The sequence below is a fragment of the Perca flavescens genome, chromosome 5, assembly GCF_004354835.1.
Source record: "Perca flavescens isolate YP-PL-M2 chromosome 5, PFLA_1.0, whole genome shotgun sequence".
NCBI lineage: Eukaryota > Metazoa > Chordata > Actinopteri > Perciformes > Percidae > Perca > Perca flavescens.
The window spans coordinates 195,089-256,036 of NC_041335.1; the positions used below are offsets into that span (position 1 = coordinate 195,089).

Here is a 60,948-nt window from a genome sequence, read left to right on the forward strand (position 1 = left end):
GTCCGTACCTCCAGACAGGATGGAGTGTCTTTTTCTTTGGTGAAGCAGGCCTCGGGGTCATATGATTGACCGCTCTGAAGCCTTCTTTTTTCAGCATCATCAGTTCATCACACAATGCTCATCAAGGCTTTGGGTAGGGCGTGTGGTTTGCTGCTGGCTCTTTGGTTTGACACAGTGCATCTCCAGATGCTGAAGTCCCAACCAGACGCCTAGCACTGGTCCCCCATCCCTTTTATTCTGGGCCAAGAACTGTAGCCAGACCACAAACCTTTATCATGTCTAGCTGTGCTGTGGTCTGAGGTGCTGTGATGGTCAATCTTCTGGTACAGTTTTTTCACCAGTCCTGCAGCTGGAGGGGGAGTGGGATGGACCCGATCGACACACATGAGGCGCTGTGTGGCACAAAACAGAACTCCCAAAAAGGCATTATTTGTTCTTTTATTAATATTATTAAAAACTTCTACTTATTTTAGTAAATATCAAATATTATAAAACAGCATTTATTTCCCTTATGCTGGTTTAACTCTATAAAATCCATACAAATTGTGCTAAAAAATGTTGGTTTTGTAACTGTTCTCTTTTAGATTACTTTTAAAGGTTATGTATCAAATAGTGAAAGTCAATCAAAACGAAACTAAATTGTCTTTAAAGTAGTTTTTTAAATAAAAAAATGATGTGAACACCTTATTTATTAAACACCTTATTTATTACTGCTACTATATCCCTTCTATTTGAGGCATGACAAGCTCATGACTCAAAAACGCAGCACATATAAATGATTTGTTTATTGGTTTTATAACCTGTATGGAAGCAACAAAAAGTTCAATGAATCATTTCTTTAAAAGAAAAGGGAATTACCAAAATAAAATGTTTTCAACATCAACTTAATTAATAATTTAGTTTTAAGCAATTTGTGATATAGCAACCCAAGAACTAACTAGAGTATGATATTAAAACTGCTTTCAGGCTGAAGACTCATATCAACCTGTATTGGTTTCAATATAACCAATAATCTAAGACGAATTAAACAAAAACATGTTTATTTTCTTTTTATCTCTAGTTTGCAACCCAAAGCTATACTAATCACTGTCTGGTAGTTCTAAAAATCATTATGAATAAAAGTCTTTTAGGCCTATAGAGCAAACCTAAGTATTTCTAATTTGACGTCTATTTATCCAATTTGTTACTTGATATGTGAAACATATCACATTATCATTTTTATAACAAAAACGCTATCAAAATCATTGCTGAACCTAACCTGTACATGCACAACTCCTGTTTTTCTCTTATCTCTGAGTGTGTGTGTGTGTGTGTGTGTGTGTGTTGCTGTGGCCTTGCAGTGTGTCTTTAAGGATCTGGCAATCCCAGATTTGGGAAGACTGCAGCGCCAGCTTCATATTCACGAACACTTCATTAGCTTCGGCAGCAAAAAGTCTTACAGTGACATCAGGAACGTGTACAGGCATTTTAGGTGACAGGCTCAAGTAAAAATACTAATCGTTAACACTAAACTAAAAAACTGCTATTCTGTTCATTTTACATGAAAACAGCACTGTACCAAAAAAAAAAAATAAATAAATAAATAAATTCAGCCTTGAGAGATGTAGAAAAAACCCAAGCTGGAGCTAAAAAACTATATTGGTTGTCAGTCAAGTATGCAGCTACAACACAGTCAGTATCAGTCCAAATCAGATGTGAGTTTGTCAAACTGTCATTATGTCTCTGAAGAACTGTTTGGAGCATTCTTCATCAGGCCCTGTAGTAACATCAGCTGTGTAGTGCAGGTTGTCAGGTTTCATATTGTCAGAGGCAGGGCTGATTTAGACGCCGCCTCAGTGAGGTCATTTTAGCCACACTGTAATTAACAAATGTGGTTATGTCAGATGCATCATTATGAGAAATTCTCAAACCAATGTTAAAAGTGCACATTAACTCACTACCTAAGCAAAATAAGTGGACATAAATCAGACACCAAAAAAGTTTCCCATGTACATGAGAATGGAACAGAGAATTGTTCTTTTACTGTTTGACCTGTATTCCCAACTGACCAAATAGAATGACCACTGAGCTTCAGTGTCAAATCTTTAGCTCTAATAATCAAGTTTGTAGCACCAGAGTTAGTTAAAAAAAAATTGAGTGGAATCCCCTTTAACTTTACTATGAATTGGTTTAACTTTTAAGATTATTTTCCAGAACTTTCTAACCTATCAATTGTCCCTAATAGCAAAGAAACAAACAGTGTATCAGTGCAAAGCATTTCTTCATTGCATGAAGCGAGTGTGTGTGTGGTATGTGAAACCGCTATGTGTATGCTCAAAACTTCTTGGACTCCTCCTCTCTCGGTGAGAGGGTGTGTGTGTGTGTATGCGTGAAATTTGAGCTAGTTGCTCGCTGGCTGTCGTCCGGTCTACACCTCTAGTGCTCTATCTTAACAGGGGTGTGTGTGTGTGTGTGTGTGTGTGTGTGTGTGTGTGTGTGTGTGTGTGTGTGTGTGTGTGTGTGTGTGTGTGTGTGTGTGTGTGTGTGTGGTTCTGTCAATAAAGTTTTCCCTACTTCTACTCAATCTTGTTCCAACATTTTCAATTTGTCCATACTTATCACAAATGTAATTACCGAAATATTATACAAAAAAATGGTTCCGAATACAAAACAAAACAAAATGGTTATTAATCTATTTCAGTTTCCAACGTCAGTATTTGCTTCTGGAACTTTCAACAGCCAATTCAAATCACTTTCAAATTAATTCATTTAATTGTGATCGCCCCTGCTGCTTGAAATTGCTTCCGTCTTAGGATCAGTGCGGATTCAGTAGAGCCCTCCGTGGTTTCTGATCCTCTCTCTCTGAATGCTTTTTGGGCGAGGTAGAGGCGAAGATCGTTTGATCTCGGATCGCGAGTCGTCAGTCACCCACGGAGTCTCTTATCTGATTTGCACCTGATCCCCACTTTCTGACGTCCTGTCTCCTAGGACAGCTCTCTCTATTTCAACTCCTTTCTCTGCAAAACTGCCACAATCTAGTTGGCATTGTTTATATAACAACCCAACTATCTAATCCACGCGGTTGCCACAGTCTCAAATAGGCCTGCAGTCTTACTATAAAACCAGGCCAAGCATTGCCACCATTAAACCAACACGCTAAACTGGACTGGACATTTGCCACATAAAGTTATCACACCAAATACATTAATCGTTGCACACATACAAGTTATCACACCAACTACATTAATCTTTGCACACATAAAAGTTATCACACCAACTACATTAATCTTTGCACACATAAAAGTTATCACACCAAATACATTAATGCACTGGTTTTCACCTGGGTTTTCAAGACTGGATCGCTATGGGCAAGGCCCCATGCAAGGTCGCTTTTGCATTTTTGTTTTTTATTTTTTACTGCGTGTTCCCAATTTACTTTAGGCACTCCTGATTTCTTATCTTATTTTATATAATGACAACACTTCTCCAACAGGTGTCGCTCTTAGACCATATCTCGAAACCCAGTTTTCCAGTAGAACACAGCAGTGCATGTATTCACATGTAGTAATACCAACAATTTTGACCGGTTCAAATCTAGACAGCTCTCCCTACGCGGAGCTGTCTTGACTTTGTAATCACAGGCTGGTGTCTGAGTTACTTTTATTCAATCACAGGCAACACTTCTCAAGTGTCTGTTATTCTTATTCAATCACAGACAACACTTCTGATTGATTGATTGATTTGATTTGCCCATTTCATTATAAAATACGATACAACTATGAACCATACATTAAAAACAAAAAGTCAGGATAACACAATAAAGCCCTGAGGCTTATTTCCATTGTGGTCCCAAGGGGAAGGGGGGGTGAGCAAGCAGCAGCAGGTCAAGCATCAATCATCACAAACCATACATACATTAAATAGATACATAAAACAATACAGTAATAAATCCTCATACTACGATTGGCATCTGAGCCATTCTCAAGTGTCTGTTATTCTTATTCAATCACAGACAACACTTCTCAAGTGTCTGTTTTTCTCAGACAACACTCCTACCTTGGAGCGTCTAGTTTTTACCAGGCGACACTCCTACCTTGGTGCGTCTGGCGAAGACGAGTGCTTAGGGCCGTCTACAAATTACAACACCGAAAAGAGATGCAACAAAAATATTTATTAATTTAATGATTAAATAAGGTAATGTCTCCAAACTTACCTCAAATATTACTTGTCTCCTGCTAGTTATTCTACAGCACTTACTTTAAAAAATAAGTTAAATTAATAAATATTTTTCTCTCTTTTCGGTGTTGTAATTTATAGACATCCCTAACCACTCGTCTTACAGCAGCAACAACAACAGCAGAGAGCAGAAGCCAGCAGGCAAGTGTTATTTACATCAACTTCTGGTGTACTTACAAACTTTACAATCCATCGTTTTATGAGTGCATAACCTATTTGTACTACTGTAGACGTTTAGCTACATTAGCCCCTGCGCTAAGCTATTCAGCTGATAACGCTACTCTACGCTAACTCTCCCAATGTTAGACCCAGGTGAAAAAAGCTTCTGGGGGAGTGTTTGGCTCGAGGTCATGGTGCAAAGGACCCTAGGGTGAAATTACTCCGAACCATCACTTTAAGACGTAATATCTCAGAGCAGTTTTGTGCACAAATGGTAGTCAAAAAATAAAAGATATTATGCCCCTACAAACATGACACATAACAGACAGCACACAGGTGTCATCAGGTATAAAATAAGCAGAAGAATAGAAGGTGACTTTTAAAAATTAAAAAGTGTATTTCTACCCCTCTCCTTTTCACATCTCTAATTCCCAGAAGAATATCATATACAATATGATTCCCAATACTATTGATAGCTGACATAGAGTCACTACATATCAAAACTTTATGGTTCTGAATCTGCTCAGTCCATCGCACTGCCATCAGGAATGCATAGAACTCCACTGTGAACACACTTAGGAAATTTGAGGTTCTCTTACAAGCTTGGGCATTCCACCTCTGAACAAAAAAAGCTGCTCCTGTAGCACCTGTTTCTTGATCCTTTGAACCATCAGTAAAAAAAATAATATGTGTTCCTGATATCTTTCTATTATATGACACTGGAATTCATACACCAAATCTGATTCAGGATTTTCTGACTTAATCCCAAGTATCTCTAAATCAGTTTTTGGGACCTCCAATTGCCATAAGGAACTGATGGCCACTGTACTCCTGGACAAAAGTTCTTCCTGTGCCAATGTCTCCCCTGTCCATCAAAAACTTCGAAGTCTTGCCACCTCTCTCTCCCAGTTTGCCTGAATAGTTATTTTAACTGGGTGATCACACCTTAAACCCATCAAATTGACCCAATAGTTAGCCTGAAGCTGCTGTCTTCTCCTGGTTCTGCCTGCACAGAACACACTGGAGAAGATTGCATAGCTCCTGTACATATTCTCAGTGCCTTAGCTTGGACTATATCTAATCCAGCTAAAACTGACTTGGCTGCCAATCTATAAACCAAACACCCACATTCAATTCTGGCTCTGATTAAATATATATAAATTTGCTTCGAAGAAGCTACATCTGCTGCCCATTCTGTTCCAGCAATACATCTCATTCAATTCATTACCCTTTTACATTTGTCTACTACTTTTGAAACATGCTCCCTCCATGCAAGTCTTGTGTCAAAAAAAACACAGCGAGACATTTTTAACTTTTACCCCTTTCCAAATTCCTACCATACAACTCCAGTTTTATACTTTTATCTATTTTCTTTCAAGTAAAAAACATAGCCTTAGTCTTGTCAATAGAGAATCTAAACCCCCATTTCCTTCCCCAATCTTCTACTAGGGTTAGAGCTTCCTGCACCTTCTTCAGGGTATACTTCACATTTTCCCCTTTTCCATAAGCTACCATTGTCTGCAAATAGTGACTTTCCAATTCCTGGCTCAACATTAGAAAAAACATCAATAATCATTATGTTGAACAGTAATGGACTAATAATACTACCTTGTGGTGTCCCATTTTCTACCAAACACCTTCTAGATATTTCTGTCCCTATTTTCACCTGAATACTAATATAATAATAATAATATTTAAAAAGTCCATTACCCAGTTAAACATATTTCCCCCAATTCCTAGCATATGCATTTTGATTAAAAGACCCTCTACCCATAGCATATCATATGCTTTTTCCACGTCTAAGAATACTGCCACAACAGTCTCTTTCTTTATCTGTGCTTTTCTTATTTCATCCTCAAGACATATGATTCAATCAATAGTACTTCTCCCCATTCTAAAGCCACGCTGACAGCTAGCCATCAACCCCCTTTCTTCAATAAAGTGCATTAGCCTTCCATTCACCAACCTTTCCATTAACTTACCTAAGTGAGAATTTAGAGCTATTGGCCTATAATTTACTGGATTAACAGCATCTTTTCCTGGTTTTCTTATTGGATTTCATCTTTATTCTTACACTTATCCAATGCATTTCTTTACTCTCTCAGTGTGAATGGAACATTATATTTATCCTCTAATTTTCCTTTCTTTTGAATAACTTCAGCATATAGACTCCTTGTTTCTTCCCTACCCCTTCTTTCTTCTTCTGATAGATTACTGGAACTATGTTCCTTACTCAGTGTGTTCACCATCATTTCTGCTTTCTCTAGATTTGATATAGCCAACTGTTCTCCATCTAAAAGGATTGGATACTTCCACTCTCTTCTATTACCTTCCATTTTCTTGATCATTCCCCATATATCATTTATATTAATAGTACTTCCAATTGAGCTACAATAATCCCTCCAGTATGTTCTTTTCCTTTGCCTCATACTCCTTCTCACTACAGCCTGTGCTTGCTTATATTCAATCAAATTTTGAAAGTTATGAGTTCTTTTTAATCATCTAAATGCTCTGTTCCTTTCCCTAACTACCTCTTCACATTCAACACTACCATGGAACTGCTTTTCTTACTAGTTTTCCTGAACTTTTTGGTATTACAGCCATATCAATACTCTGTCGCAACTCAATTTAATTTCTTTCAACATCATTTGTTTCTTGGACTGAATTAATATACAAATCACTTGTTTCCTTAAATCCTCCAGTCTGCTTTTTGAAAATCCACCTTCCATGACTATCTTCTGTGCTCATCCTTACATCAATGTTCAGTTTACATATAATTGGGTAGTGATCACTTCCAACAGTGCCTTCTCCATGCACTTCCCACTCACACTTTGGAGCCATTCTATTAGACAAAAATATGAGGTCTAATACTGATTCTTTACCAGTTCTAATATCAATCCTAATCCTTCTACCATCATTCAAACAAACTAAGTTCCTATCATTCATTACCTCCTCAATCCCCTGTCCATTGTTGTCTGTCTTTTCCCCTCCCCACAGTGCATTGTGGGCATTAGAATCTCCACACCATACAACATCATCTTTATCCTGGCTTTCTACTTCCTCTAGTTCATTGAATTCTAACTGTTTACAAGGGTTATAATAATCTATTACTGCTATTTTCTTTTTATCTGCCCATACTTCCACTACCACATATTCTGCTGTAAAATGCAAAAAATGAGGACTGCAACCGGGAGTGCTTCACTACAGTACTGTGCTCTGTTACAGAGCATATTACACAGAACTACTGCTATTACTGATACTGTAGTGTCACTACTGCTTCCACTGCAACTATTGTACTGCATCCCCTTATACCACTAGTGCTACTACTACTTCCTGTATTATTAGTTATTCTACTGCTGCCCCTACAGTACTACTATTGTGAATGTCATTCTTCCACAACTATGACTACGAATGTTGAGTTCCTGTACCCAACACCCTATAGGGTACACCCTTCCTTACAAAGGTAGCGCAACCCCCACCACTTCCTTGCTCTCTGTCTCGTGTGATGACAATATAATTAGATAACACAAAATCAAATCTAGTTTCTTGAATACACATTACATCAGGTATTACACTCCTACTACCTATAGACTGTTTAAAATCTTGACCATCTGCCAACAGACTCCTTGAATTCCACTGGAAAATGATCATAATAAATAAGATCATCCTTTACCTACTTCCTGACTGGAGTGTACAGCAAGACAGTCCCTAGTTTCTTCCAATTTTAAGTCTAGCATGCCCAAATGCTGAATTGCTACCTTTGCAATGATTTGAATCCTTTGAGTTTTAGATGTAACCTCAGCTGTTGCATTAATTGCCCCTGCAATAAAGATAACAAAGTCCCTCTTTTCTCCCCACTCCTTTTTCTCCTTCTCTCTGACATGTTCTTGTCGTCATGTTGTAATGGGAAAATTACATTTAAGCACAATTCCTTATATTTTTATGTTTAATTCGTACTTTACTTTTCTCACAAATGCTGAAAGAGTTTATCTCATTTCCCACATGCAGATTTTGATTCTAACTTTGTGAGACATCCAGTCTGGAACATTATGTGAGCACTGTTAGCCTGAACCGATAAAGGTACAAAGTCACCCTAAAACTATCTCTAGTTTTCCCATGCCAGTTAAGATGTAACGGGGGGGTGAAAGTCATACAGGGAGGAGGAGGTGAGATGGCTCCGAGATGTCTCTTGTATTCATCTGATTGTCTTCATGTGTATCAGATTGCCTGTCAAAATTGTAGCGTCATAATAATCCAAGTGCGTGTGTGCTGTCACTCTGAAGATGCATATAAGCCTAGTGTTCTTGTTCACTCATTGGAGAAACTGACTCCACACTGGGCTGCAGCCTTTTGTGAAATCATGTTGATCCTATTTGCAAATATATCTTTTTTAATAAAATACAAAAACCCAACTTGGTTTTAGTCTCAGTCTGTCTTATTTGTTTCAATTTACTAAACTCTGAAATTTCCCCCCTTGCTGCAAAGGAAACTTCCATAACAATAGCAACACACACTCAGAGATAAGAGAAAAACAGGAGTTGTGCATGTACAGTAAATGGTTCAGCAATGATTTTGATATAGTTTTTGTCATAAATTACAGAAGGTGATATGTTTCCCATATCAGGTAACAGATTGGATAAATAGAGTACAAATTACAAAGTACTTAGGTTTGTTCTATAGGCCTAAAAACGTTAATTTGTAATGATTTTTAGAACTACCAGACAGTGAGTAGTATAACTTTGGGTTGCAAACTAAAGATAAAAAGAAAATAAACAACATAATTTTTGTTTAATACTTATTTTATTGGTTATATTGAAACCAATACAGGTTAGATTTCGGTCTGAATTAATTAATTTAATATTGTTAATTTAATATTGTACTATAGTGAGTTTTTTTTTTTTTTTTTCAGTAAAACTGCACTAAAGACTTTGTTTGTATTTTGATTTGCTATATCACAAATAGGTTAAAACTAGATTAATTGATGTTGACGTTGAAAATACTTTGGTGATTGGTTTTCTTTTAAAGAAATGATTCATTGAACTTTTTGTTGCTTTTAAAGAGGTTTTGCTGTGTAACACAGGACAGTGTTAATGGCTAAACCACTGAACAGATTATTTATATGTGCTGCATTTTTGAGTCATTAGCTTGTCATGCCTCAAATAGAAGGGATAGTAGCAATAATAAATAAAGTGTTTAATAAATAGGGTGTTCACATAATTCTTTGAAATTTAAAAACTACTCTAAAGAAAATTTAGTTTTGTTTTTGATTGACTTTCACTATTTGCAGAAACACAACCTTTAAAGTAATCTAAAAGAGAATAGTTACAAAACCAGTGTTTCCGTTTTAGCACAATTTGTATGGATTTTATAGAGTTAAACCAGCATAAGGGAAAGAAATGCCGTTTTATAATTATTGATATTCACTCCAAGTGATAATATTAATAAAAGAACAAATAATGCTTGTTGGTGTTCTGTTTTGTGCCACACGGCGCCTCATTTGTGTCAGTCGCGTCCATCTCACTCCCCCTCCAGCTGCAGGACCAGTAAAAACTGTCTGGAGGTACGGACCAGCAGACGGACTGAGAGAAGGAGGGGGGGAGCACCGTTCTGCTCTGACACATCTGACGCATTGTGAAGTTAAGTAGCACACAGACTCACATTCTGAAAATACAAACATTATTAGGAGAAGATAATTAGAAGTACTTATTTTTACTTTTAAGATAAGTATTCAGTTGATGTGTCAGGAAATGTTTAAAGTACGTTTCATTGTTTGAATCTGAATTGGATTGATGAAAATTTGATAGAAATAACTTTGGCTTTAGGTCAAATCTGACATAAAACATCTGTAAACTATTTTTGGGTAAATACAGGCATAAATGATCCATTCAAAGACTTCCTAGAAACCTGGTTTGAAAAGGGGAATACCTTAATTTGTATTTTTCTAGACTCTTGCACTTGCTGCATCTTTCCTGGTGACCTGTGTAAGTTGTGTAAGGGTTGTGTGAGTGCTGAGATGGGGTTTGAAACCATGATGATTAAATGTATCAACAACTTGGAGATATGATTAAGACTAAATATCTAAATGAAAATGTTTAATGTTGATGTGACTGCTTAATGATGTACATTATGAGTAATGTACTGAGACAATGGTATACACATATTCATTTAATATTTACTCTCATATTTATATGTTTACACGAAAAGTAAAATATAATATAAGTTAAAGATAACTCTTATAAACAGTAAAAGATAATACTTTTATACCATAAAGATAATAATATATAATATATTAGTATACTTTATAAATAGAAGGGATAACAATTCAGTCAGGAAAAGCTTAGAGGAAACAAGAGCTTTAGAGAGAAGTGCACTGGATGACTGGCTCAGGTTACAGCAGGCGTGTCCAGCGAGGACGAGTCTGACACAAGGCCTTGTGTCTCTGAGCGTTCAGCACACCAACATAAAAACTGGAATTGACTCAAATGCCTAAAAGTTTAGAAAAAACAAGAAGTTGCCTTTCAGGCCAGTTCTTGCTGGTACCAGAGAGCTAAAAGTACTTTTGAATTAGGATAATAGGTCTCCTATTGATGGATTGTATAGGAGTTAAATTTAACTTTTTACTTTCAATCGGAAGTCAATTATATTTGACCTACTTCTTGCTTTTATCTGAGGGAATTTCCCCACTCGGGGCTGAATAAAATCTTTCTTATGTCATATAGGTGATATACAAACAGTTGGTTTTTGATTTCAAAGACAAATTATGTCATTTTTAGGAATAACTAATTTGGACTTCAAAGACAAAAAAGTTAGTATCAGAATTTTGTCAAATGCTTACAGATGCTATTTGTAATCTGACATATTTGGGTTAAAAAGAATTAGGATTTTTGTACACAAAACATATGTTTATGAAACATATGTCAGGGCCCCACCTCCCTGAGCTGTCTCCCCTTCCCTTTTGTATGTCTCCCTTGCCTCTGCCCCTTTTGTGTCTGTGTTGTTTGTATCCGTCCGTCTCTTTTCGTTCCTCAGTTTCCTGAATCCCCACTACCATTGAAGGCACCCCGGCACCAAGGTTGCTGCAATCACCACAAATCTACTACACCTGCTCCAGTCCACGCACCTGGGGCTGACTGCCACTCTCCCTATATTAGGGAGAGGTCTGCCTTCAGTCCCTGCCAGATAATTGTTTCAGCCACGTAATTATCTCTGGCGTTCCTGTGCATTATTTAGCAATCTACAGTTCTAGTCATTATCCTGAGTTTCCCGTAGTTTTTGCCTTTTCTTTTTCCCTCATCGTGTTTTGTGTTCTGCCTCCTAGACCCTGTTCTCCCTCCACCGCCGGTCACTGCTTTTGTTCCCTCCTCAACTGGATCTTCTGTTTGGACTCCTCGTGCCGACCTCTACCTTGCCCTCCGTGTCTCTGGACCCCCAGCCTGTTCCCGACTATTCTCACCTGCCGTTTGTACTTCTGCTGAGCCACAACCTACCCATTCTCACTCCCATAACCTCCACGACGGAACACCATCTACATTATTCATTTTCTAAATAAACAGTAGTATTATTGAACTCGCCCTGTGTTCTGCTTTTGTGTCCTGCCCCGTCCAGAGCGTGACAATATGTTTTGTCATCAAACTGCCCGACCAATATATAGGCCTACAAGTCCAACTGAAATGATTAGTTGCTAAATCAATTAATTGACAGAAAAACTGCTTTGATCGTTTCCAGTTTCAAAAAATGTGAGGACTTTCCGATATTGCTGTTTTTATTGTACCTTAAGTACATATTTTTAATGGAATATTGGTGGTAACAGAAAATGTTTACTATAACTATCGGTATGAACCTTGTTTAATTGACTAACCCCAATGTAACAATATTTTTGAATCAATGATGACATAGATCAAACTTTGAAAAGCAGTGTGTTTAAATGCTCCTTCTTACAGAGGCTCAAAACAGCCAAGAAGGGGACTACACACACACACACACACACACACACACACACACACACACACACACACACACACACACACACACACACACACACACACACACCCAAAACAATGGTAAAGATTGTTTCCAACTATTTGTCAAGTGCTAGCAACCTCTGAAATTGGAGGCATGGATATGGAAGACGCTATTTGCAAAAAATATATGTAATCATTAAAGTAATTTGTGTATTGTGATTAGGTTGTAATCAAAAGGGTGGAATGTAATGGGAAAATTACATTTAAGCACAATTCCTTATATTTTTGTTTAATTCGTACTTTACTTCTCTCACAAACGCTGAAAGAGTTTATCTCATTTCCCACATGCAGATTTTGATTCTAACTTTGTGAGACATCCAGTCTGGAACATTATGTGAGCTCTGTTAGCCTGAACCGATAAAGGTACAAGGTCACCCTAAAACTATCTTTAGTTTTCCCATGCCAGTTAAGATGTAACATGGGGGTGAAAGTCATACAGGGAGGAGGAGGTGACATGACTCCAAGATGTCTCTTGTATTTCTCTGATTGTCTTCACGTGTATCAGATTGCCTGTCAAAATTGTAGCGTCATACTAAGCCAAGTGCGTGTGTGCTGTCACTCTGAAGATGCATAAAAGCCTGGTGTTTCTGTTCACTTATTTGAAAAACTGACTCCACACTGGGCTGCAGCCTTTTGTGAAATCGTGTTGATCCTATATTTGCAAATATATCTTTTTTAATAAAATACAAAAACCCAATTTGGTTTTAGTCTCAGTCTGTCTTATTTGTTTCAATTTACTAAACTCTGAAAACTCTTCCCCCTGCTGCAAAGGAAACTTCCACTACAGTGTCCATATATTCCCTGTTACTATTTCCCGTCTAACATTTTTCTTTCATTAGCCCTCTATGTTCGCTCCACTCTTTTAATTGCTTCTGCATAAGGAACTCTATCCTTCCCTTTCACACTCTGAATCTCAGTCTCCCTTCTCATTACTTCCCACCCCCAGTAGGCCGCACTGTGTCCCCCTCCACAATTACAGCATTTAGGTCTTACCCCCTCTCCACATTCCCCATAGTCATGATCCCCACCACATTTAGCACACCTTTTAGTCCCTTTGCACAACTTAGCTACATGACCAAACTTCTGACACTTGTAGCATCTCATTGGCTTATGAGTGAACTCTCTTACTCTGTATCTCATAAATCCAAAATATAGCTCTGTAGGCAACTCTTTTGTGCTGAACTGAACCAAAACTGACTCAGTTTTTTTTTTTCTCAACCCCCTTGGTTAAACGCTTTGCACTCTGAACAGAATCACACTTTTCTTTTACATTTTTAACCAGCTCCTTCATCTCAATTGCTAAAGGAATCCCATAAATCACTCCTTTACTTCCTTGTTCACCCACTTTCACCACCTTAACCACCACTGTTTTTCCAACAGCTTGCAGTTTTAAAGCTCTTTCACTCTGCTCTTCAGAGTTACAACCAATTAACAAATTGCCATCATTTAGAATCCTAGCATATTTAACCTCGCCAACCTGACTCTTAATTATTTTCGTCAATTTTAATGGATCTAAACTCTTCACTCCTGGTTCTTCAAACCTCACAACAGCATTCCATTTCTCCTCACTCTCTTTCACTCCTCTAATCCGCTTTGCTTTATTTTTCCTCCTTCTCTGCCAGTTCCCATCGTCTGGATCCAACTCATTCATACTGCAACAACTATCGATTGCCTGCCATGATAGAGAATACGTGAAAATGTACCGAACCTATACGGGCCGCCCACAGGCGCGGGAAGTAGGGGTGCTGGGGGTGCTGCAGCACCCCCTGTTGGTGGCAGCACCCGTTGTTGGCAAACTGCGATCAAACCCGTATTACCCAATGGGCATTAATCATTATGGTGATAATTATCCAATCAGAATAAAATACAAGTTGTTTAATGTAATTGGGAGAAGGCCGCATGCACTGTGTAGATTGGCTAAAGATAAAGGTGGGTGGGCATAGAGCAGGTTGTTTACATCGCACTGATCCAATATCAGCTTTCTAAGAACGCGTTGAGATTGAAAGAGTGGAATTAATTAGTAACTGATCCCCGGTCAGATTGGGTTGCATCAGCGAGTGAAAGTGTGGAAAAGAGAGAGAAAGAAGCGGCTGCTATAAAAATGTCCCGCGAATAAATAGCTTTTTCAAAAGAGCTGGGAATGACGAAGAGGAGGATGTCGAGGAGCTAGCCAACGTTAGCTTTGAAGAATCGCTGCCTTCTACCAGCTACACTCAGCCACAGCTAACGGTGGCTAACGTTAACTTTAGCGAAGTTGTTGTGGAAAAAGACAGAGATGAGGCCGGTCATCAGCATTACAGAACAAGGTAATGGCCCCTCAGGTACCATCATCTCTGAAGACCCTGCACTACGGGGACCGATCACAGAGACCGTCCGGGAGGAAGTTATACCCAGAGGGATATTAGCCTTTCAGAATCGGCGGCTAAATGTCCAGCATCTCGGAGGGGGGACGAGGCTGGCGGCAGAAAGACCCGCTCTCTCACTAACGAGGCACTGACCCGACACCTTCACAACGGTGAAACGGTACCACGGGAGTGGATTCTAGATCACTGTCCACCGGAGACATTTGTTGCGTTGCCTGTAAAGTGCTCCCAACACACAGCAGCGCATGTGTAGTAGGGTTAGCGAGCTGCTGAGGGAGCTGGACTTTGAGGATTTGATCTGCGACTTTGCAAAGAAAAAGACAAGAAATTAGAACTTATAAAGGTAAGAGCTATTTTGCTATCTGTAAATTGAGTAGGCTAATATAATCTGTTGTCACCGTGTGACCAGATAATGTACATATTTTGTTTAGTTTATTGAAATGCCATGCATATCAGACGTATTGCATCATAATTTTGTGATGCTGCTATAGGCCTGTATGAGACTTAGTGGTCAAGTGCAGTAGCCCTATGTTGGCTTTTGCAGTTTGTGAAGTAGCAGCTGACTAAGTGACTGTTATTTTACAACCTGCACTCAGCTGTGTTGTGTGATGGCATTGTTGTATCTTCAGTCAATCACGTTTCAGAATTACTATTGTGCTTTCTGCTTGGGTGATTTTTAGTGAATACTATATCGCCATAGTCTTGAGCCATACAACGCTTTGGTATAATTTAATTAATTGTAACATTGTCTTGTGATGTGTGAGTCAGATGGCAGTACTTGGTTTATTGAACTGGAAAGGCATACTTGATGCCTCCTCAGCTGGACTAGTCATTCATCTTTTTTTTTTATTATTTTTTATTCTTCGATAGTGACAGTGGATAGACAGGAAAGGGGGAGAGAGAGAGGGAATGACACGCAGCAAAGGGACGCAGGTCGGATTTAAACCCGGGCCGCTGCAAAGGAATCTTTTAACCAGTAGTGATTGGCATGTGATTTAGTGCCCATTTAGTTCGCACCGTATGTAGCCTACTTCATGGAAGGGGGGGGAGCAGAGGTTGAGTCGTTCTTCGTACCCCCCTAACAGCAAAATTATAGTAATATTGAAAGGCAACTATTGTAATGTGTTAGAAGCCTGAGAATAAAAACATGTTTTTAGGCGGGATTCAACAGACAGTGTAGGAGCCAGCCTAATATGTAGAGGCAAATGATTCCAGATTTTAGGGGCTACTACTGCAAAGGTGCGGTCTCCCCTGTTCTTCAATCTTGTTCTTGGGACCACAGGGAACAACTGGTCAGCTGACCTGAGTGACCTTGGGGGGACATATGGTTTCAATAGGTCGGAGAGATAGGTTGGAGCTAGCCCAGTAAGTGCTTTGTACGTAAACAATAATATCTTGAAATCAATTCTGAAAAGTATACGGAGCCAGTGAAGGAAGGCCAGTACAGGAGTGATATAATCTCGCCTATGTGTTCCTGTTAAAAGACAAGCTGCAGCGTTCTGGACCAACTACAAGCGTGAGAGAGAGGCCTGGTTTACACCAACATAAAGGGCATTATGGTAGTCAAGCCTGGTCGAAATAAAAACATGTATAACACTTTCAAAATTACTAAATAATAAAGGCTTGACCTTAGAGAAGAGCCTCAATTGAAAAAATCTTGATTTTATTACAGAATTTATCTGCTTGTCCAATTTAAAATCACTGTCCATTATCACACCCAGTGGTGTCGGTGGCTAGTAAGAGACCATTAAAACCCTTAAAAGTGCAGACTCAGTGCATAGGTGTAGACCACACAGAGACCCAACAAGCCCTTTAAACAGGCAGAAACCTGGGACAGAAGCTGGCTCTGGGTGGGCGATCAGCTGATGGTTGGGATGACCCAGTGGTTTTATAGGCCTATGGTCCTAACACATTAGAAGTCCCTTCTCCTGCTATATATGATTTTACACAGCCTATCATCCTCCTCATCAGACAAACACAGCCACAAAAACTGATTAGCATCTGCATAATTCATCCTCATTATGCTTATTCTTTATATTCTGATGTTGTGGGAGGGGTGCAAGGCAGAACGAGCGTGTGAAGCGTTGTAAAAAGTAATGAAAGGAGCCACTGAATCTTTCATGATCTTTTGATTTGCCTTTATGTCAGGTAGGCGCTAAAATCAAGCATGGCAGCCAATGAGTCTTGGGAGGAGGAGAAAACCTGTTTCAAAGAGACGCCTCGCTTTGGTGCGTTCACTGGAAATGTTTTTCTTATAATTCCACACTGGTTATGCTAAAAAGGTTGGCATCAAAGACACATAATTAGCATGGTCAACAGCCTCCAGCACAGTAAGTAGTTATACAGTCTCTTGTGTCATGTCACAATGTGTACTGCTTAGATAGTGAACTGTTAGCAGCACACTGCTGGTTTCCATGCTTCCCAGTCGAACCCTCAACAAGTATTCCTAGAATCTCTACACGTTGAGCATCCCAAGACTTTGCTGAAGCTGTAGACACGTTATTTGTGTGGATAAAGTTAAGAATTACTCTTACTAACATCACAGTTTAAAAAAGGGTTTGTAAGTAAATATTGTAGGTGTGAGAGCAAGTTATAGAGGTTTTAAAATTATTTTCCAAGGCTTCCCACTCTAGTGATGTCATCACCCCCTCTAAGTCAATACTCACTCCATTATAAGCCCAGAAAAAGCCTGAATTAAACATTAAACTTAACCAGTGATACCACAAAAACTGTAAAAGATATGAAGCTGAATAATCATCTAATAACTAAAGGTGTTGTGAATAGTTTGAAGTTTTAATGGCATATGTAGGTAAAAGTATGTGGGAAGAGTAGCATTTCAAAGAGGAAGAAGCCTAAAGAGGATTTGAAGATTGCCACATTGACTTTAATGTAAAATAAAAAAATTTAAAAAGTTTAAATAGCAGAAAAAGTTGAAGAAGTCCCATCATGTGCTGAAAGAGTTGAACATTTTGATATCTGAATGATTTTTGGAGCTGAACCATAGACTGTAAAAAATATGCATCCAGTCTGTGATGTCTCTCATTGGTTTTCTAAAGGCCATTTTATAGTCGTTAAATCGACGGCTTAGCCCCGCAGACCCCCGCAGACCCCTCTGCGTATACGACGGAAAAGTTAATACATCATTTCCGGCGTGTAGCTTTTCCTTTTTCCCGTCCCTCTATAATGCCATTATTTTGCCCGGAGTTGTTTGTTTCATAAAAACAACGATGGATCAAGTTGAGGAATGTCTTATAGAAGAAGTAAGAAAGTACGACCATCTTTATAACTCGTCTTCGGCACACTACAAAGATTGCCAGATGGCAAATAATTCATGGAGGAAAATTTCCCAAAATGTTGTACTGGACATCACAGAGTGCATGAAGCGGTGGAAAAGCCTGCGGTACAAATTTGTTCGTCTCCGCAAAAAGCTGGCGCCAAGAAGCGGTGCTCCAGGTGGCAAAAATGTGCCTGCTTTATACCATTTTCTGTCCTGGCTGGCACCCCATGTCAAGCACCGGGACACGGAGTCGAATTTCAAATCTAAGGTAAATATAAGTTCATTGTTTACCTCTGTTTTGTGTGGGCTACTAAGCTAGCTAGCTAACAATGCTATCAGGTTGTCCAAATACATGTTGCCATGGTACTTAGTCTGTAACGTCTGTGCAAACAAAATGTAACATTACATAGCATGCTGAAAATGTTGGTTTGATATGCTGTTTTTATAGCGCTAAGTTCGTTGTTTACCTCTGTTTATGTGGGCTACTAAGCTAGCTAACAATGCTATCAGGTTGTCCATATATTTGTCGCCATGGTACATAGTACAGTCTGTAAATGTTGTTGTGATATGCTGTTTTCATAGCGCTGTTAATTCCATATCTTATAACAGACTTCTGGTCGCAAGAGTTGCAGCCATATTGGATTCAAGCTTGTTAATTAACCCTAAACCCAAACTAAATTATAACTCTTTCGAAAGCCTTGTTCTTAATCTTCAACATCCAACACGGAAATCAGAACAGCCAATTATATTTGTTGTTGTCTACCGAGCTCCAGGTCCGTATTCTGAATTTTTATCTGAATTCTCAGAGTTTTTATCATGTGTAGTCCTTAAATCAGACCAAGTACTTATTGTAGGTGATTTTAATATCCATGTGGACGTTGACAGCAATAGCCTTACTACTGCTTTCAACTCATTACTGGATTCAATCGGTTTCAGTCAGAGTGTGCACAAGGCGACGCACTGTTTTAACCACACCCTCGACCTTGTGCTGGCATATGGTATTGAAATTGAGGATTTAATAATATTTCCGCAGAATCTGGTATTATCAGATCATTTTTTAATTACTTTTGAATTCTTGCTACCTGACCATACTAAACCAGATAGCAGCTTCTACACTAGATGCCTATCTGACAGTGCTATAGCTAAATTTAAGGAAAGTATTCCTACAGCATTCCAGTCTATGTCGTGCCTTAACATAACAGAGGACCTCTATGTTAACCTCAGTCCCTCTCAAATTGATACATTTGTAGACGGTGCTACAACTTGCCTACGGACGACCTTAGACTCCGTCGCCCTTCTCATAAAGAAGACGATAAAGCAAAGGAAATTAGCTCCTTGGTATAACTCCCAAACTCGCAAATTAAAACAAATCTCACAAAACATCGAAAGTAAGTGGCACTCCACCAAAGTGGAAGAATCCCGTTTGGAATGGCAAGACAGTCTGAAAACCTATAGGAAGGCCCTAAGAAAAGCCAGATCAGACTATTACTCATCATTAATAGAAGAAAACAAGAACAACCCAAGGTTTCTTTTCAGCACTGTAGCCAGGCTGACAGATAGTCACAGCTCAACTGAGCCATCTATTCCTCTAGCTCTGAGTAGTGATGACTTCATGAGCTTCTTTAATGATAAAATTATAACAATTAGAGATAAAATTCATCATCTTTTGCCCTTAACTTCTAACAGTTCATCTTTAAATGCAGGACCGCTAGAAAGAACGACGAGTCCCGACATATACTTAGACTGCTTTTATCCTATAGACCTTCAACAATTAATGTTAAAGATATCCTCAGCTAAGCCATCTACCTGTCTCTTAGACCCCATCCCAACGAGGCTACTCAAAGAAGCGTTACCCGTGGTAAACACTTCATTACTAGATATGATCAATATGTCCTTACTAACAGGTTATGTACCGCAGTCATTTAAAATTGCTGTGATAAAACCTAAAAAAAACCCACCCTAGATCCTGAGGTCTTAGCAAACTATAGACCTATATCTAACCTTCCCTTTCTATCCAAGATCCTTGAGAAGGTGGTTGCTAATCAGTTATGTGATTTTCTACATAGCAACAGTCTATTTGATGATTTTCAATCAGGATTTAGAAAGAATCATAGCACAGAGACGGCACTGGTGAAAATTACTAACGACCTTCTAACTGCTGCAGACAAAGGATTTGTCTCCATTCTTGTTCTACTAGATCTTAGTGCTGCATTTGACACTATTGACCATACCATCCTGTTACAGAGACTGGAACACTTAGTTGGCATTAAAGGAATCGCACTAAGCTGGTTTAAGTCCTATTTCTCTGAACGATCCCAATTTGTTAATGTTAATGATAAACCCTCCAAGCACGCTAAAGTTAGCCATGGCGTTCCTCAAGGCTCAGTGCTTGGACCAATTCTATTTCCCTTATATATGCTTCCTCTAGGTAATATTATTAGGAAACACTCAATTAACTATCACTGTTACGCAGACGATACCCAATTATATCTGTCAATTAAGCCAGATGAAAGTGGTCAGTTAGCAAGACTTCAAACGTGTATTAAGGATATAAAATCCTGGATGACCCACAATTTCCTGATGTTAAACTCAGACAAAACAAAAAACTATCACAAAAAAGTTATTGTGATAGGACCAACGCACCGCCAAACTTCGTTTTCGAAAGATATAGTTACTCTGGATGGTATTACCCTGGCCTCCAGCACTGCTGTCAGAAATCTAGGAGTTATTTTTGATCAGGATATATCCTTCAACGCCCACTTAAAACAAACCTCAAGAATAGCCTTTTTCCATCTTCGTAACATTGCCAAAATTAGGAATATCCTGTCTCAAAACAATGCTGAAAAACTAGTCCATGCATTCGTTAGTTCTAGACTAGATTACTGCAATTCCTTATTATCAGGTTGCCCAAATAAGTCCCTTAAGACTCTCCAACTGATCCAGAATGCTGCAGCACGTGTTCTGACGAGAACTAAGAGAAGAGATCATATTTCTCCTGTATTAGCTTCTCTGCATTGGCTTCCAGTGAAATATAGGATCGAATTTAAAATCCTCCTCCTGACTTACAAAGCTCTAAATGGTCAAGCACCATCATACTTAGAAGAGCTCATAGTACCTTATTGTCCCGCTAGAGCACTGCGCTCCCGGAATGCGGGGCTACTTATGGTTCCTAGAGTCTCTGGAAGTAGACTGGGGGCCAGGGCCTTCAGCTATCAGGCTCCAGTATTGTGGAACCAGCTCCCAGTCTGGGTTCGAGGAGCAGACACCGTCACCACATTTAAGAGTAAACTGAAAACTCTTCTCTTCGATAAAGCTTATAGTTAAGGAGTGAGGAGTTGCAGCGTCCGCCTAACCCGGCCCACCTGCTTCTCCTTGTAGTCATCAGTTTTATATACTGTATAATTAATAATCTAGCGAGAGTAGAGGGAGGCAGGCCAGTACAGCCCGATCCGGTTGGGGAGAGTTCTAGCCCGACCAGGCACCTCTCTTTAACCTGCCTCTCTTAAGTTATGCTATTACAATTCTAGACTGCCAGGGAGGCTGTTCCTCCCTAAGACACACTGAGCTGCTCTCTCATCTCTACTTGTTACTTTTGTATGCATCCTGTCCCAGAAATGCTTGTTACTAATCTAGCTCTGGGGAGTTTACTCCCCGGAGTCCTTATGTTTCTTCTTCGCAGAGCTATGCTCTCTGCAATTCCCGGCCGCATCCTGCTGCGTCCTGCTGCATCCTGCTGCGTCCTGCTGCATCCTGCTGCATCCTGCTGCGTCCTGCTGCATCCGCAGCAGGACGCAGCCAGGGCCGCAGCATCCACCCGTGCTCTGCAGCGCCACGTTACATCCCGCAACGCCCTGCTGTGATGTTCCTATGCACAGAGTAGTCAGGATCCGGTATAGGAGACTGCACTACTCAATATGACACGATGTGCCCTGCTATGACATGAACTTTCACGATAACCTTCGAAGTCACTGTGACTTCTAATGTGACTGTTATCACCACTGTTCATCACGCCCCCAACCGGCCCGTCAGACACCGCCTACCAAGAGTCTGGGTCTGCCGAGGTTTCTTCCTAAAAGGGAGTTTTTTCTTGCCACTGTCGCAGTAGCCACTGCTAATGCTTGCTCTTGAGGGAATTACTGTAATTGTTGGGGTTTTGGAATTTATAGAGTGTGGTCTAGACCTACTCTATCTGTAAAGTGTCTCGAGATAACTTTTGTTATGATTTGATACTATAAATAAAATTGAATTGAATTGAAAATCACGCTGCATAGACCACAAATGTAATTACCTGCACAGACAAAGACCAACCAACTCTCTCTTTGTCTTTCACAGGAACAGACCTCAACAACATCCTCAGATTTTGACTCCGTGCCATCCACTTCACCTACTGAGCCATCCTCAATGCCCCCCCAGCCACCAGCCTCACCTGCACAGCCATGGTCTACCCAACCACCGCCTGTGCCTGCTGTGTGTGGGTCCCCACTTTCAATGCTGCCAGAGTCACCTGTGTCCCGAGTGGGGTTGAAACAGAAGAAGAACCCGGATGACTGGCTGGTAAAGCAGATGGCGCAGTTAGATGAACACCGGATCCGATGGACCTCCAAGAGAAGCTGGTGCAGGACACCGGCGATGAGTGCAGCAGATTTGGCCAGACAGTTGCTGATCTGCTACGGAGGGTGCCAGAGGGCTGGAGGTCTGATGTCATGTTCAATGTGCACAAGATGCTGTATGACAGCAGACAGCCGCTTGACTGAACATTTGCACCCTTGTGCAGCAAGACTGAACATTTGCACCCTTCTACTGATTCAGTGCACTTTGTAAATAGTTAAAATTTTCATATGTTAAAGTTGTGTGATGTTTTTTAATATTTCTGGTACTTAAACCGTTGCCCTTTGTTTTTGGCACTTAACTTATTTTTACATTAATAAATCCAAGTTTATTTTGAAATAAGTTTGTTTATTTACAATTCAACATTCATGGTTACATCATGGTATCATAATCAGAAAAAGCTTCATTGCAAAGTACGTTTTTTACATGAGGAACTTGAGAACCTGGTGTTGTATGTCACACATTCTCTAAATGTAAGAAGGTTAAAATCAAGTATTAGAATATAAACAAAGTATAACCGAGAGTACAGTGGCATGTAGAGCCAGAGGTGGAGTGTGTATACATATATCTCTCATTAACCAAGTGTGCCACGGCACACTACATCATCCTGGCATGGCACAGCTTCATGTGGAGACTGAAAAAAAGCCTTCAGGTCATTCCGAACAGCTATGGCAGCTCTGGTGGATAACGTGGGGAATTCGGACTCCGGTCCCAGGAAGTTGAGCTGGTTGGGGTAGATTCAACTGGTGGTTCAGCAGCATCAACCCAAATGCACTCTCTTTGAAAACGCCACCATCACTCTGCCGTCCATATCCTCCCACGTCCACCATCGTAAACCGATACCTGGCATCACATGTTGCCATTAGAACAATGGAGTCAGCCCCTTTGTAATTAAAATAGTCACTCCCGGCATGTGGTGGTGCCTTGACGTTAACGTGTTTCCCGTTCCAATGTCGGCAAAAATCTGAAGCCATGGCTTCCCAATGGTTGGTTGAAGGGCAGGGCAAATATTCGGGCTGCAGTGCATTCCACAGCGATTTGCAGACCTCCGATACTATGGAGGACACTGTGCCGATACGCAGAACTCCGAAAGGGTCACTACGCCGTAGCACTTGACAGTGCTGATTTCAGGAGGCGGGGGTGGGTGGAGGTAAGGCGGGTTGAATGAAGTGGGGTTGCTAGGACCTACGCCCACCTTGCTCGAAGCTACCGAGCTAGCAATGGTTAAGAAGCTAGGCTAGGATAAGCTACTCTATTGCTAGTCCTTTGGGCTTGCTACTTGCTCGGCTACTGCAAACATGTTTTTCCCGGTTCGTAATTTACTCGTTAGTCCCAGCTTGTTTGAGGTAAATTAACCCGACATTATAAAACAAAACGTAATATAATTATTTGTTATTGAGATAAGACGTTACAAAAACTTAAAATGTATGAACACTAAAAGATACAAGTCCTATATCGTTAGCTAACTTAGCTCACCTGCAGGCCCTTCTCCCTGCTCAAGAGGAGAGGGCTCGGCCGTTAGCATTGAATGGCCGTGCATATTAATGATTTTCACATTGGTAGAAGTGCACAGGGGAACAAAAACTTTGTGTTACATTACTGCTATCGACAGCAATGTCTTAAGATTATTATCTTAAATATGACTGTTTAGAAAAAAACTTGACTTGACTACTTGTCCTTAGACAGCTATTTAAAAGGAAAACAAAAAGGTATTTGCTTTCATCTATATTTTTATATTTAGGCTCCCTTGCTCCATTTTATCCTACAGATGTGATATAATAGTATTGTCCACCTAAACATACAGCTAATTGAAATTTTTCATTACCTAAAGCATTAATTACTCATACGCCTAAAATAGCTTAACACGCTGACATTTTTCTGCAGACACCAGATATCAAACAAAAGTGAACTGTAAATTATACACTTCTTTTTTTAACACTTTATTTTTGCAAATTTTCAATTCATCAAACAATACATTGACATATCAAGCCAAATTATACAAATAAACAAGAAGTCGAGAACATAACCAAAAAAACTAAAACAAAAGACAGCAACATTTAAAACCGAAAAACAAACTAAGCAAAGAAAAACACAACAACCACGAGCATCCTGGTCCGTTTAAGCAAGAAAGACAGATCACCAATAAATGCATGGGTTTATAGTTCCAGGCCGGGTAAATTATTCACATAGTTTATTAATGGGTCCCAGGTTTTGTAAAATCTCCTAGTACAACTATTGAGGGTGCATCTGATTGTTTCTAGATATATTAGATATATGGATATCTGGCAAAAGTGCTATAAATTAAGTCCCAGATGGTGTGTATACCCCTGTCATACTAAATTTGGAAGCCTTTGTCTAATAAAGACGGCTGAAATATGTGATTATTTATTATGGGTGAGTATATAGAAATGTTTTGAATACCCAATCATTTTATAACTGTAACTTGCGTAGTGATTGGGTTACAATTTTATTTCCATTAATATCATTAATTAGTGATGGCAAAGATGTGCAAAGTAAAGCAGGGAGCAAGTGTGGCCTGCTGATGGCCGTTTTATTCTGAAGCCACGCAGGGGTTGTACCATCCCAATCCTTTAGCCACAGGGAGCTAGCATTTCAATTCAAGGATTTAGTCATCTTTACCCCCAAGTATGTGAAGGAGTTAGCTGAGAGTTTAAATGGTAGATTGTGATAATATTCAGTATTCCTACTAATGGGGAAGTACTCACTTTTATTGAAATTAAGTTTATACCCTGATATTATCCCAAGTTCTTCCAGAACTCTGAGGACTTCAGGTACACTTATGAGGGGGTTGGTACCATATAATAATAATAAATCATCTGCATAACACTAAACAGTATGGGTTCGGCCACACGTGAGATACCTTGTATACTGTTGTTGCATAAGAGCTATGGAGAGTGGCTCTATAGCTAAAATGAAAAGTAATGGACTTAGTGGATCTCTTTGTTTGGTCCCTCTGTGAAAAGAGATAGAGTTGGTATAAACTAAGGCAGTTGGACCAGTGTAAACAAGCTACATTAGATATAGATAGATAGATAGATAGATAGATAGATAGATAGATAGATGTAAATATATATATATGTAAATATATATATATATATATATATATATATATATATATATATATATATATATATATACATGTTTTATAAAACTCCATGGGGAACCCATCCAGACCTGGGGCTTGTCCACCCTGCTGGGACATTATTGCAGTGACAATTTCATTGACTGTGAGATTCTATTCCAATTCACAGCTGATTGTAGGAATTCTACATTAGAGAAAAAACATCAAATTGGTTATGAACTGGTGTTAAATCTGAGGAATATAGTTTAGAGCAGAACACTAGGAAATGGTCATTAATAGTTTGATAATCTTCTGTTGGGGAGCCATCAGAGGATCTAATCTATGGGACTTAGGCAGTGGTTAAGAGATCCACCTCGGTTTGTAAACCTACTCTTTTCTTGATCAAATCGGGTCAGAGAAAAAGATATGTCCATCCAAGGTCTTGATTTTTTGAAGATAGCTCATCAATACTTTTACGAAATATTTTTTTCTAACATATGCATTGCGAGAAATAATTTTACCTCTTAGATATGCTGAGTTGGAAGTATTCTATTTATACTTACAGGGGCATGGTCAGAGATCACAATTACATTATCTTTACAGTCTGTGATTACATAAAACATCTATCCCGGAAAAGGACTTGTGTACATTGGAGAAAAAGAATTTTAAACCTCCATGGGTGTATGAGTTTATGCGAGTCACTTGTACTGATTAGATGATCTGATGTACAATGAGAGTAACGATCTAAAACCGAGTCCATGGCAAGATTGTAATCCCCAGATAAAATCACATGATGACTATCCAGACTAGGGATGGAGCTCAACATCTTTTAAAAAGAATTTAGTTCGTCATCAAAGTTAGCGGCGTAAATATTGACTAGTACAAAGGGGAGTTGAAACAGCTTCCCCACAACAATTCCATATCCCATTTGGATCCAAAATAGTGTTTAATGCAATGAAAGGAACATTTTGGTGAATGAGTATTGTTGCACCTCTGCTCTTAAAATTAAGATGGTCTTTACATCAAAGGTGATTTTCCTGTAAAAATGCTATGCCTACCCCAAGATATTGTGGTGAGAAAGACCCCTTTTTTCTTTGGACTGCATTACTTTTACATTCCAGTTTATTATATTCACATTTCCATTACCTGGGACTGAGTATAAATTACTATGTGTCATTATTACTACTCAGTGTAAATAAAAAGTGCCTATCCAACTTGAATGATAAAGACCACAAGTGAGTGCATGTGCTGCATAATAAAAGCATACACAATACAAGTACAACTACGTTTAACATGTAATGAACAACACATCTAGCCTGGTCCTACCAGACTCTGGTCCATTAGCCTGGTCCTACCAGACTCTTAGCCTGGTCCTACCAGACCCTGGTACATTAGCCTGGTCCTACCAGACTCTGGTCCATTAGCCTGGTCCTACCAGACCCTGGTACATTAGCCTGGTCCTACCAGACCCTGGTACATTAGCCTGGTCCTACCAGACTCTGGTACACTAGCCTGGTTCTACCAGACTCTGGTCCATTTCATTTGTCCAGAGAGTCTGGCCTCTCTCCATTGACAAGTGTTAACTTTCTTGAAGGCGGGTACTCCGTTGAAGTTTAAAACTATTGGCTCTGACCACTCTGGATCTGCCAGAACCAATCGCTAACGTTTGGTCGTGACGTTGGCTTAGCACCGCTAGCTTTAGCCTTAGCCAACTCCTTCACCACTAACGGAGCGAGCTGGAAAATCAAACTGTTCCCGAACCCCGTGGGGAGGAGGGCCACGACATCATGGCCACCAACACAACTCAGCAAAGATTGGTCTTGCTCGGGCTTTAACTTCTGGATATTCGGCACCGTTGCCAGAACGGACCGAATGGCTTCTCTCTCATCTTTCTCCGCCGCCATTACGGAACTACAACTCAAACTAGCGCACAACCTCAACGTCATCGTTCTGTGTGTGTGTGTGTGTGTGTGTGTGTGTGTGTGTGTGTGTGTGTGTGTGTGTGTGTGTGTTTATTAAACCTGTTTCTCTGAGCTAAAAAGCTGGAATAGGATAGAAACCAAATGTGGCTTTTGTCCTAAAAGAAATCACTGAGACACACACAGACCAGAAAGTAGTGAATACTGGTAATCCCAAAGAAGATCCAGAGTAAGAAAAAAACTTCAATATTTAAATGCACATGTTCAGATCAAACTCTGAAAAATAACAACAACCTATTATCATATGATATAGACAAAGCAAAAACAGATGTGGCCAATCATTTTTGTGATTTCATTGTGAAAAATGTATGGTTCTTTTGCTAAAATCCAGATAATAACTTGAAAAATGCACTCACCACGCTGAATAAAGGCTTACAAGAGTTTTTCTTTGTTCCTGAAAAGCGGACATGTTGGAGGTTTTCAGTGTTATTCCAGAAAAATATAACTTCATGGAAATAATAAATAGTTTAAAATGAGATCAACATTAAATATGACTATAAACTGTGAACCTGAACACAGAACAAATTTAACATCTGAAAGTTTGAGCTTCCTGTCAACTCTTTTCAAATACAACTTCAACTCTCTTCAGCTCCTGATTGGTTGGTCATGTCTTCGTTGTGTCCTGTCTAATCTGAAGTGATGTCCGCTGATGTCCCAGCAGAGAGGAGAGCAGATGTAAGAGGCAGAAACACATCAGCACACTGATCAAGGAACCGGGGACATACAGGACAGAGCTGACATGCTGTACCATCATCTGGACACACAAAGTGTCCCACAAAGTTAGGACAGTTTCCACTACACCATAGAGGGCTCGGGGTCTGGCCAGCTTCCTGTCCCACACCAGTACTCCCAGACACTCGGCTCCTGCTGCCGGGTCCCAGACGGAGCACTCAGCTCGTAGTCAGATCCGATTTGGGCGGCGGCTCCAGACTCTCAGCCACTTCTCCCAACTCATCCAGCAGCTCAGTAAACGCTGGCCGTCTGAAGGACTCCACCTGAAATGGGAGGAGAACAGAGGCCATGGCTACTTCTGGGACTTTGTCTTGTTGAAAGGGATTTAAACACTTTACCTAAAGTATCAAAAGTAAAAGAACTGTTCTTACAGAAAGAATGGCCTCTGTGGGTGTTAGAAAGATGCATTCATGTGTAAGTGGTAGGGTAGTTTTTATATGTTTAGTATGTGAAATCTTGATCTGTAAAGTAGCTGTGGATGAAACCATAGCTGTTACATTGTGGAGTAAAAGGTACAGTATTTCCCTCTGAAGGAGTACAAGTTTAGTGAACATATTTAATCCAAGTACAAGTACCTCAGTACTGTGGAATGCACGGTTAGCTTGCCCATCAGCAACATTTCAATACATCATTGCTAATGTTTGCATAAATGTTAGTGCGCAGTATGCTGCTTGACTGATCCTAAATTATTTGACTTCTAAGCATTCTTATGCTATGCATACATTTCTGAACGTTTAGCATGAAGAAACTTGAAAAATTTGGAGTTGCAACAACAATATAGAAGAAGACATACTTACTTAATCCTGCAAGGGTGAAATTATTAATAGTTATTCATATTTGCCGGTCTGAGGCTGGCTACAGTACAGCCCTGCGTCCACCAGGGGGTGTCAACGTGTAAGCTCTAAATCCTTCTGTCATGATGTCACTCTTTAAGAACATTTTCTTCAGTTTTTTTCTTTCATATTAAGACTTTCCATACATTCAGTATGTGTGCATACAATGCTAATGTGGTGAGTAGTCACATTATTAGCCAGATGGTTTTGTATTGTACTTTTCATACATACAAAATGTAACTGATAAAGTGATAAATGGCTTTTTAACTAATAAAACAGCATTCACTAAAACTAAAAACAGGAGCTGAAGACACACTATCATAACTCTCATCATGTTACAGTGAGGACTACTACTGTGCAGTATGTTACACTAATTAGAAATAGACTACACTACATGATTAGAAACACATACATCAAAGTTTGAGCAGAGAGCCTGTGTTACAGACTGTAAGAGTGGAGTGAGCAAGACGTGGGCATTTGGGAGACCAGTTGCATTTCTGAACCTGATGGCTGACTCATAGTGGTAGAGTCAGGACATTCACCCTCTGCTGCTCTTAATTGGGTCTATCAAATTTCCAGCTAACCGTGTAGCTACAGAAAGCTCGTCTTTCACTAACCCCTTAGCCCACCATCGACCAGCCTGATTAAAACTGTATTAAACTACCTGCTCATACATTATCACTTCATGTCTTGTAGTTGTCTTCACTTGTCTTCCAACATTAACACCAGTCTTACAGCTTTTGATTAGCATTTGGCGTAATGCCATTAGCTTGTGTACGTACCATACAGCAGCTGGCTGCTAACTCCAGGAGACGCTGGGGACAGTCCGTCACCAGCTGCCTGAACGCATTCACATCCATCCCATAGTCCTGAAAGACATCAACATCAACAGTGAGTGTGGCATGAGCACACTAAAGCCAACATTTCCCAGACTTATCAAAGATGTGTCAAGTTCAACACATGCCTGTGCTGGGACGACGTATGCAGCTGTTCACATGGAACCTGATACAGAAGGTAGGGCTTAACTTTCAGGTCTATACTTAAAATGTAAAACTGCTAATGGCTCAATACTAAATATGTATACACGGTTTTCATGCAATGGATTGACATTTTGGGAAATACATTCAATACTTTTCTTGAGGTGAGATGAGAATATCATTGTCGCTCTCATGTCTGTGCGTTAAGTAATGTATGTATGGAGCTGAACTGATATTTAAAATGATAGGAACACCGGAAACAGCCCACCCTCCTCCTTCTCCAGGGTTCAAATTGCAGTGCGCTGTCTCCAGAAGATAAAGCTGACACAGGCATGGCCAACGCCACGCTGCAAAACAGCCATCTGCTCTCACAGCTCATTGAAATGCAAGGAAGTTTCAAACACGCAATATGGAGGATTCTGTCAGGGCAAAGAGCGACACTTTATTGTGATATGTCCATTGACATAGCTAAACAAAAGGGGGGTTGCCTAGCAACGTTTGAACATGCTGTGGGTTTCCTGGAGGGACAGCAGGGAGAGTCGCTGCTAGAACTCACCACACTAATCCCATTCAGACTCATTGTTCTGGTGACCTCCTGCACATCACAACAGTCTTTCTCAGGCCTGCGGCGTCTAAAACTTATCCATGCTCCATGATGGGACCAGAAAAAAACATACCAAAATCTTTTTTCAGTATTGAACTGTCACAAACACGTTGCAAGGAGCAGAAACCTAGACCAAGGCCAATGAGTTCATCTGGGGCACTGCTGCTCCTTCAGAAATAACCTGTGGTTCTTTCTTTTACAGTTGGCTTCTGTGTAGGCTAGGCATACCATGTGTAGGTGTATGAGTATGTAATGTATTCATAGTTAAAATGGCCTCTACAATTTTGGATAGGCAGAGACAGTCGCAGCAGTTCGTCCTTAAACAGCACAAAAAGTGTGTCCCCGGTTGTGCTAACGGTCTGGTAAAATCCAAGAAAAAGTTCCTCTATATTGAGTAACGACAGGGAAGCACACAGACATCTTTTCCTTGACAGTCTCATCCATAATTATGAAGCAAAACTTGCTTACTTTAGAACATGATAGGCAAACAGTTGAGTCACTTCCCTGACAATGAGTAAGTCATGTATTCATAGTTACAGTAAATAGTTTGTGTAGCTTTAGCTCTGTATCTGAGCCCGCTAGGAAGACGTGGACAGATAAAAAACAAAAAACGTATTCCCCATAATGACAAAGAGTTCCTTTGAGGCTTCAACATGCACAGTGATCACCTCCACCATAAATACACAGTATTAGCAAGCTAAGGTATCATATCTGAGACTGTAATCTTTAAATATCCCCCACTTGTTATCATGTAAACAAAGTTCTGTGCTTAAATTGCGTGACTCCTGAGCAACTTCCATTTGCTGAAGAAGTCCATGTGGTCAAAAGCACTGTGAATGAACCATGACCTTTTGAATATATACATTTTATATACAAACATATGAATTTATTATAACCAGTATCATAAGCGTGATATCAGGTTAATACACAGCCAACCATTGATAAGAAATATTTTTCAATATTGTGTTTGATGTGATATGTACCTGTGTTCTGGGTAGTATCTCGGGGTCGGCAGGGATCCGGGCCAGGATTTCACAGAGCACGATGCCGAAGGAGAAAACATCCACCTGGAAGATATGACGCAATAATGGAGGTTGATACCGATCAAATCCCAAACATATTGGTTGTTTTGAAAAGCAATAAGGCGCCCAAAAATATAGGCTACTTTTAAAGAATAATATGCCCAAAAAGACATGTAACATTAGTCGATTAACAGATAAATGGATCAACAACTATTTGTATAAATGATTAACAATTTCATTTAATTCAAGGAAAAACTCCCAAAACCAAGGTCCAGCTTCTCTTTTGTGATGATTCGCTGCTTTTATTCATCTTATATGAATTGATCATTTGGGCGTTGGGACTGTTTGGAGATTTTCCACTATTTTCTGACATCTAATAAACCAAACGAATAATAGATTAATGGAGAAGATAATATATATATATATATATATATATATATATATATATATATATATCTATATCTATATACATTGAGACTTGAAAATTGTTGACATGACATAACTCACTTTCTGTCCATCTCTTTTTTGAACATATGAAACATAACAGCAACCATGTTTAGTTTAGTTTATTAGGATCCCTGACGTCAGTTATTCTTCCTGGGGTTTGTCATGTTTCTAAGTGTGATGTCAGTACAACATAAATGTGTATCCAGCTGCAGCAGAGTGTGTGTAGTACAGACTTTTGTCAGTTACCTTGCGGTCATATGGCTCTCCTCTGAGCATCTCAGGGGCCATCCAAAATGCGGAGCCCACCAGGGACAGCTTCCTGCCGGGGTCTTTGACTGGCAGCTCCACCACCTCCCTAGCTAAGCCGAAGTCTGTCACCAGGGCCTCCCGGCCCCGAGGCGTCACCCGGATCAGACAGTTCTGGACAAACACAAAAAGCACAGCAGCTGCAGGGTTACATGTTGCCAACAGGGGGCAGTGTAAGGTTGCTATCTGAAAAAAGCAGGCAGCATCAACAGTTCCTTTTGTAACAGTCAAGTATTAAGCTTAAAGTAGTTCAAATCCAGCTCTGCAGTCTCTCCACTCATGAACAGGCTCCACTCAATGATTCACGTGTGTCATGTGAGGAGGTGTGTGTGTGTGTGTGTGTGTGTGTGTGTGTGTGTGTGTGTGTGTGTGTGTGTGTGTGTGTGTGTGTGGGTGTGCTGCCTGGCTGTGTTCAGATCACAGTTTTAATAAAATAATATGGAAAAACACAAAGCTTGAGCTGGAGGTGTGATGTGAGGCAGACAGTGGGGGAGCTGTCGTTGCATAACAACAGTGGGTGGCCTAAAGTTTGTGTATTATGTGTGTGTATATGTGTGTGTAATGTCTATGCGGGATGTTGATACATGTGGATCAATCTATAGGTATGTAGCAGGGGTGTGCTGATGACTGCGCAAAAAAAATGCGTTTTAACTTGTGTGTTTACTTTGCATGTATGCAAATCTCTATGTTTGTGTATGTGTGTGTGTGTGTGTGTGTGTGTGTGTGTGTGTGTGTGTGTGTGTGTGTGTGTGTGTGTGTGTGTGTGTGTGTGTGTTAGTGACGTCTTAGCATCTGGCTCCCATTGCACCAGAAGCCTTTTCCATCCAGTAGCCAGTCATTATGAGGCTCTCCTGGGAAAAACACTTCAGCTGTAAATGGAGCCGTGGCCCTCTGTGCCAAGGAAGGCAACAGTTTGGGAAAAAAAAATGAAAAGCGTTAGCAGATACAGAGAGAAAGGTGCTTATTAAAAGGAGCTCAAACTCTGATTCAAGTTAACTTGCAGAGTTACAAAGACTGCGTTGGTTCAGGGGGCTTTGGGAAAATGTTGGCGTTGGAAGCTTCACTGGATTCAATGCCAGAGGATGACCCAAAAGGGATGTACAAAAAAAAATAATTCTGTTAATGTAGCTGGGTGTGTGCCCATGGTATGATTGTCCTTGTCCTTGTCCTTCTGGGACAATATCAAAATGAAACCCTAACCCTAACGTTTGGGAATCAGTGCTCTACAACTGCTCGTTCTGAGGCTTTCTCAGCCCCAGGTAGTGATGAAACATCAGCCAAACGGTGGAACTATGGCTCCGGCCCTCTGGCCCAGAAAGACTTTTCTCCTCAGACCTACATGGAGAAAGGGACGTCTGGAAGTCAGTGGAGAAATTTTTTTGAAACGCGTCACAATCCCCCACGATTTCACCTTCAGAGTTTTAGATTTAGAGTTTAGAGTTTGATCCATTGGCCTCTAACATTTGGATTAAACCTTTTAATCCCCATTCAAGTTAGCTGAGTGCTTAACAGGAAGTAGCCGACTCGGCCTGGCGGAGGTCTCTAGTGCTCCTGCTATCTGGGCCACACAGTAAGGAAGCAGCGCCGATGATCATGTACACTGAGCAACAATCAGAGGAATAAACAGGGCTCCGCCTCTAACGCTCCAGAGGCTAGCTTCACTAGCTAGCTTCACCAGCTAGCTGCTGACTGGGTCTGCTTTCTGCTGCTGGCCAGGTAGTGTACACTGAGTTCATCATAATTCAATTCAACTTTATTTATTTATAGTGTTGTATCATAACACCAGTGGTGTAATGTAACTAAGTACATTTACTCCAGGACTGTCCTTAAGTCCAAATGTTGAGGTACTTTTCTTTTCATGCCACTTTCTACTTCTACTCCGCTACATTTCAGAGAGAAATATTGGACTTTTTCCTCCACTCCATTCATCTGTTACAGCTTTAGTTACTAGTTACGTTAGTTACTCAACTACATTCATCTGTTACAGCTTTAGTTACTAGTTACTTTAGTTACTCCACTACATTCATCTGTTACAGCTTTAGTTACTAGTTACTTTACACATTAAGATTCCTGCACACAGAACCCATGTAGTTTATAAAATCTGATGTTTGAAGTAAACTAGCCAACAATATAACGGCTACAAGTCACGCTGAGATGATGAGACCATTAAACTCACACCTGCTTGGATCCTTTACTCCTTCTACATTGGTTTAATACTTTAACTACATTCTCCTGATGATACTTACACACTTTTACATTTTCACTGCAGGACTTTTACTGTAACAGAGTATTTTTACAGTGTGGTATTAGTACTTTTACTTAAGTAAAGGATCTGAACACTTCTTCCACCACTGCATGACAGACATTATCTCAGGAAACTTTACAGATAGAGTTGACCACACGCTATTATTTACAAAGACTCAACTATTCCCCCCAAGAGCAGACATTTGGTGCGACAGCGGAGAGGAAAATCGTCCTTTAAACAGACAGAAACCTCAGACAGACCCTGACTCTTGGTGGTGCCGCTGCCGGTTGGGACACAGAGACCCAGATACAGGTGATAGGACACACAGCTGGTTAGTAGTAGTAGTAAGAGTAAAGCAAACACTGGGACACCTCCAGAGAACCATCAGCTGGATGTGCAGCTCGGCTTCAGACTCTCAGCTCACTCTGGTTCTGTTCTGGCTCTCAGTACTCTCAGCAGGCTGCTTAATGAATTGTCTTGTTCTGGTATTATGCATATGTTATTTGTTCACAGGTCTCCATGAGTTATTGATTAATGCAGCTCATCTGTATCTCCAAATTAGGATAATTCATTCAATTATCTCCGTTCCCCATGATGGATGAATCGATGCACTTTCTGTAGCCACAGCGTGATGTAAATCAGCTGTGGCCTCCCTCCGTGTCAATAAAGTGAATTGGCACAGAGCCACATGAGTTGCCTCAGGGTGACGTGCGTGGTGAGGGCCCCCCGTTCTCACACTGATCCACAGAGCCATGTGTCAAACAACAGCACCAGTTACACACTATCTATTAACATGACAATAGAGCGGCTGCCATGTTGCCTCAGCTCTCTGCATCACTGACTGTTTGTGCTGGGAAGCCTGGCAACCACACACACACACACACACACACACACACACACACACACACACACACACACACACACACACACACACACACACACACACACACACACACACACACACACACACACACACACACACACACACACACACACACACACACACACACACACACACACACACACACACACACACACACACACACACACACACACACACACACACACACACACACACACACACACACACACACACACACACACACACACACACACACACACACACACACACACACACACACACACACACACACACACACACACACACACACACACACACACACACACACACACACACACACACACACACACACACACACACACACACACACACACACACACACACACACACACACACACACACACACACACACACACACACACACACACACATGAGAATGTGCAAAAAGGATCTACAATCACTAACTTTGTGAAACATGAGAACTATAGTGAATATAGATAAATAATGAATTATGGGATTTAAGCTATGGGATAAGTTTTGAAAACTGTGTTCAACCAATGAAAAAGGAACTAGAGCTTGGTCCACATGAACTGCTGCTGTGTAGACTGGAGTAAGAGTTCTGCACATGTGGCTCCAGTTGTGCCCACTGTCATCTAGCAATCGAAAAAACTAACTACATTTTCCTGATGATACTTATAGACTTTTAATGAAGGAACATTTGCACTGCAGGACTTTAACTGTAACAGTGTGGTATTAGTACTTTTACTGCAGTAAAGGATCTGAATTGAAGGAAACTTCTTCCACCGCTGTATATCACTTAATTTATGTATTAGTACATTTCCTGCACCCACTTCCTCAATATCTTTGGAAAAACTATAACTAACTAATGTTGACACTCTAATTAAAGCATGTATACCATTTGACCACAGGGACAAGATGAATGACCAAGCTAAGGAAAGATGAGAAGCCCATCCAGCAGCTAGTTCTCACTACCAGCTGGCCTGTAGTCTGAGCGTCTTACCTTGGAGTTGAGGTCTCGGTGGTAAATGTTCTTGTAGTGCAGGTAGATCATTCCTCTGCTGATGTCACAGGCCAGCTCCACCTTCTCACTCCAGCACAGAGGAACATCCTTCATGGCCAGCAGCTCCTCCAGACAGCCGCCACTCACGTACTGAAAGAGTGACACACACCCGCTGACACACCGCGCCACGACATCATACACTAACATGTAGTAGGAGTATGACACAGGTGGACAGTCCAAAATACTTTCCTCTCAGGGGCGACCTCTAGCTCACCCAGTAAGAGCGTGCGCCCCATGTTGGCTGAGTCCTGCAGCGGTGCAGGGTTGAATCTGACCTGCTGCCCTTGGCTGCGTGTCATCCCCCATCTCTCTCCCCCTTTCCTGTCTATCCACTTTCAAATAAAGGGAAAATCCCCCCAAAAATAATAATAAAAAATATATATATATACTTTCCTCTATATACAGTCTGACATTACTGTGAAGCAATCAACTCAGGTCTGCTGACAAAGAAAGGCCCGACCCACCCTTTCATTATCAGTGTTTGTCCACACTCAGAACAAAGCCAGCCTGTGGGTAACGTGCACGGTCAAAGGTGTCACACTCACCTCGAGGATTGGATAGAGTTTGTCTTCCTTTACACAGATTCCCAGATATCTGGAACGAGAGGACACGTTCAATTACCTGACGAGTATGTTAGCATGCTAAAACAATTAACTATGATAGTAGCATGCAATAGCCTTGCTTAGCATCAGCATGTTAGCATTGTCAATGTGAACATATGTTAGCATTTAGCACGGCTATGTGCAGCGTAGCTAGCATGGCAATAGACTGTTAGCCCTGAAGTCCTGTTCAATAGTGATCATGAGCCACGAGGCTCTCAGACCTTTTACTTATTACAGGTCACTCAGGAACTGCCATTAGCCAGTTGATGAAGTGAACAGTGTGGCCAGCTGTTGGTAGCAGATCTCAGATCAGTGAAGCCAAAACATCTGGATGGCCCCCTGGTGGCCGGCTGCGAACTACATCTCAAACACATGTTTCCCAAAGATGGTTTCTGTCAGTTTGGGTAGTTCTGATCACACTGATGTTTTTATTAGTGATTAGTAGTAGGACAGGACAGGACATCTTAGATACAGTCTGTGTTGTTATGATGCATCAGGCTGTGGTACACACACAATGCTTTTTTTATGGAATTTTAACAATAAAAAAACATAAAATATACAATATCACCAGATGTATGTGATTTGATCAGAACAACTTTCAACATTAGAAGATACAACAAGCATTTTGGAAATTGCAGTAGTTTTATGTATACAGAGAGAGGATGTTTGTAGAATCTGCTGGCTCAGGATTTAGTTTTTATTAAAACAGCTCTTAAGTCTTCAAAAACATGATTCAGCATATACACAACAGTGTAGCAATATAATTCATAATGTGCATTAAAATGTGTGAGTGAGCTTTTACCAGGTAACTATGAAACATGAAGCTTAAATGTTACGTTTAAAAACTGTTAACATATTGGGTGACGTATCCCTTGTGTACTGTAGATATCATAATCCATTTATGTTATTTTTTTACGTGGCTTATCATCAGTATTGCGTCGGGTCCTGGGAACAATGTGCACACGCTGTGAGCCTGGAGGCTGATAAGCTCAGCGTGTCACCTTGCTAGATGGCAGAAATCAGATTGCTTGAGCAAACACGCAGTGTGCTGCTTGACGCCGATGACTGTTCAACAGGTCTCATTACTCAGGCTCATGTGTGTCCACTGCCAGCCACAGCAAAGGCCTTTCAAACCTCAAGGGTTTTGGAATCCCTTTTCACTTATTTTAATGATTTGTTTTGAAGCTGCTCTAATCAATATTTTCATCCAAACATGTTAAAAATGGTGAATGGTAGTGAAGGAGTCACAGAGAATTCTCTCTGCAGACTCTGAAGCTCTATGGCAGGGGTGTCAAACTCAAGTTCACTGAGGGCCACACTGGAAAATGAGAATCACATTAAGGGCCAGACATGTTTGACATGCTTTTTTTCAACCGAAAAGTTCAATAACACCTTTGACTGTATTATTTGTGTCTCATATAGCTTTCTCACTAACAGTTTGGTCGAGATAAAGCCCTAAAAAGTCAGCAAAAAGTTCCTTAGCCATCATAGAGTTTAGCAAATCAAAGATAATTTTTTTTTTACAACAACCTGTTTCCCAGCCTGATATGTAACCTCTCTGGTTCGGTGGCAATTTCTGAGCCTCAAAGTCGGCAAATCTGCCAAATTCTGCTTTGAGTGTCGCACAACTGCAGTCTGTAAAACAGTTTCCCATCTTTTTGGTTTGGCTCACATCTAGGCGGGCCAAAATCTATTTCTGAACATAAATTGATATGCGGGCCGGATAAAAATTTGCGAGGGCCGGATTTGGCCCGCGGGCCTTGACTTTGGTACATGCGTTCTATGGAGTTTCTTCAGCTTGTTCTTTTGGTTTTACGACCAACCCAGAGTTCTGGGACTGTAAACTAACTATCAGACGCGGCATTCATCTCAATATTCACAACAGGTGCACTTGCCCCCCCAATAAAAGGTATTGAAATGAAAGTTTAAAAGAACATGGTTGCTATTTCAACTCTATAAGGTGATGATGTCTGTGCCCTACGTAGGCAAGTACTCAATAAATGCTGTTTAAAAACATGATTTAATTCAAAAAAACGAAAAAAACAGCAATGTTTTGCAATTCCTTAACTCCTTAACTTCAAATCATGTGTACTTTATGCTTTTGCTGTTCACTGTATATTTGGGGATATGACTATGACCATGAAAACCCATACATACAATCCATCCCAGTGAGTTTGTCAGTTATACTCATTGTAGAGTACCAATCAGCCATCTTAATGTTCACTGGGATGGATTACACAAAGGTTAGTCTGTTCATAGATTTTATAAATTGCCATAAAGCAGATAACATAAAGAGGGTTGTGATGTGTTGTTTTCACTCATTATCATTATCATAAAGTATTTAGCCAGTATGGTATAAAGAGGTTTAAAAGGTGTTGCCATTATACTCTGTTACTATGGTAACCATAAATACTGCTGCAAAACGACAGATTGTGGAGGGGAAAGAGTGTGATGTGATGAGATGTGTTGGAGGGAGAAGAGACAGAAGAGAGACTGAACCATCGAGCAGTTTCTCTTGCTTTAGTAGAATGGAAGCCATTGGACCACGCCAAGGCTTCAGGAAGAACAGGGACATGGGGGGACATGGGGGACATGGGGGACTGCTACCTGACAATGTTGGGGTGTGAGAGTTTCTGCAGCAGGCTAATCTCTCGTACGATGCTGTCTTGGTCCACGTCGTTTTTGTAGATCTTCACTACCATCACCTTCCTACTGGTGCTGTGCATCACCTAGAGGACAGACACAGGGGACAGGGCCATCCGTTAGCAGAGACAGAGGACAGAGACAGGGACAGGGACAGAGGAAAGGGCCATCCGTTAGCAGAGACAGAGGACAGGGACAGGGACAGGGACAGAGGACAGAGGACAGGGCCATCCGTTAGCAGAGACAGAGGACAGGGACAGAGGACAGAGGACAGAGGACAGAGGACAGAGGACAGGGCCATCCGTTAGCAGAGACAGAGGACAGGGACAGGGACAGAGACAGAGGACAGGGCCATCCGTTAGCAGAGACAGAGGACAGAGACAGGGACAGAAGACAGAGGACAGAGGACAGAGAAAGAGAACGAGACAGACAGACAGAGCCGTCCGTTAGTCTGCTGTCAAACAGGACTTACGTAATATCTCAGCTGCGCCCCCATGCTCTCCAAAGCTGGTGGGCCAATCACGGAATGGCAAGAATGTCTCAATTAGTGGCTGGAACAAAGCAAGCTTTGACAGCAGCTCACACGCAGGCGGGCAGCAAGGCACCATGGGAGAGGACAGAGGACATACCTTATAGACTTTGGAAAAGAAGCCACTCCCAATCAGCTCAGCGCTAAAGTTTTCCCAGAACTCCAGTTTGCGGACGGCGGTGCGGAGCTTCTGCCAGCGGTCCACATGGTAGTATTTGTCTGAAGACTCGCCGTACAGGGTGGGACTGCTGGGCTCCGGGGACATGTCCACATCACACATCCTGGAGATGTCCGCTGGCAGAGTAGAGACACACAGAAACAGCTTAGGCTGAAGCTGAAAAAAGTTACATTTTTAGAGCTGCGATTATTCAGTTAGTCATTCCAAGCTTTGACCTGCGGGGCTGAACAATCAAGACAACACAAAGCCAAAAGCTGCAGGGGAGTCGGTCCCTGGTGCTACACGGTTACAGCTGCTCCAGAAACGCTTTGGCTTCACAGCTCGTTTGGACCACTTGTTCTGAAAACAATCAAACTAGAGTTTTTGGGGCAGTTTATAACATACAAACAACAACGAAGACATGAGACACAACTACAGCTCACAATCCTACAACAAACGCCAGGCTCTTCAAGATGGAAAAGCAAAATAGCTTGCACCATATGCATAATTAAATGTGAGATCTACATTTATAGCAATATAATGGAATATATCAGCCAAACAATATTAAAACTAATGTCATTGCACACTGCTGCTAACCTGATCACCTCAACACAAAAGACTGTGTGACAACTAAAAGGACAATTTATGCGCTTAACAGTATGATGAAAGAGAGGCTCACAAAAGGTCTCATTTCACCGTCCCACTTGTTAGTGGGGGAAAGTGCTTCCACTTTCCAGAGTGAAACAAAGACGGTGGATGATGTGAGGCTTAAAATAGAGGCCGGCCTGACGGACAACAAGGGCTCACACCAAACACAACCACTCAATCTATATTCAAGTACATGTGTCTTTTAATAAGATATTTCTAATATTCATGTATATGTGTGTGTGTGTGTGTGTGTGTGTGTGTGCATGTGCGTGTGTGTAAACCCAGTTTTGCAAGAAACTACAGCACTCTACAGGAAGTTGAAGATTCTGTATTAAAACTAAGTGCAGTGCAGCTGATGGGGTCTGGGTCAGGGTAAGTGATAACTCTAGGGCTGTCCTCGACTAAAGAAATTCTTAGTCCACTAACACTTACAGGATTTTGTCGACTAATCAATTAGTTGATTTAATTGACAGAGCTGTGAGCTTTGAGAGGTGGTTAAGACTAGAAAAGCACAATATAAATGTAGTTAATTAACCATCTGTAAAACTGAGTTTCTCCACAATTAATCCTGCAAAAGCACCACTTTAAATCTTGGGTTTACCATAAATGTGCTCAGAAGTTTCCTGAAATAAATAATTAAGCATGAATAAGCATAAAAAATGACTAATCGACTAAAGAAATCTTAGTCTAAGACCAAAACGACCGATTAGTCGACTAATCGACTAAGAGGTGGCAGCCCTAGATAACTCACTATGCAGTTGATTTCAAACACACTAAAAAAGTCAGGTCCCAGTCTGTAGAAGCCACATGTGTTGTTTTGAGTGTTCAGACTTTGGGTGTCGCTGTGGTATTACCTGGGGCGAGGTAAGGCGAGGTAAGGCGAGGTAAGGCGAGGTAAGGCGAGGTAAGGCGAGGTAAGGCGTGGTAAGGCGAGGTAAGGCGAGGTAAGGCGAGGTAAGGCGTGGTAAGGCGAGGTAAGGCGAGGTAAGGCGAGGTAAGGCGAGGTAAGGCGTGGTAAGGCGAGGTAAGGCGAGGTAAGGCGAGGTAAGGCGAGGTAAGGCGAGGTAAGGCGTGGTAAGGCGAGGTAAGGCGAGGTAAGCTCCAAACTGTTGTTGGCAGGTGTTGGGCCCACAAGGGCAAAGGGTTTTTAACCTCTGTACACTGTACACTGTGACACTATAGCGCATTGGCACCAAACCTTTGTTCAAATGCTATCTTATTGTTTTTGTATTTACAGCTGAAAACTGAAAGAAGGGATATGTTCATGATGCACGGTAAACCAAAATAATAATAAATATATATGGTTATTCTGCAACGCAACATCGTCTGAAGATTTTGGAATGCTGCGCAGCATGTTAACATCAGGCAAAAAGTTAAGTAGGAACAATTCAGAACGCGACAGGGACAAGAAATGAGGACGAATGGCCCCCACTAACTCTAAGACTAACGAGGTGCGGGCCTAACGAGGGTAATGGAGCAGAAGATACCATCCTGAGCTGTAGTCTGAGTCAGATTAAAGACAATAATCAACAACTCATTGAGATTAAACAAGAAGAGAACCAACGACAGACTAGAGGAAGCTGATGGTAGGATGAAGGAGCTGAAGCAGCACTACAGGCTATGGCCAATTCACACACATGGAGGGAGTTTGAATGAGATATTTTATTAGCCAAAGCTAAAAAGTCTACACAGGACACAGAGAGGCTGTGGAGGTCGGGATGCAAATCATTGGCAAATATTCTGGGAATGCCCAGGACAAATACTTATTTAGAATAATTATAATAGCATGTGCTGACCCTCCCATCCTAGAAGAACTACAGCGATCTGCTGTTTAGGAAATGGCCGAGCCTTTCAAAATAAGTAAATAACCTCTCTCTGTGTAACTGTAACTAACTTAAGTAGGACCTAATGGAGCTGAGAACCACAAACAGGTCGGGAAGTTAGACAGTACTGAGAGGTGGACTAATGCAATTACTGACAATAACAAATACATGGAAAATCACCTGCCTTTTTTCTCTAAATGTTGTTTTCTGGGCAGTCTTTACCTTCCTTGCAGCTCAGTTCCTCCACCAGAGGCCTGGCAGCTGGAGCTACTGTCCTACTTTGTATACCTATTTGCATCCATATATATGTAAAGTAGTTGAATAACTGAGTGTGTGGCTTCATAAAAAGTTCATCATTTAGGAAAGCGATGCACTAAATCATTCCAGATTAAAAGAAATAATTCTGGATGTTGGGAACATTGCAAAGAGTGTCCCCGAGACACTGCAGCATCTCATGAACTTGACTTCCCACAGTGCATTGCTCTCTCTTCCTCATGCCGGGGGTGGTCCTGACCTGCTATCAGCCACAGAGGCCTGCTGGGACAACACTGAAGGTCAGACAACAGCCCGGCTGGCCTTCACGGTGACGCCGGTGGAAAGCACACTCTGACACGCTAACACAACTGGCCGCGTTTGGTCAATCAAGCCCGCCTATTCATGCTGCCTTTGTTCATTAACAATCAGTCCGCTTTGAGAAGAAACGCTTACAGTGCAGCCCAGTCATCGAGCTGCCTCTCTCTCAATCCTTCATCTCTCTTTCTCAATAGGCCGTTACATATTTTAAAGTTTTCCTTTCCAAACTGAGTTTTGTCATGCCCCCAAATGTGTCAAATGCATTCCCTCATCAGCTGGTAACAGTAACGGGGAAAGCTGTAACAAATGTGTCTCCTATACTGTCAGTTGAGCTGGCAGCAGGACAGGCTTCCTCATTTTTTGGATTGGACTGGTGTGTTCTCTTGATGCCCATCGCCTGTTTTTGTCTCTCTGGTACTTTTCATGTTGTGATGCTGTCTCAATAAATGTAGCTCTCTTGTCCTGTTGATCCATTACTGTCTGCAAACAGGAGACATTTGAAGCTGTGGTGGAGAGGAGGTCACTATCATACCCCGCCCCCCCACCAAAGAAGTCTACAAAACAGTGAGCCACTTGTGAGCTCAGCTCTTTGGAGCTACTAGTGGTCAAAAGCTCCACAGGGTTCCACAGCACAGTGTTCAGCGGTTTTAGGAAATGACAAAAGATGAAACTATATATCTTTCTGAGCCACATTTAAAGAGCAAAGCAGGACGGGAAAGTATTGAGAAACGGAAGAGCGATTGTTGCTTAGCCTTTTCATCGGATGTCTTGAAGTTTAAACTTTACCAAGATTTAGAACTGCATTCATTGATTTATTTTGTAACACGTTATCCCATTACAAAGTAGATATTATAAATTTTGCCTGTCAAAATTAAGGCGATAATAGCAAGTTAACGCACATTCCTTTTAACACCACTAATACTTAACACGCGTCACCATGTTGACAGAATGTACAGTCCATTTCTCTATTCCACATTCCCTTTCCCACTTTGTCAGCTTTTCTCTTCCCCTCTCTGTTTCCCATCCAGTTAGCTCCATCCAAACCAGCTTACACAGACCATAATAACCACAAAACATCTGCTATGTCGATCGGAACATTCGCAACATTTTAGCCTGCAGTTTGGGTTGCCACTTTTCATGATCCTCATTTAGACAGCATAATAAGAATCTATTCACACATATCAACAGCTCTACGTGACTGTAAGGACTTCAAACAGTATGGAGACTCGTTCAGATCCCCACGGGATTCTTCAACAGCTTCGACAACCGAGGGAAGGTTACACAAGCAGCCAAATACGTCTGTTATCAACCCGCTGTGAGTTTGACCTGCGTCTGACCACACACACCATCAACAGGAATATCAGGGCTGGCCATCGCCACGGTGACGTTCTCCCAGCTGATAAGGAATGTCGCTCATCAAAGTCTCACAGTGAAAACCAGCTCGCACCCAAGCAAGACTTTTCCCTAGGGCTCCTTCTCTCAACACAACGACGTCTCTCTCTCTCTCTGTGTGTGTGTGTGTGTGTGTGTGTGTGTGTGTGTGTGTGTGTGTGTGTGTGTGTGTGTGTGCTGCATTTTTGGTTTTCCATGATTCAAAGTTGTGGATGGTAGCTGGTCTGTTTTTTAGTACCAAGCGAGTCGATACTAGAAGGTGGACGTAAAACACTGCAGAGCCCTGATTGGTCAGAGAGAGTCGTCACTAACACGACACAGGACGTCCTGCACAAAACTGACATTTTTAAATAGCAAAGCTGCCGTCAAGTTTTGATTTATTCACTCTACCCGCATTTAAAAAAAATGGCAGACCACAAACTATGCAACACACTAATACACACATTACTACACACACTACTATGTACACTACTACGCACACTACTACGCAAACTATTATGTACACTACTACTCACACTACTACACAAACTACTATGTACACTACTACTCACACTACTACACACATTACTACACACACTACTATGTACACTACTACGCACACTACTACGCAAACTACTATGTACACTACTACTCACACTACTACGCAAACTACTATGTACACTACCACTCACACTACTACACACATTACTACACACATTACTATGTTCACTACTACGCACACTACTACACAAACTACTATGTACACTACTACGCACACTACTACACACATTACTACACACACTACTATGTACACTACTACTCACATTACTACGCAAACTACTACACACTACTACTCACACTACTACGCACACTACTACACACACTACTACGCAAACTACTATGTACACTACTACTCACACTACTACGCAAACTACTATGTACACTACTACTCACACTACTACGCACACTACTACACACACTACTACGCAAACTACTATGTACACTACTACTCACACTACTACTCACACTACTACGAACACTATTACACACACTACTATGTACACTACTAAGCACACTGCTACGCACACTACTACACAAACTACTATGTACACTACTACGCACACTACTACACACATTACTACACACACTACTATGTACACTACTACGCACACTACTACGCAAACTACTATGTACACTACTACGCACACTACTACGCAAACTACTATGTACACTACTACTCACACTACTACGCAAACTACTACACACTACTACGCAAACTACTATGTACACTACTACATACACTACTACGCAAACTACTATGTACACTACTACGCACACTACTACACACATTACTACACACACTACTATGTACACTACTACGCACACTACTACGCAAACTACTATGTACACTACTACGCACACTACTACGCAAACTACTATGTACACTACTACCACACTACTACGCAAACTACTACACACTACTACGCAAACTACTATGTACACTACTACATACACTACTACGCAAACTACTATGTACACTACTACGCACACTACTACGCAAACTACTATGTACACTACTACTCACACTACTACACAAACTACTACGTACACTACTACTCACACTACTACACACATTACTACACACACTACTATGTACACTACTACGCACACTACTACGCAAACTACTATGTACACTACTACTCACACTACTACGCAAACTACTATGTACACTACCACTCACACTATTACACACATTACTACACACACTACTATGTACACTACTACGCACACTACTACACAAACTACTATGTACACTACTACGCACACTACTACACACATTACTACACACACTACTATGTACACTACTACTCACATTACTACGCAAACTACTACACACTACTACTCACACTACTACGCACACTACTACACACACTACTACGCAAACTACTATGTACACTACTACTCACACTACTACGCACACTACTACACACACTACTACGCAAACTACTATGTACACTACTACTCACACTACTACTCACACTACTACGCACACTACTACACACACTACTATGTACACTACTAAGCACACTGCTACGCACACTACTATGCAAACTACTATGTACACTACTACGCACACTACTACACACATTACTACACACACTACTATGTACACTACTACGCACACTACTACGCAAACTACTATGTACACTACTACGCACACTACTACGCAAACTACTATGTACACTACTACTCACACTACTACGCAAACTACTACACACTACTACGCAAACTACTATGTACACTACTACACACACTACTACGCAAACTACTATGTACACTACTACTCACACTACTACGCACACTACTACACACACTACTACACACACTACTATGTACACTACTACTCACACTACTACGCAAACTACTATGTACACTACTACTCACACTACTACGCACACTACTACACACACTACTACGCAAACTACTATGTACACTACTACACACACTACTACGCACACTACTACACACACTACTATGTACACTACTAAGCACACTGCTACGCACACTACTACGCAAACTACTACGTACTCTACTACGTACTCTACTACGTGCACTACTTTTTTTCCCCCATTTTCTGACAGATGAAACAGGAGAGAGATGTCTTTTGTCACACTTCGGGGGTCTCTAGACACACTGGGACATATTTATGTTGAAAAGGCATGAAAAAGGACATTTTGCACATTTGCACAATATGTCACCTTTAATGTACTTGATGACAAATTACCATCTAGGAGACACACGCTGCCTGAGACCCCCTCGGTCATGTCCAGGTGCACAACATAGAAAAAACAGGAAATGAATGCCTACTAAGAGAAATGAGATTGTATTCAGAGTCAGGGTGTGGATGAGAGCATCCTCTGAGCCTCAGGGACTGCAGGCCTAAGTATATATTGCTGAGCCCTCCAGCCAGGACATTTTGGGATGCAGTCTCATGCATTAAAGCTGAGCACTTTAACTGGACTGAGCCAAGCCACAGGAGCTTTCGTTGCTTCATGGATTTTCCAAAGCCAAGTGACGCTCATCTCAGAGGCCTCAGGCCTGCCTTGGTCTGCAGCTTTTTGAAGGCACACAGCTAACCCTAACACACTGCAGTGAGGAGTTAACATCAGGGCACAAAGGACACGGTGCTGGTTCTCAAATACTCTGTAAGTTACACCTGATTCAACAACTAACTAAAGATTTAGCTATTCATCCTCGACGCTTTATTAAAATAGCTCAACTGAGCTGTTATCAGGCATCTGCAGCCCGGCATGAGCGCAAACAGTGCACTCCACACATGACAATGATGATCATACATAAACAGCATGAAAAATAATACACTAGAGCTTCATGCAATTAAACAGGTACTAACATAATTGCATAGACGATGGTAATAAGACACAATAATAAAAGAATGTTTATTTTCAGCAGCAAAATGTGCTACTCAGGAGCGGTTGCCTGTTTCCACATCCAGCTGACACGTGTGATAGAATGTCTAACACACCATCAACTAATGATGTATCACACACAGTATCACACACCTCCAACTTTCAGTACAGCAGCAATGCTCTGATGCGGGCTGCGTTTTCTGTCCATACATCCGTCTGTCCTTCTGAGCCGTGACGACATGAGCTGGAGGTGGCGCAACAGCATCAACAGCTACATATAAATGACACCCAACGTTACGTAGGTGAAGCCATTTGGTGTCCTATATCTTCATGCCGATGTCATCCAAAAATCATAAGGAGGCCATAATGGTGTACATTTATATGGGACTGGAGCAAGGTTTGCTGGGAGATTTATGCAGCTCGGCTATGGAATTGGTAAATCTTTATAGAAAAACGGGCTGACTAATGATATTCATTTAACATAAACAACTCAACAAATGGTCCTCAACTCATGGTTAGGTGAGCTCAGGGTCAGATGAGGTATTGTGTCTGTATGATTTACATTAAGCGACAGCCAGCAGTCTTTTAGCTTAGCTTAGCATAAATAATGGAAATCTTTTCTACCAAGCAGTTTATGAAATCATCATATGAACAAATGTTGACAGTGATTAAAGTGGTTGATAAAAGCTTTATAACGCCTGCTGGCTGGAGGTCTTTCCTAAAAACAATCTCTGGCCACTCAGGAAAGGATCCATTATACGTTCCTCCTGCTGGTTCTTTGTGTTACAGTGCCCTCGTTCACCCTCTCCATTTACTGTGCTTAAAATCCGGTTACACTGTTCAGTTAGCCACACCAGCTCACTCACTCGGGCTCCTTTACTTCATGTCTCTTATACTACGTTATACAAGTGTCAAGCCAAACAGATAATACATAACCCAGACATAAGCCAAAATACTTGGTCCTTCCCTCTGCAATTATTGAATAGTTTAAAAAGCATTTGTTCAGGTCTGTCTCCAGCTATTTAACACCCTTCACTGGCTCATGTGAGACCACATGGGGTTGTTTTTTTTGGCACCCTGACTGCCTGTGTAAATCTGGTAGAGTGAGATGCTTTGCTCTTTATGTTTTCTGTGAAGAACAACATGTCACTTGTAGAGATGGGCGAGTGGGCTGGAAACAGTGTGGAGCTGATGCAAAATGTGAGACAGCACAATGTATCTCTGTCTATTTACCCCCCCACCCCACCACACTGAACTCATCCAGTCTTCCAGCCAGCCTCAGTCAGGTGCTATGTAGGGAAAAGGTGGGCCTGCACCAAAACACAACCAGCATTCCTGAACGCAGCGTTTGAAGCCGAGTCAACATCCAGGGTCAGCTGAGGCCAGGTGTTCCTGGCATCCTGCCCACTACAGTTCTCCAACACTGCGGCTAGAGAACATGAAGGTGAGATGAACACAGTTTACTGTCTCACCTCCCACACACATCTAACCAATGAGCTGAGTCAGCGTGCTCTTTTACTGATACATTTTGGTTTGATGATTTCTTCTCCGTGTATCACTGATTCAGACCAGAGCAAATCAACTATACTGCAACACGAGTTCCTATTCATTCTCTCATCTCACTCTCACACATAGAAAGGAGGGAGGGAAAAAATGTCGAAGCCCGATAAGACAAGGGTGGCAAAAAAATTAAGAAACTCTGAATTAACTGCAAAATACCGGGCTGAACAATACCCCAACGACTACTAGGAGTCTGGACAACAACTGCTTTGTAAGTTTTGTCAACATACTGTTGACTGGACCCGCAAAGACACATTCTTTTGTATAATTATTAAATAATAACAATAAACATTATCTTAATGCAGTGTAACTACTGTAGCATGTAAATAATGCAACTAAAATACAAACATGAGCAAAGGCTTTCAACATTCGCCATTATATGGAATCAACAGCCACGTGCACTAGCAGGTGAAGAACACAAACAACAAAATCACCAGCTAACACCGAACTGACAACAGAAGTTATAGGACTTACACACACACCAGCCCTACTGGCTAGTTATCCCTCGGACAGCGAGTCTCTTTTTTCTTTCTCTCAATGTCACTGTTCTCCCACCCGCGGTGTGAAGCTCACTATTCTCCGACATGCACTCTAACAATCACTACTTATAGACAGCCTTTTGTACAAATGCGTTACCCGTTTTCCCTGTTTTCATACAGAAGTTTAGTTTGCTAAATATATCATATATCATATATTTCTTTAGTTGGATATTGGATGTGAAAAGAAGGAAATGGTTCTTCCATAACATTGCACTTTAGATTTTAGGTGTGTGTGAATTTCCCACACCAGGAGTAATTTATATAGTTCTATTTTATAGTGATCGATTATCTGTTCAAAAAATGTTCTATGTTCGATGCAAAATGTAAAATGTTCTGTTAAAGAAAAGTAAATAAATAAAAAAAAATATTAATAATATATACACACAATATACACACAAAAATAAATATTTATGTGTGCTGTAAAGTGGATAGAAAAAAATGGAATCGGCTAAAATCGGCTGGCCAAACTCTATGAGAAATCGGAAATCAGAATCGGCCTAGAAAATTGTAATGAGTGCATTTCTATCATCCATCCATCCATCATCCAGCCAACAAAAGCTAGCTAACAATGCTAACACTAGCGCTTTACTTTAATGCTAGCTAATTAGCTTGGGGAATTATTTTAAATGGAGTAATGACGATATCAAATAAAACTGACTTTTGAAAAAGAGCCTTTTGAAATAAAAAATCTACATTAATTTAAAACATATCATCCAATAAAAGTGTCATTATGAAAATGAATGATGGAATTGCATTCATAATAATGAAAGGAGTTTTGATAATTTCAGTTTTGATCAGTTATATATTTTACACAATTTATTCATGTCTCTTTTGATTTAATATTGAGCACTCTGGGGCTCCATATGTATCTAATACTGGTTATAAACTAGATTCTGAGACAGAAAGAAAGAAAGCTCCAGGGTGTGTTGGGCCCAGAGGTCCGGTAACAGAGAGGCAGGATGCTGAGCGCACTCTTTCTATTTCAGAACGATGCCGAGCTAAACACAGCGACTGTACAGCACGCTGATGAAGTCCTCAGGCAGCTGCTGTTCTTATTATTTTTATTTTTTTGATTCACAGTTTAGTGTATTGCACAGTGGTTTGTGTCTCAGTAATGATCAGTGGTGGAATGTAACTAAGTAGGCTACATGTACTCTAGTACTGTACTTGAGTCCAAATGTTGAAGTACTTGTACTTTACTAGAGTCTTTTCATGCCACTTTCTACTTCTACTCCGCTACATTTCAGAGATAAATCTAATACTTTTTACTCCACTACATTCATCTGTTACAGCTTTAGTTATTAGTTACTTTAGTTACTAGTTACTTTACACATTAAGATTACTGCACACAGAACACATGATGTTTGATCCTAAAGTAAACTAGCCGACAATATAACGGCTACAAGTCAGCTGAGATGAATAGACCATTAAACACTAGTTGATTGACAATAAATTTGTTTGGTTTGTTTAAAAATATGAGGATTTTTCGACATTCAGTACTTTCACTTTTAATATTTCAACTACATTTTCCTGATGATACTTACATACTTTTACTTAAGTAACATTTTCAATGCAGGACAGTATGGTATTAGTATTTTTACTGAAGTAAAAGATCTGAATACTTCTTCCACCACTGGTAGTGATGTAGTGATTTTGCCTCAGTAAAACCAGGTGTTCTGCACTGCTGCAGATGCTGTAGCCTACCTGTTGGTTTAGAAAGCTAAAAGTGATTACCAGCTTGCTGTTGAACTTCGAATCCAGGGAATGCTGCTGCTTTGCTGTTTAGTTACATTTCCATTGTAATTGTTTTGGTGCTGTGGTGGCAGAGGATAATATCTGGTATTCTTTCCACTTACATCTCTGTTAATGTTAGTTTTATGATTTTACCTATGTGGTGTGGTGGTAATTGGTGCGTGTGTGTGTGTGTGTGTGTGTGTGTGTGTGTGTGTGTGTGTGTGTGTGTGTGTGTGTGTGTGTCTAAATAAATTTTTCCAGTAAAGTGCAATGATTAAGGGGGAGGGGGGGCTCACATAAAGAGCAGCCTAGGGGCCCCTGACCACCTTAATCCGCCCCTGCATAGGGCCTACTTATGACCTCCTCAAAATCACTTCCTGGTGGTTAATACACAATCCATAAAATGGAAACAACATGAAAGAAGTTTTTGAATCTGTCAATACTTACTCCATTGATTTAATAAGCTATTCATATGCATCTTGTGGATGGAGGAACAAACGCAGAAGTCTCTGTGTAGACACTGAGGAGGAACCACACACATGCAACAGCAGATGAGCAACAGCACAGACAGGACCGGCCACAGAAACAACACAAGCAACGGCTTTGGACAAGACAGCTGTCACCTGCTGGAAACACCACATTTCTTCTATTCTAAGCGTTCTACAATCTAATTAATGTCTTTAAAAACACAATGAAAATGCATAAATGAATCTTCCCGTTTAAAACACATACAACACAAGAAGTCTCAGATTGTTGGCCTGATGACAGTGGCTCCCAACCAAAGAAGCTTTCCCTCCTCAGATTGTCTTGAGAGCAAAGTCAAAAACAAAGCCAAAGACAGGGACGGATTAATCCATTATAAGAAACCTCTGCCTCTGGAGCAGCTGAATGCTCCACTGTGTGGACACAGCTGCTCGCTGTGTCTGTCCAACGTCATCTCATGGGAAAGCGTATAACCCCCCCTCCCAAAAAAAAAAATCAAAACTGGCCAGTGAAAAAAACCTATTATAAGCAGACAAATTCAAAAGTGGATATCTCTGCTGTCTTTCTTTTTGTCCTGTGTTGCTTGCGAGCGTCTCTGTGCTGTCAGTTTCTTTAGTCTGTTAACGTTAGTCAAAGTAAAATCATCAAACATGTATTTTAGATAAAGGAGATGAGACTAAATCCGGTTCCTCAGAGACGTTAAACTGTCTGTACAAGACGCAGGAGCTTTCTACCGGGAAGTTAGTGGAAACTAACACTGGGAAAAAAAAACTGATTACTGCAGCTTTAAGGAGATGCATCATGTAAGAGTAATATCAACTGAAATATTAAAGGGGTGATAGAATGCAAAACCGATTTTACCTTGTCATAGTTGAATAACGACAGTTTGTTGGGTAAATAGGACATACATAGAAGCTCAGAGTCCCATTGACACCCCTTTCCTCTGCAAATCTCACTATTTGAAACTGCAGCTGAAAACGGGCGAATCTCAACAAAGCTCATAGCTGACGTCAACTCGGTGGCTTCTCCTTATTTGGCTCTAGTCTCTCTCTTTGTCACGCCCCAACATTTACATACAAACCACTGATCTGAGGCCAGCTGGTCTTCTGAATAGGTCACGCAGATGTATACAGCATCCGCGTGCGCATGTGCTTCAACCAACCAATCAGTGCACAGCTCATCTAAATATTCATGAGCATACCATATAAGGCAGAAAACCTCTCGTTTCAATCCAGGCCTATTTCACAGGGTTGCATTAGGGAGCATAGAACAGCAGCCGGGACATTTTCAGCCCAACCAATGTTAGATACCCTATAAGGAGACCTTAAGGAACAGTGTGAAATACCCTATATAATCATTCTATCACCCCTTTAAAGGTTTTAAAACTACATTTGGACACAGAAGCCCTCTACAATACAAAAAAATACTAATACAATACTAATTCATAATTCACAACCTTCTGGGCTCCAGGAGGGTGACCCTTCACATTTATTTTTGGACCTGTATGGGGGTCGCACTCCTCAGGTTGGGAACCACTGCACGGTCCAGTACATTACTCTCTAATGAACTGGAGTCCCTCTGCTCCTGACCTGTTCCATCTTTACCTTGAGTAGAATCACAGAGCAGCTGGAACTTCTTCAGAGGAGACAGACATACTTACACAGATCTTTAGGAAGTCCTGTGCATCGTGTCTCCGTGTGTCTCAGTGTGTCTCCGTGTGTCTCCGTGTGTCTCAGTGTGTCTCCGTGTGTCTTCGTGTGTCTCCGTGTATAGGTGTGTCCTCACAGCTCCCGCGTCTCGTGCAGCCGCTGATCCCGCTCCGTGCACCCAGCTCTGTGTTCTGAACAGCCGAGTCTACTGCGCGCTTTACGGGTTGTCTGGGTAACCAATTTGAGACTCCGCCCACACAGCTGAGCAACAGGCCGAGCTGTGTGTGTGTGTGTGTGTGTGTGTGTGTGTGTGTGTGTGTGTGTGTGTGTGTGTGTGTGTGTGTGTGTATGTGTATGTGTGTATGTGTGCACAGCTCATCTAAATATTCATGAGCATACCATATAAGGCAGAAAACCTCTCGTTTCAATCCAGGCCTATTTCACAGGGTTGCATTAGGGAGCATAGAACAGCAGCCGGGCCATTTTCAGCCCAACCAATGTTAGATACCCTATAAGGAGACCTTAAGGAACAGTGTGAAATACCCTATATAATCATTCTATCACCCCTTTAAAGGTTTTAAAACTACATTTGGACACAGAAGCCCTCTACAATACAAAAAAATACTAATACAATACTAATTCATAATTCACAACCTTCTGGGCTCCAGGAGGGTGACCCTTCACATTTATTTTTGGACCTGTATGGGGGTCGCACTCCTCAGGTTGGGAACCACTGCACGGTCCAGTACATTACTCTCTAATGAACTGGAGTCCCTCTGCTCCTGACCTGTTCCATCTTTACCTTGAGTAGAATCACAGAGCAGCTGGAACTTCTTCAGAGGAGACAGACATACTTACACAGATCTTTAGGAAGTCCTGTGCATCGTGTCTCCGTGTGTCTCAGTGTGTCTCCGTGTGTCTCCGTGTGTCTCAGTGTGTCTCCGTGTGTCTTCGTGTGTCTCCGTGTATAGGTGTGTCCTCACAGCTCCCGCGTCTCGTGCAGCCGCTGATCCCGCTCCGTGCACCCAGCTCTGTGTTCTGAACAGCCGAGTCTACTGCGCGCTTTACGGGTTGTCTGGGTAACCAATTTGAGACTCCGCCCACACAGCTGAGCAACAGGCCGAGCTGTGTGTGTGTGTGTGTGTGTGTGTGTGTGTGTGTGTGTGTGTGTGTGTGTGTGTGTGTGTGTGTATGTGTGTATGTGTGTGTATGTGTTTTTAGTTTGTTCATGCTATTATTATTATTATTATTATTATTATTATTATTATTATTATTATTATTATTATTATTTATTATTATTATTATTATTATTATTATTATTATTATTATTATTATGTATCCATAGACACTGTACAGCCTATAATAACAGCATTGAGCCGGATCAGTGCAGTCTCTTCTGGATGCTGCTGGTGCTGACGGGAGGGGGGGTTAAGGCCGGAATGTGAGACAGATTGCATCATTGGAAGGCTTTCTAAGAGGAAAATGGATGCAGTGTTTTTGCGGAAGTGTGCATTATGCTGTCATTAAGGTAGTTTTGGAGTGGAGGAGATGAGCGTGCAGTGCCCCTATGTCCTGGTCTGTCAGAGTGGTGTGGAGTTGGGAGGCGGCTGTAGGCGTAGCGGGTTAGCTGAGGCTGCCATCTGCTGCTGAGTCATGAGCGTTTTATTCTGTGTATGGTCATGAGCCAGCAGGCTAGTCATTACACAGCACCTAAAGCTCCTAGCATCATCCAATCAGATGATTTCATATGATCAGTCAGCACCCACAGTGCAGCTTACATCACTCCATCATCATTTTGTCATTTAGAACATGTCTATATTCTCGTTTACATCTGGATTCTCATATTTGCAGTGGTATACTGTTTCACTTTTTCTTTGATTTAATGCGACGTGTGATTGGCCCGCGACCACAGCAGCTGGTGGAGGGAAAGATGAAGTACTCCATCAGCATCACCGGTATTGTCACGTTTTAAATGATACCCAGCCTTTATCTTGAGGTACTTGTACTGTTTTTTTTTTACTTCCTTTCAATTATCTGAATTATTTTATTTACATGCAGAACAGATGGAACTTATGAAATTGGCTTTCATAGTCAGAGATTGACAGTGTTTGTTTGCCTGTACCAAAAGCTTTCCTCTCTAAACCATGTGAGTGGTTTTAGTTGTATTCTATTTCTATAGTCAGAGTCCTTTATACTGGCCATCCCTGTCGCCCCCACCCACCCTTCAGAGGAGTGACTGAACCACCAACTCTTCAAGTCAGCAGCTATAGCTTCAGATGTATCAGTCAGTAACAATTATACGCTAATGTCATATTTTTCATTTCATACAGTGCCCAAAAGGTATTCATTTAGTGCAAACAAGAATTTAAAAATACAAAAATAAAAACTCTGGAAAGCATCATAATGAGAACTTTCACTTTTGATACTTTAGTACATTTTGCCAATACTGAAGTAGAACTGTGTGACAGTTTTTTTACTTCAGTAAAAGTTCAGAATTCTTCTTCCATCACAACTTATTTAATTTCAAGTACTTAGAGTTTGTCCCTAATGCCTCCAAAGCCCTCTGACTGCGTGTGATGGTGTATGTGATGAGGAATCCATCTTCAATGTAAAAATCAAGGCTTTTATTTGGTTTGGATGGAAACAGCACAAGTGATACCAAGGCAACAGCAGTGATATATTATATCCATACATATTAATTTGCAGTAAGAAATACAGTTTCAGTGATGAGGCAGCAACGGTACATTTCAAAGTCATTGAAAACAGGAACTTAAAGACACACACACACACACACACACACACACACACACACACACACACACACACACACACACACACACACACACACACACACACACACACACACACACACACACACACACACACACACACACACACACACACACACACACACGATATAAAGTCTGTATCATACACTATATTATACATTCTGGTGGTAGGGTGGCTCCAGGACAGAAATAAATGAAAAAAGTGATAGCACATTTTCTCTTTAAATGACCTAAAAACTGACCACTGTTGATTAAAGATCTTTTCTTGACTTACGGGACAATAAACTGAACATGTTGGTCAAAACAACAATACATTTGAGGATGTCAACTTGTGTATGTTATGTAATGAATGAAATAATCAGCAGTTTCCCATAAGTTTCAGCTGACTGACTAATTAGTTCATTGACAATCTCATTTCAGAACTACATTCCTCTCCTCTCAGTAAAGTGGCCATTAGTTAAATTCCCTGATAATGAACAGTGATAATACTTCTGCACCAAGGCTGAATTTTGGGAAAGAGACTCAGATACAGTATTAGGAGACCACTAAGGTCTATATAAAAGAGACTTCAGATACAGTATTAGGGGACCACTAAGGTCTATATAAAAGAGACTTCAGATACAGTATTAGGGGACCACTAAGGTCTATATAAAAGAGACTTCAGATACAGTATTAGGGGACCACTAAGGTCTATATAAAAGAGACTTCAGATACAGTATTAGGGGACCATTAAGGTCTATATAAAAGAGACTTCAGATACAGTATTAGGGGACCACTAAGGTCTATATAAAAGAGACTTCAGATACAGTATTAGGAGACCACTAAGGTCTATATAAAAGAGACTTCAGATACAGTATTAGGAGACCACTAAGGTCTATATAAAAGCATCCAAAGAGCACCATGTCATGGGACCTTAAATGCTAAGAGGGTTAGGGTTAACTCGAGAATGGCAGTCAGCAGCTGCTGTGGCCAGAGGAGAAGTCCTGCCACATGTGCAGCAGCTGGGACGGCGTGAACCCGTTGACAATGACCAGTTTGGCGAAGGTGCACCTGTCGTAGTCCAGGTGTCGGATCTCAAACAGGTTCCTGGGGGGCAGCAGGCTGCGGGAGTACACCGGCCGCACGGCCAGCACGCGCAGACACAGGCCCACGTACACGTCCTCCAGGGGGAGCATCCGGACGAACCGGGACGCCCAGGAGATCCTGGCCGCCATGTCTGCCGAGAAGACGTAGCCGGCTCCGGACAGGTACGGGGGGAAGCTGTCGGCGGGGTACAGCTCCTCCGACACACGCCATTTGCTGTTGCTATCCCTGCGGGGCCTCCCGTCACTGATCACCGAGCCGCTGATGAAGCCCCGCCGCGGCGAGCTCCTCAGCCTGCGGAGCAGGAGGAAGACGTTGACGAAGATGTCGGCGTCCACCTTCATGGCGTAGGAGGCGTGGGGGCAGCGGCTGGCCAGCCAGTTCATCATCATCAGGGTCTTGATGGTCAGGTTGTGGTAGCTGTCCTGGAAGTCCATCTGGACGATGTCTGCGTGTGTCCTGCTCTCCTCCTCCAGCTGGGCCTGGACGCTGGAGCCCCGCCCCCCCTCAGGGAGCCCCACGAAGAACAGAGCTCGGCTGTCCCGCCCTGGAGCCCCCCATGTCTGCCTGATGGCGTCCCTGGCTGCAGCCTCCCCAGGGGACACAGGGACCAGAAGGAGCAGGAAGGGGGGGGTGTCCCTGAACACAGCGGCCGGGGTCAGGGTGTACCCGTAGGTGTCAGGGGACAGGAGCCGGTGCTCGGCGGCTGGGAGGGGGCTCGGCGTCGCCGGATCTGTCCTCCTCACGGTGAAGATGTGAGCAGACAGGACGAGCAGGCCGGACACGCTGAGACATTTCACCAGGGTCCAGAGACACGGCCTCCTCATCGCCACTGGGACGCCCGGGCCGATTACACCCCCTGGAAGGACATGAAAGCAAACAGCTAATCTTAATGTTGGGACTGTTGGGTTAGGGTTTTAATGTTGTCAACTAGATGCTGTAGTGCTGTCTTCATGTTGTAGGGGTAGTGGTAGAGGTAGTGGGGGAGTGCTGATGGACATTGATGGACAGATCTTCTTCTCCTCAGTGTCCTGTCTACTACTACTACTACTACTACTACTACTACTACTACTACTACTACTACTACTGTGTTCTGCCCAGGGACTAGGGATGAAGAGGGTCTGATAGCTAACTCTGGTACTGCTACTACTACTGCTACTACTACTACTACTACTACTACTACTACTACTACTGCTACTACTACTACTACTACTACTGCTACTACTACTTGGTTCAAACTAATGCAAATCAAATCAAATCACGGTGAATGTCTTCAGTTAGCTACAATGTTTCACTAGTGAAGAAGGAGTTAACGACCGAACATTACACATCATGTTATTAATATGTTCATGTAGCCATTAGCGGCCTAACTTACCTCGCTCTCACAAACAAACTAAAACTAGAGGAAAACTAGCAAACTAAAACCCTGAAAACCAACTCGAACTAAACTCAAATCAGAGAACAACTTGAGAAGGGTAAGAACCTTCTCTGTAGTCCAGCAGGAGAGTCCGCTCCCAGCAGGGCAAACCAGGAAATGGACATGTGCCAAACACGGCTCCAAGGAGGCTTAAAAGAGGAGACGACAGAGCACATGCGCAATGACATCTGGGCTTCAATAGTTAATTGGCTGGCGCACATTCCCAAGACTGTATGGCTGCAGCCTGGAGCGTCCCATGTCATGCCGTCCCGTCTGGTGCCGAATAAAATACGTATTAAAAATACGTTTTTTGCGTTCCAAAATTCCTAAAACTGATCTGTTCAATATGTTATTGAACAACTTCATGTGGTCAGGAACAGACCAAAAGCACCTAGAATAACTTTAACAACTTAAAATCCAAAACAGAGGGATTGAACGTCTGAACTTAATGAGTTGAAACCTGCAAATCTGAATGTAACGTTGATCGCCAAAAGCCAACTGAGGCTTCCGGATGTTTATGGAATAAGGAGTCTGGGAAAAAAATGTGTCTCTCTCTCAGCTTCAAAACCTAGCTGTACACATATATTTTTAGGAATTTTAACGTAAACGAATGTAATATAATTTCTCAAATTAAAGATAAAAAGGTTTCTACAAAGAAGAAAGTAGTATAATAATATAATAATTCGCAATTTCGTATTTTTGATCCTCTGAACTTACCGTTGGACACGCCTTCGGCATGACATGGGACGTTCCAGGCTGCAGCCATACCCGCCTCCACATTCCAGTTACAATGCGCAAGACACAGCCTCTATGACTCAGCCTTGATTTAATATCCTTGTAGATATCCGACTGAAGCAAAGCAGCGCAGTCACACACACACACACACACACACACACACACATCCACAACGCAGCCGGCAGAGGCGGGGGAGAGAGAGAGAGAGAGATTTCTCTTCGGGAGACTTGTTTAAATTATGACAAATATGTTATACACATTAGATTTAGTATGTAGTTCATACTTTTTTGGTGTATTTGTTTTCTGATTTTAACGCTATAAAGACCGTTGCCGTGCTTGCATTAGGCTACTCCCTTACCCCTCATATAGTCC

At 41.4% G+C, this 60,948-nt stretch overlaps 2 protein-coding genes across 3 annotated transcripts; both read right to left on the reverse strand.

Moving 5' to 3' along the window:
• Positions 1–27,745: 27,745 nt before the first annotated feature.
• LOC114556181 (dual specificity testis-specific protein kinase 1) lies at positions 27,746–54,740 on the reverse strand. Of its 2 annotated transcripts, none has more exons than XM_028579059.1 (10): positions 54,564–54,740; positions 52,868–52,940; positions 40,688–40,881; positions 40,023–40,144; positions 37,359–37,407; positions 36,754–36,903; positions 32,566–32,739; positions 31,834–31,917; positions 30,052–30,138; positions 27,746–28,699 (listed from the first exon to the last, which is right to left on the reverse strand). In XM_028579059.1, exons 2-10 carry the CDS (start codon positions 52,896–52,898, stop codon positions 28,595–28,597), a joined length of 996 nt encoding a protein of 331 aa, XP_028434860.1. In that variant the 5' UTR covers positions 52,899–52,940; positions 54,564–54,740; the 3' UTR covers positions 27,746–28,594. The 2 variants fall into 2 exon arrangements, with proteins under 2 accessions (XP_028434860.1, XP_028434862.1); XM_028579061.1 differs by lacking the exon at positions 54,564–54,740 and adding an exon at positions 53,153–53,273.
• A 3,466-nt stretch (positions 54,741–58,206) lies between these two features.
• On the reverse strand, positions 58,207–60,022 carry b3galt8 (beta-1,3-galactosyltransferase 8). Its single transcript, XM_028578854.1, has 2 exons — positions 59,908–60,022; positions 58,207–59,283 (listed from the first exon to the last, which is right to left on the reverse strand). The coding sequence occupies exon 2, from the start codon at positions 59,249–59,251 to the stop codon at positions 58,295–58,297; it is 957 nt and encodes a 318-aa protein (XP_028434655.1). The 5' UTR covers positions 59,252–59,283; positions 59,908–60,022; the 3' UTR covers positions 58,207–58,294.
• Positions 60,023–60,948: the final 926 nt, after the last annotated feature.

What these genes read in the sequence shown, in the direction of transcription:
- LOC114556181 (XM_028579059.1), bottom strand. Translation starts at nt 52,898, where the DNA reads ATGCATATGAATAGCTTATTAAATCAATGGA. An exon ending in AACTCTATCCAATCCTCGAG is followed by an intron (nt 36,904 to 37,358) that starts GTGAGTGTGACA and finishes TCACTCTTTCAG; the next exon opens with TACGTGAGTGGCGGCTGTCT. An exon ending in AGATACTACCCAGAACACAG is followed by an intron (nt 30,139 to 31,833) that starts GTACATATCACA and finishes GATGTCTTTCAG; the next exon opens with GACTATGGGATGGATGTGAA.
- b3galt8 (XM_028578854.1), bottom strand. Translation starts at nt 59,251, where the DNA reads ATGAGGAGGCCGTGTCTCTGGACCCTGGTGAAATGTCTCAGCGTGTCC.